General features: G+C 45.8%; 5 protein-coding genes across 8 annotated transcripts in view; 2 read left to right on the forward strand and 3 right to left on the reverse strand.

Moving 5' to 3' along the window:
• Window positions 1-31,183: 31,183 nt before the first annotated feature.
• Window positions 31,184-33,451, forward strand: LOC125507952. Of its 4 annotated transcripts, none has more exons than XM_048672494.1 (4): window positions 31,185-31,473; window positions 31,576-31,682; window positions 32,548-32,599; window positions 33,066-33,451. In XM_048672494.1, exons 1-3 carry the CDS (start codon window positions 31,304-31,306, stop codon window positions 32,565-32,567), a joined length of 297 nt encoding a protein of 98 aa, XP_048528451.1. In that variant the 5' UTR covers window positions 31,185-31,303; the 3' UTR covers window positions 32,568-32,599; window positions 33,066-33,451. The 4 variants fall into 4 exon arrangements, with proteins under 4 accessions (XP_048528449.1, XP_048528451.1, XP_048528450.1 ...); XM_048672493.1 differs by lacking the exon at window positions 32,548-32,599 and adding an exon at window positions 32,130-32,196 and having other exon boundaries at window positions 31,186-31,473; XM_048672492.1 differs by lacking the exon at window positions 32,548-32,599 and having other exon boundaries at window positions 31,184-31,473; window positions 31,576-31,730.
• A 141-nt stretch (window positions 33,452-33,592) lies between these two features.
• Window positions 33,593-36,717, reverse strand: LOC125507951 (B3 domain-containing protein Os12g0592300-like). The gene is made up of 4 exons (XM_048672491.1): window positions 36,296-36,717; window positions 35,693-36,113; window positions 35,279-35,520; window positions 33,593-34,884 (listed from the first exon to the last, which is right to left on the reverse strand). Exons 1-4 carry the CDS (start codon window positions 36,527-36,529, stop codon window positions 34,609-34,611), a joined length of 1,173 nt encoding a protein of 390 aa, XP_048528448.1. The 5' UTR covers window positions 36,530-36,717; the 3' UTR covers window positions 33,593-34,608.
• Window positions 36,718-38,166: 1,449 nt separating this feature from the next.
• On the reverse strand, window positions 38,167-40,266 carry LOC125506793 (B3 domain-containing protein Os12g0592300-like). The gene is made up of 5 exons (XM_048671502.1): window positions 40,135-40,266; window positions 39,506-39,931; window positions 39,358-39,388; window positions 39,004-39,242; window positions 38,167-38,643 (listed from the first exon to the last, which is right to left on the reverse strand). The coding sequence occupies exons 1-5, from the start codon at window positions 40,264-40,266 to the stop codon at window positions 38,368-38,370; spliced, it is 1,104 nt and encodes a 367-aa protein (XP_048527459.1). The 3' UTR covers window positions 38,167-38,367.
• Window positions 40,267-56,442: 16,176 nt separating this feature from the next.
• LOC125507953 (probable carboxylesterase 13) lies at window positions 56,443-57,860 on the reverse strand. The gene has a single exon (XM_048672496.1). The coding sequence runs from the start codon at window positions 57,690-57,692 to the stop codon at window positions 56,637-56,639; it is 1,056 nt and encodes a 351-aa protein (XP_048528453.1). The 5' UTR covers window positions 57,693-57,860; the 3' UTR covers window positions 56,443-56,636.
• A 13,342-nt stretch (window positions 57,861-71,202) lies between these two features.
• The window catches only part of LOC125507954 (histone deacetylase 15), a 10,355-nt gene continuing 9,742 nt past the window's right edge, over window positions 71,203-71,815 (forward strand). Inside the window, exon 1 of the mRNA XM_048672497.1 lies at window positions 71,203-71,364. The gene's annotated coding sequence lies outside the window, so the exon portion shown is untranslated. The remainder of the gene's footprint in view (window positions 71,365-71,815) is intronic.

Genomic DNA, 71,815 nt, shown 5'->3' on the forward strand with positions numbered 1-71,815 from the left:
CAAATCTCCTCGGATATCAGCGACATAGTTTAAGTTCCTGAAACTGATCTAATAACCAGGGGCATAGCTGTCGATCTGCTCGAGGTGGCCAATGGAATTGGCACGCATCACGAGGCCGCCGAATACAAAAATCTGGCCGGGGAGAAAGATCTCCTTCATGGCGGCATTGTTGTAGATGATTGACGGAGCCATCGAACCTCCTGCTGACAGCACAGAGGAACTCTCAATGAAAGCACCAATGTCGGTGTCAAAACCGGCAGATCTCGGGTAGGGGTCCCGAACTGTGCGTCTAAGGATCGAAGGTAACAGGAGAGCAGGGGACACATTTACCCAGGTTCGGGCCCTCTTGATGGAGGTAATACCCTACGTCCTGCTTGATTGACTTTGATGAGTATAGGGGTTACAAGAGTTGATCTACCTCAGATCGTAATGGCTAAACCCTAGAGTCTAGCCTATATGATTATGACTATCCTGCCTCTACGGACTAAACCCTCCAGTTTATATAGACGGAGGGGGCTAGGGTTTGTACAGAGCTCGGTTTACAAGAGAAAGGAATCTTCATATCCGAACGCCAAGCTTGCCTTCCACACCAAGGAGAGTCCCATCCGGACACAGGAGGAAGCCTTCTATCTTGTCTCTTTAGGGCCCACCAGTCCGGCCCATGTCACATAGCCCGGACGCCCGGGGACCCCCTAATCCAGGACTCCCTCACCCTCAACTGCCACGATGGCGACCTCTCGCCCAGTGCATCTTGACACGGGAAAAGGCCATTCGTGCACCTTCTATGCATGTCGAGCGATTCACTGTCTCTACTCGGGGTAAGGCGTCGCCAAGCCGCTTGACCAGGCCGAAGTAGCTGCTCGGAATGGGTCCGGTCGGCCATAGCCGGACTATGATGTCCTTCATGGCCAAACCGGACATCCTATGCAGCTCCGCCAGCTGCATCATCTAGTTGTTTAGCAGCGCTGGCCGCTCCGGCCAAGTACTGGACCAGAAGAGCTTCTCCGCGTGTTCCCTTCTTGGGCCCGGAAATACTGTGGCGTCGAGCACTCCTCGGGAGATCCGCAAAGCGTCTAGAGCACTCCATATCGATTTAGCAAAGCATATCTTCACCGCCGAATATACTCTGTAAAAGAAAAGGCTTACCAGCCGCTATCTATTCAGCTTGCTTGATCTCCTCGTGAGCGCGCGGACTCGGACCGCGCCTCCTCGCTCTTGAAGAGCTTGGTGAGTTCGGCCGCTTGGGCCTTGTTACTCTCCTCCAAGGACTCACACTTGTTGGCGGCTTCCTGGAGCGCTTGCTCCACTTCGGTCACCCTCACCTCATACTGCGGCGGGCGATTTTCGGCCTCTACATCCGCAGCCGCTTTGTCTGTGGCCGCTTTGCTTGCCCTCGCCTCCTCCTTGGCTTCGGCAAGGGCACTCTGAGGGCCTCGACCTCGGTCGTTGCCTACAATCATATACATAGCAGTGCATGAGCTTAAAATCTAAGTTTGCATTATAATTAGGCTTGTAAGGGGTCTTTTAAAAGCACACCTTGGGCCTCATCAACCGCTGTTAATACGGTCGATCTCATCGTCAGCCAACTTCAGTTTTCGCTGGAGTTCGGAAACTTCAGCGTCCCTGGCTGAAGCCGACAACAGTGAAGCCTGTTTATCAAAATAGATAAACGCGTTACCTCCAGCGAATATTTGATCCTCTGTCTGGCTCTATTTTCCAAAGAGCCGAAAGTCTTTATGGGGCTACTATCTATATACAGGCATATTCTTCCAATGCAAAAATCGGCTAAGCATATTATATCACATACCTCAAAGCATGTTAACAGGCTAGTGAAAGCTTTCAGTCCGCTTTTGGCAGACTGAACCTTCTCAACTACCGTACCCATCAAGGTACGGTGCTCCCCCACAACGGAAGCATGTTGAAGTGCTTCCCTCAACATATTCGGCGCCTCCGGATTGGTAGAGGTCACCGCTGGAGTCAGCACTCCCCCTCCCTTAAAGGGGGTTGCTCGCTCACTCCGGAGCCATGTGGGTCTCGAAGTTGTATTCGGCTGGGGGCTGGACTGATCCATGCCCCCGTTGTCAGTTTCCATGGGGGTCGTGCCCCCTACATTTTCGACAGCCGAGGCATTACCTATGGCGTTCGTTTCAGTGCTTCGCACCTCTCCCTGGCCTGGGTCCTTTGGGACAGCAACCTCGGTGTCATCCGCGACATGCGGTGGAGAGGCTCCGGAGGCGTTTCTCTCTCATCTCCGGCGCCAACGAGTTCCCCGAAGACGACGATTGTTGGGGGAGATCACGGGACTGACTGAAAATACCAAATGATATGTTATCCTACAATTTGTAAAAGGCCAGATATATGTATAGTATCTTTGAATACTTATGATCAGCCGGGGCTTCGGCCTGAGGCGCCACTCGGGGATGACTTCGTGTCCAATCTGAATCGTCCGAAAGGGAATCTTCCCCTTCTTGGACGCCTCCGCCTCTAGGTCCACGGCGCCGCCCTTTTCTTCTCCCCTCCCCTTAAGGGGAGAATTGCTCTCTCCTCTCCTCTTCGTCTTCATCTCCCTCGTGGGAGGAGATAGCTTCGGTATCTTCAGGATGCAATGTCCGAAGTACATTTACAGCGAAGGCCACTTCTGGCCTCCTTGCCTTTCTTCTTGGCCTTCTTCTCCGGCGCCCGATATGGCTCCGAACCAGCATCTTCGTTAGTAGAGGAATAGTTGGGTCTTCGGGCAGCGGAACTGACCTTGATCTGCTCCGCCTTTTTCCACACCTGAAGGATGAGGGGAAGGCTTAGCATACTCCTTGGATCTACAAGTTGAGGTTATGTTTGGAAATCTGAAAACTTACTGGAGTAGCCGGATGAGCGCGGTCGAGGCGAGGTCTTCGGATCGTTCCCGGCCATGACTTCTGGGCCTTGAAAAGCGAGCTTCCAGATCTCTTCGTGCGTCGTGCCGAAGAAGCTACAGGGTCCAAGGGCCGCCGGATTATTCCCACATATGGCGAGTCCGGCGCTCAGGGGAGAATCGCGAAAGCATCACCTAGATCACATCAGCAAGACTGTATTCTTCTCTATCATACTCTTAACCCACTTCTGCAGCGTCATCATCTCGTCGGACGACGCCCAGTCCACGCCCTTCTTGATCCATGATGTGAGCCGCATTGGAGGCCCAGATTGAACTCAGGGGTGGTGGCCCATGTGGCGTCGGTTCCGTGATATAGAACCACTCCTATTGCCATCCCTTCATCTCCACAAAGTCCCTTGGGCCAGGTGACGTGAGGAGCTTGCTCACCATGGCGCCCCACACTCGTGTTGACCATCGAACCACCTTTCGGCTTCACATTGAAGACCTTGAGCCAGGCCAAAGTGGGGGATGCGGAGGAACGCTCACACACGACGATGAATGCCGAAATGTTGAGGAAGAATTCGGGGCTAGATCGTGAAAATCTAGCCACGTAATAGAACATGAGCCCGCGGATGAAAGGGTGGAGGGGAAACCCTAGCGCGAGAAAGTGGGGGATAAACACTACCCTCTCATTAGGCTCCAGAGTGGATGATCTACTTTTTTGCAGGGAGCCGATGGACGATTCCTGCGGCCAGGTACCTCGCATCCCGGAGTTCCTTGACTTTCCCCTTCGTGAATGGAGGAAGCACACTTGCCCTGCAGTGTTTGGTGGGAATGGAAATGTAATTTTTGGGCGCTGAGAGCTCGAGGGTGGATGGGCTGAGGAAGAAGAAGGCGTGGGGTAGAAAGATGGATCCTTATCCTCTATATGAAGGCAGTGAATATCAAGCGCCCCCCACAGGCCTTAAAAACTCGTCTATTCCCAAGGGATCGTGCAAACGACACGGTTGGATTACCCAAACCCGTATTGATGAGAATCCTGCAATGAGGACACGATCTCTGTTTTGACAAGACGTGTCAATAGAGGCCACGCCTCGAGGTGCGGAGGGAGGCCACAAAATGGTTCGAAATAATGATAAGGCCAGAACATAACGTCTCGCCGAAAAAGCCTGTCACGACTGTTTTGTTTAAGTATTTCGCCCTTCTGGCTCAGGGTTGTAACTGGTTATACAGAGCTGGTTATAGTTCTTTTGTTCAGCTACTTTGGAGTATTCGGAGGAGGAACCCGCCTTGCAATGCCGAAGACAATCTGCACGCCGGACATCATCATTGAAGCCTGGTTCAGGGGCTACTGAGGAGTCCTGGATTAGGGGGTCTGGGCGTCCGGGCTATGTGACATGGGCCGGACTAGTGGGCCGTGAAGATACAAGATAGAAGGCCTTCCCCCATGTCCGGATGGACTCTCCTTTGCGTGGATGGCAAGCTTGGCGTTCGGATATGAAGATTCCTTTCTCTGTAAACCGACTCTGTACGACCCTAGGCCCCTCGGGTGTCTATATAAACCGAAGGGTTTAGTCCGTAGAGGCAATCATAATCATATAGGCTAGAAATCTAGGGTTTAGCCATTACGATCTCGAGGTAGATCAACTCTTGTAACCCCTATACTCGTCATAGTCAATCAAGCAGGAAGTAGGGTATTACCTCCATTAAGAGGTCCCGAACCTGGGTAAACATCAAGTCCCTTGTCTCCTGTTACCTTGGATCCTCAGACGCACAGTTCGGGATCCCCTACCCGAGATCGGCCAGTTTTGACACCAACAAACGTTACAAGAACACGGTTGATGGAGTCGTACTCGCGGTGATTCAAATCACGGAAGATCCAAGCATCGAACGGACGGCGCCTCCGTGTTCACCACATGTATAGCGCGGGGACGTATCCTCCTTCTTGATCCAGCAAGGGGGGAGGAGAAGTTGAGGGAGAGCTCCGGCAGCACGACGGCGTGGTGGTGGAGCTTGCGGTTCTCCGGCAGGGCTTTTCCAAGCACTACGGAGGAGGAGGTGTTGGAGGATGGAGGGCTGTGCTAGGGGAAGGGGTGCGGCTGTCCTCCCACCCCCACCTATTTATAGGGTGAAGGGGAGAGGGGGCCGGCCCCTAGATGCATCTAGAGGGGGGGCGACCAGGAGGGGGAGACTTGCCCCCCAAGCAGGTGGGAGGCGCCACCACCCCCTAGGGTTTCCAACCCTAGGTGCCTTGTGCCCTTGGGGGTGGGCGCACCAGCCCACTAGAGGGCTAGTTCCCTCCCATATTCAGCCCATTAAGTCCTCCGGGGCAGGTGGCCCCACCCGGTGGACCCCCGGACACCTTTCGGTGGTCCCGGTACAATACCGATAACCCCCGAAACCTTTCCGGCGACTGAAACTGGACTTCCCATATATAAATCGTCACCTCCGGACCATTCCAGAACTCCTCGTGACGTCCAGGATCTCATCCAGGACTCCGAACAACCTTCGGTAACCACATACAATTTCCCATAACAACTCTAGCGTCACCGAACCTTAAGTGTGTAGACCCTACGGGTTCGGGAACCATGCAGACATGACCGAGACATCTCTCCGGCCAATAACCAACAGTGGGATCTGGATACCCATGTTGGCTCCCACATGTTCCAGAATGATCTCAACGGATGAACCACGATGTCGGGGATTCAATCAATCTCGTATGCAATTCCCTTTGTCCATCGGTATGTTTCTTGCCCGAGATTCGATCGTGGTATCCCCATACCTCGTTCAATCTCGTTACCGGCAAGTCTCTTTACTCATTCCATAACGCATGATCCCATGGCTAACTCCTTAGTCACAGTGAGCTCATTATGATGATGCATTACCGAGTGGGCCCAGAGACACCTCTCTGTCATATGGAGTGACAAATCCCAGTCTTGATTCGTGCCAACCCAATAGATACTTTCGGAGATACCTATAGTGCACCTTTATAGCCACCCAGTTGCGTTGTGACGTTTGATACACCCAAAGCATTCCTACGATATTCGGGTGTTGTACAATCTCATGGTCTAAGGAAATGATACTTGACATTAGAAAATCTCTAGCAAACGAACTACACGATCTTGTGCTATGCTTAGGATTGGGTCTTGTCCATCACATCATTCTCCTAATGATGTGATCCCGTTATCAACGACATCCAATGTCCATGGTCAGGAAACCACAACCATCTATTGATTAACGAGCTAGTCAACTAGAGGCTTACTAGGGACATGTTGTGGTCTATGTATTCACACATGTATTACGGTTTCCAATTAATACAATTATAGCATGAACAATAGACAATTATCATGAACAAGGAAATATAATAATAACCACTTTATTATTGCCTCTAGGGCATATTTCCAACAGTCTCCCACTTGCACTAGAGTCAATAATCTAGTTACATATAGAGTTCTAGTGCTGATCTTGTTTTGCTCGTGGAAGAGATTTAGTCAATGGATCTGCGACATTCAGATCCGTATGCACTTTACAAATATCTATGTGTCCATCTTGAATATATTCACGAATGGATTTGAAGCAATGCTTGATGTGCCTGGTCTTCTTGTGAATCCTGGGCTCCCTGGCAAGGGCAATAGCTCTAGTCTTGTCACAAAAGAGAGTCATCGGCCCAACGCATTGGGAATCACTCCTAGGTCGGTGATAACCTCCTTCATCCAGACTGCTTCCTGTATTGCCTCCGAGGCAGCTATGTACTCCGCTTCACATGCAGATCCCGCCATGACACTTTTCTTGCAACTGCACCAACTGACTGCCCCACCATTCAAAATATACACATATCCAGTTTGTGACTTGGAGTCATCCAGATCTGTGTCAAAGCTAGCATCGACGTAATCCTTTACGACAAGCTTTTCGGCACCTCCATAAACGAGAAACATATCCTTAGTCTTTTCCAGGTACTTTAGGATATTTTTGACTATTGTTGTAACGCCCTCGATGCAGCTATATCTCCCACGTGTCGAAGCACGACTTAGAGGCATAACCGCATTGAAAGCAATGTCACAAGTGAGGTAATCTTCACACAACCCATGTAATACATAAGGGAAAGAGATACATAGTTGGCTTACAATCGCCACTTCACACAATACATGAATAAAGCATTACATCATCCAGATACACACAAGGTCCGACTACGGAACCAAAATAAAAGAAGACTACCCCAAATGCTACACAGATTCCCGATCGTCCCAACTGGGCTCCACTACTGATCGACTGAAACAAAACAACACAAAGGACAAGATCTTCATCGAGCTCCTCCTTGAGCTCGGTTGCGTCACCTGTAGGGTATCGTCGGCACCTGCAAACTGGTTTTGGAAGTATATGTGAGTCATGGGGACTTAGCAATCTCACACCCTCGTGATCAAGACTATTTAAGCTTATATGAAGGGTACAAGGTATGAGGTGGAGCTACAGCAAGCGACTAGCATATTTGGTGGCTAACATACGCAAATGAGAGCGAGAAGAGAAGGCAAAGGCACGGTCAAACAACTATGATCAAGAAGTGATCCTAGAACAACCTACGTCAAGCATAACTCCAACACCATGTTCACTTCTCGGACCCCGCCGAGAAGAGACCATCACGGCTACACACGCGGTTGATGCATTTTAAATTAAGTTAAGTTTCAGGTTTTCTACAACCGGACATTAACAAATTCCCATCTGCCCATAACCACGGGCACGACTTTTGGAAGTTCAAAACCCTGCAGGGGTGTCCCAACTTAGCCCATCACAAGCTCTCACGGTCAACGAAGGATATTCCTTCTCCCAAGACAATCCGATCAGACTCGGCATCCCGGTTACAAGACATCCTCGACAATGGTAAAACAAGTCCAGCAAGACCGCCTGATGCGCTAACATCCTGATAGGAGCTGCACATATCTCGTTCTCAGGGCACACCGGATAAGCAATCCGTACAACTAAAACCAGCCCTCGAGTTTCCCCGAGGTGGCACTGCAAGGGGCTCTAGTTTGGACCAACACTTAGACAAGCACTGGCCCGGGGGGTTAAAATAAAGATGACCCTTGGGATGCACGACTCCCAAGGGAAAAAAGGCTAGGTGGCGAATGGTAAAACCAAGGTTGGGCCTTGCTGAAGGAGTTTTATTCAAAGCGAACTGTCAACGGGTTCCCATTATAACCCAACCGTGTAAGGAACGCAAAATCCGAGAACATAACACCGATATGACGGAAACTAGGGTGGCAAGAGTGGAAAAAAACATCAGGCATAAGGCCGAGCCTTCCACCCTTTACCAAGTATATAGATGCATTAATTTAAATAAGAGATATTGTGATATCCCAACAAATATCCATGTTCCAACAAGGAACAAACTCCAAACCTCACCTGCAACTAACAACGCTATAAGAGGGGCTGAGCAAAGCGGTAACATAGCCAAACAACGGTTTGCTAGGACAAGGTGGGTTAGAGGCTTGGCTTAACAATATGGGAGGCATGATAAGCAAGTGGTAGGTATCGCAGCATAGGCATAGCAAAAAAGCGAGCATCTAGCAAGCAAAGATAGAAGTGATTTCGAGGGTATGGTCATCTTTCCTGAAATCCCGCAAGGAAGAAGAATGAGTCCATGAAGAAGACAAACGGACGAAGTCGAACGGATCCTCACAAACACGATGTTATCGGAACCAACCCGAAGAAGCAACACCGAAAAGAAGCAAACAACATAGTAAACAACCACCACATAATCATGGCATGATGCACAATCAAGTATGATGCATGTCTGGTTTAATGAAGCATGGCATGGCAAAATGCACAAACAACCCTACAAATTAAGTGGAGCTCAATATGCAACTCTGTTGCATATTGACGAAACACCACATGACTTATTTAGGTCGATATTGTTTATGTACTCAACAATATTCAATGTTGATTAGCATGGCAAGGGGTGAAGCAAAACAAAACTACCTATCTAGGCAAGTTTAAATGAGGCCGGAAACAACGAACAACAAATTCCGGTAAATCCCCATATGCATATTTTAGATTTGGTGCTGTTCTGCCCTAAACACAATTTTAGAGTTGTTAAACATGCAAAGTGAAGCCACCATGTTAAACTAGGCATAATTCTACCCCATTTACATATAAAGTTTATTAAAATCCGAGTTACGGTTATTTAGTTATGAATTAAAGCATTTTAGCATGGCATAGGAGCAAACTAATGCAAACATCATTTTAAACATTTTAAACATAGATGAAAGTGGCAAGTTATTAATCTACACAAAATTCTAAGCAAGTTTCATATTAAGTTTGTTTTAATCCGATGCACGGTTTGTGAGTTATTATATGCATGTTGTCTAGGGACTTTTCTGTAAAACAACAGTTTTCTGGATAATAGCTAAATTGCAGCAGCAGAAAAAAACACAATGGGCTGAAACTGGTTGGCCCAATCGGCGGAAAAAATATCAGAGGGCGCTGGGGGGGCTGCTCACCCTGGGCCGAGGCCCACACGGTGGCTAGGCTCGTCCCGCTCCTCGATCCCGCCTGGATCGAGTGAGTCAGGGGCGGCGCTGCGAGCGTACAGGCGCAGGGGAGGAGCAGGGGGTGGCCTGGCCAGAGAGGGACCGGCGGCGCGATGCGAGGGGACGCGAGCTCCATGGCAGAGGCTCGTCCCTCGTCCACGAGCGCTCGCAGAAACAGGGGAGGCGGCGGCGAACTTGACGCTCCGGGAAGATGGAGGCGACCGGAATGGATGGAGGCGGCGCAGGTCGACCGGACTCGGTCCAGGGAGGTGCGTGGTGCCGCAGGGCTTCAGGAGGCCGTCGGCCATGGAGTCAGGCGAAGCTCCTGTGGAGAAGAGAGAGATCATGAGAGAACGAGAGAAAAAAAGGAGACATGGAAGGAGAGGAGGAGGGCGATGGCAGCTTGGCAGGGGTGGATCGGGAGGAGGTAGTGGCTGGTTGCCTGCGGGTTGAACTTGGCGGCGACGAGGGGGGTTGGTCCGGTTGGAAAAATCGAGGAGGGATTTTGGATTCGGGGAGGATCCCGAGGTGGGAGATTGTGCGGCGGCGGGTGGCAGGGACAAATCCCCTAGATGTTAGGGTTTGGTCTAGATTTAGACTAGAGAGTATATATATATATAAAGAAAGAGGGAGACATTTAGGGGCTAATCCGTTCCTCCAAATAAATCGAGCGGTCGAGAAAAATAGACTAGGAAATCCAATTAACAAAACAGAGATGTTTTGTAGATGTTTGGGAATGATCCGGACACAACGGTGACGACTGCCCGGATCGGGTCCGGGACAGCTTTCGGACGCGCGCGCAAGGAGGTCCGCGGACTGACGAGAGAGCCTAGGTTAGGCCTGGCGGTAGGTAGTGGGCTGTGCAGAAGGTCTCAGGCTGAGAGAAGAGAAGAGAGGCCCGGCGACTGTTTCCGGAGACCGAAAATGTCCGACGTTTGACCGACTATATTGTCGCTATAGTTAATCGTTGGGGCGTCAAACGAACTCCGAATGCGATGAAACTTGACAGGCGGTCTAGCTACACTATAATAAGACCACACGCCAACTTTCATCCCATTCCGAGAACATTTTCCGACCACTTATAAAATACTATTTCGGACATACTGCGGGCGCGTGCAAGTGTGTCTGGGCTCAGAACGGACAACGGACGGAACTGGGAGACCCGGACTAATGCAAGTTTTGAAAACATGATGATGCAATGCACATGATGACATGATAAGATGCAACACGCAAGCAAATGACATGACAACGACAGCGAATAACTGGAAGACACCTGGCACAACGGTCTCGGGGCGTCACAACACTCCACCACTACGAGAGGATCTCGTCCCGAGATCTAGGATGGCACCGGAGAGAAACGGAAGAGGAAGAGGTACAACAGAGTTGCTTCTTTGACAAACGAGTGTAACCAAAGAACCTTGCGAGGTTGAACAAATTCGAGAAAAGAATACAATGAAGGTGAACAAAGTCGAAAACACTCCGTTAGAAAAGAGGGACAAAGAACATTGCGAAAAACCTTGAGGTTGAAGGGCAAGATATATATTGAAACCACTCCGGTTAAGTGGATAAGCATGAAAAGATCATGATCTTCACAATTCGAGATGATGATTGAAAAGAGAAACATCACAAAGCCTCCAGAAGAAATGAAAGACCGGAATGGAATGGACGGAGGGGAACAAGATCTTGAGAGAGCATGCTTACAACAAATGCTGGAATGGAATTGTTGGATTATCAACAACGAAAAGCATAAACTTGATATGGTATTATGGAATACATCTCCAAATTATGAGGTGACGGCCTGCCACTTCCGGAAAAAGATTGGATTGATAAGAACAAGGAGATGAGAAACTTATCTCACCGGTAGGATAAATGAAGAACTTGGATCATTTATAAGCACCATAAATAGCAACAATCATTAGGGAAGGCTTTAGGTGAAATATAACCCAAGATAACTCCAATGACGAGATTGATGGATTTAAAATATCTCATTCTTGATAACTTGTGAATCATGAAACACGAAGGAAAATTATCAAGAATGACATAACACCACCTCAAAAGATAAGGTAAAAAGAATTGCACTCGGGATTGCAAGATGAAGAATACTTGAGCTCCACTGAAAAGAATCTTGATGAGCACTTCGAGAAGGAATTAAATCCTTGATGAACCATCATGTAGAACCTTCATGAAGAACTCCGTTAAACAAAAGAAAGATCAAACGGAAGGAAAGAGAGGTTGAAAACACAAGGTGAAACCTTGTACCGATTTAGATGAATCTCCATGGTGAAATAGTTGAAAAAGGTTGGAACTCCGGGAAAAAGAGAAGATGAAACAATTGAAATTAGGAATTTGATGAGCCTCCGGAATAAGAAATTAATCACTTGGATGAACAAGAATAAGAATTACGTTATGCGTATCCTTCACCAATTTAAATTGATGACAAACAACGGATTTGGCATACTACTTATTCTCGTTGAAAGGATTAAGATAGATATAGTGCAAACTTGAGGAGGTCTTCAACGATCCATCGGTAGAATTGAAACAATGAATAAATTGATATGATAAACAAAGGGAGAAGAATCTTGGAAGAACCACCGTAAGAATTGAAAATGAACAAAGAAAAGATAAGGAAAACACCGGGAAGAATTATGAAAGAACGAAGAAACTTGAGAGATTATAAATACATGAGAACGGAGAGATCATGAACTGATAAGGGGATACTTGGATGACGCACCGGTAAGATTTAGAGGATGAGATGTGAAAGCTGAGAATGAAATGAACCCGAAATGATTGCCTTCAGACAAACGAACTGAAAAGACCCATGAATTGCTCTGTTAAGGTGAAAAGAATTCTCACAATCGAAAACAATTATGAGAGGATGGCAAAAGGCTAGAACCACGAATCTCTGAGAGAACGGATAAGATATGGAGGTAAAACTCTTCTTCGGTCTTCAAATGTTGAGAATGACGAGGAGAAACACCATCAAAAATTGTTGGGACACTCCGGAATGCAAATTAGAAAGGTTGAACCGCCGATGAAAAGACTTTGAAAGATCTTGTAGAAAGACATATGACTAATGACAATTCATTCTTACGTCAAACTTTGAAATGAATTTGAGAATAACTCCGGAAAGAATTAGAAGAGTCAGGTAAGATCTTGGGAAAAGACCTGTGGGTTAGGGCCCACTCAAAAGAAACACCGTTGAAAAGGTCGCTTGGAAGATAGATTGCACCGGTTGAATTAAAAGACTTGAATGAGATAACAACCTCGAGATATCTTCAGCACTCCGGAACAATTGAATAGCGAGAAGTGAAATGATAATAAGGTGCACCGGCATGGAAAACATTTGAAACGAGTTAAAGGATATGATCAACACCAAAAGCTTGAATTGAATCCACTGGAGAAGAAAAAGAATGAAGAATGATGAACTAGTAGCTCCGTTAGCATCTTCCTGAGAATCAACGGATAAGAACATTGACGGAAAAGAATGGAGAGACTTCACATCAATAAGATGGATACTCGATAAAGAAATCCGAGTCCTTGAAGAAAAAAAGGGTGGGTGGGCAGGAAAAACAAAGGCAGCTTGGGACGAATGAAACAAACAACGTTGAGAAGACTATGAGTTGATCTTGCAGATGAGACAAATGATAGGATCATCTTGAAGAGAATCGCACCGGCTGACAAGGATTAACATGACGAACTCGATGATGGAGAAGGGTTGGTATTCACATAGAAATTTGAGAACACCGCTTAGACAAGGGATGGAATCCACATTTGACTTCGAAGCAACTCGAATACCACAATCAAAACAAAACAAAAGATTGGCTTGCAGAATAAGCCGGAACAAACATATGATAGAGATTTCGTCCGAAGTTTTCGTGGTGGGGCCTACACGGGCTCGATCGTACAGCACCATCATGTACAAGGCAGTGCACATGACATACGAAGCGTCCCTGAGTTAGCATAGCCAAGGACTCTTTAAGACACAACGAGACCACTGTAAAACCAACCGTGGATAGGCGGACCACTAGATGTCGAACCCCAATTTCATATCATACATCTGTCAGAAAGATATCCTAAGAGCTACTTGAATTCCCACTTATGAAACTCCCGAACCTTTCCGGTTATGCAATCAGGTGTTGGGGATACAGGGGACGCATAATATCTCACCCAAAGCTAGCAAATCCTACATCCAGTTGTATCCATCCTTCAACACATAACCAAGAAAACTTCGGAAATCGTTTACCTCAACCTTCGAAAAGCATCCGTTATACGAGTCATGGTAATACTCCCAAACTCCCGCCCCAGTACTGGGTGGCGTTGAGGTTATCTCACCAACAACTGCATAAAAGAGATTTTCGATGTCGGCGAAACTCAGGTATTCTAGAACTGCAACGATAAAATTGTGACGACAACACCTCAGAGCTCAACTCCTCGGGACACTGCCACCACCCCTAAATGTCAGGAGGCACAAAGAACAATGTTCTCGTCACAAAACCATCGGAACGATTCCAAGATACCCGCGTGATCCTAAATTTTTTTTGTGAAATTTGAGAAGAGAAGAGTCAAAACTCTATGTCAGGATGCCTCACCAGAGCGACGAAGGGACTGAGGAGTAAAAAGAAGTCCTACTCTCCGATATATATAATCCTAAATGACTCAAAACATTTTTCTAGACTCAACAACGCCAACGATTCGATCAAGCAGGGGGCTCCTAAGTCGGGGAAGGCTCACATACCAACTTGTAACGTCCTCGATGCGGCTATATCTCCCACGTGTCGAAGCACGACTTAGAGGCATAACCGCATTGAAAGCAATGTCGCAAGTGAGGTAATCTTCACACAACCCATGTAATACATAAGGGAAAGAGATACATAGTTGGCTTACAATCGCCACTTCACACAATACATGAATAAAGCATTACATCATCCAGATACACACAAGGTCCGACTACGGAACCAAAATAAAAGAAGACTACCCCAAATGCTACACAGATCCCCGATCGTCCCAACTGGGATCCACTACTGATCGACTGAAACGAAACAACACAAAGGACAAGATCTTCATCGAGCTCCTCCTTGAGCTCGGTTGTGTCACCTGTAGGGTATCGTCGACACCTGCAAACTGGTTTTGGAAGTATCTGTGAGTCACGGGGACTCAGCAATCTCACACCCTCGTGATCAAGACTATTTAAGCTTATAGGAAGGGTACAAGGTATGAGGTGGAGCTGCAGCAAGCGACTAGCATATTTGGTGGCTAACATACGCAAATGAGAGCGAGAAGAGAAGGCAAAGGCACGGTCGAACAACTATGATCAAGAAGTGATCCTAGACCAACCTACGTCAAGCATAACTCCAACACCGTGTTCACTTCTCGGACCCCGCCGAGAAGAGACCATCATGGTTACACACGCGGTTGATGCATTTTAAATTAAGTTAAGTTTTAGGTTTTCTACAACCGGACATTAACAAATTCCCATCTGCCCATAACCGCGGGCACGGCTTTCGAAAGTTCAAAACCCTGCAGGGGTGTCCCAACTTAGCCCATCACAAGCTCTCACGGTCAATGAAGGATATTCCTTCTCTCAAGACAATCCGATCAGACTCGGCATCCCGGTTACAAGACATCCTCAACAATGGTAAAACAAGTCCAGCAAGACCGCCCGATGCGCCGACATCCCGATAGGAGCTGCACATATCTCGTTCTCAGGGCACACCGGATAAGCAATCCGTACAACTAAAACCAGCCCTCGAGTTTCCCCGAGGTGGCACTGCAAGGGGCTCTAGTTTGGACCAACACTTAGACAATCACTGGCCCGGGGGGGTTAAAATAAAGATGACCCTCGGGATGCGCGACTCCCAAGGGAAAAAAGGCTAGGTGGCGAATGGTAAAACCAAGGTTGGGCCTTGCTGAAGGAGTTTTATTCAAAGCGAACTGTCAAGGGGTTCCCATTATAACCCAACCGTGTAAGGAACGCAAAATCCGGGAACATAACACCGATATGACGGAAACTAGGGCGGCAAGAGTGGAACAAAACACCAGGCATAAGGTCGAGCCTTCCACCCTTTACCAAGTATATAGATGCATTAATTTAAATAAGAGATATTGTGATATCCCAACAAATATCCATGTTCCAACAAGGAACAAACTCCAAACTTCACCTGCAACTAACAACGCTATAAGAGGGGCTGAGCAAAGCGGTGACATAGCCAAACAACGGTTTGCTAGGACAAGGTGGGTTAGAGGCTTGGATTAACAATATGGGAGGCATGATAAGCAAGTGGTAGGTATCGCAGCATAGGCATAGCAAAACAGCGAGCATCTAGCAAGCAAAGATAGAAGTGATTTCGAGGGTATGGTCATCTTGCCTGAAATCCCGCAAGGAAGAAGAATGAGTCCATGAAGAAGACAAACGGACGAAGTCGAACGGATCCTCACAAACACGACGTTATCGGAACCAACCCGAAGAAGCAACACCGGAAAGAAGCAAACAACATAGTAAACAACCACCACATAATCATGGCATGATGCACAATCAAGTATGATGCATGTCTGGTTTAATGAAGCGTGGCATGGCAAAATGCACAAACAACCCTACAAATTAAGTGGAGCTCAATATGCAACTCCGTTGCATATTGACAAAACACCACATGACTTATTTATGTCGATATTGTTTATGTACTCAACAATATTCAATGTTGATTAGCATGGCAAGGGGTGAAGCAAAACAAAACTACCTATCTAGGCAAGTTTAAATGAGGCCGGAAACAACGAACAACAAATTCCGATAAATCCCCATATGCATATTTTAGATTTGGTGCTGTTCTGCCCTAAACACAATTTTAGAGTTGTTAAACATGCAAAGTGAAGCCACCATGTTAAACTAGGCATAATTCTACCCCACTTACATATAAAGTTTATTAAAATCCGAGCTACGGTTATTTAGTTATGAATTAAAGTATTTTAGCATGGCATAGGAGCAAATTAATGCAAACATCATTTTAAACATTTTAAACATAGATGAAAGTGGCAAATTATTAATCTACACAAAATTCTAAGCAAGTTTCATATTAAGTTTGTTTTAATCCGATGCACGGTTTGTGAGTTATTATATGCATGTTGTCTAAGGACTTTTCTGTAAAACAGCAGTTTCCTGGATAATAGCTAAATTGCAGCAGCAGGAAAAAAACACAATGGGCTGAAACTGGTTGGCCCAATCGGCAGAAAAAATATCAGAGGGCGCTGGGGGGGCTGCTCACCCTGGGCCGAGGTCCACGCGGTGGCTGGGCTCGTCCCGCTCCTCGATCCCGCCTGGATCGAGCGAGTCAGGGGCGGCGCTGCGAGCGTACAGGCGCAGGGGAGGAGCAAGGGGCGGCCTGGCCGAAGAGGGACCAGCGGCGTGATGCGAGGGGACGCGAGCTCCATGGCAGAGGCTCGTCCCTCGTCCACGAGCGCTCGCAGAAACAGGGGAGGCGGAGGCGAGATGCAGAGGAGTGGTGGCGGCGAACTTGACGCTCCGGGAAGATGGAGACGAGCGGAATGGATGGAGGCGGCGCAGGTCGACCGAAATCGGTCCAGGGAGGTGCGTGGTGGCGCAGGGCTTGAGGAGACCGTCGGCCATGGAGTCAGGCGAAGCTCCTGTGAAGAAGAGAGAGAGAGAGATCATGAGAGAACGAGAGAAAAAAAAGGAGACATGGAAGGAGAGGAGGAGGGCGATGGCAGCTTGGCAGGGGTGGATCGGGAGGAGGTAGTGGCTGGCTGCCTGCGGGTCGAACTTGGCGGCAACGAGGGGGGTTGGTCCGGTTGGAAAAATCGAGGAGGGATTTTGGATTCGGGGAGGATCCCGAGGTGGGAGATAGTGCGGCGGCGGTGGCAGGGACAAATCCCCTAGATGTTAGGGTTTGGTCTAGATTTAGACTAGAGAGTATATATATATATAAAGAAAGAGGGAGACATTTAGGGGCTAATCCATTCCTCCAAATAAATCGGGCGGTCGAGAAAAATAGACTAGGAAGTCCAATTAACAAAATGGTGACGTTTTGTAGATGTTTGGGGATGATCCGGACACAACGATGACGACTGCCCGAATCGGGTCCGGGACAGCTTTTGGACGCGCGCGAGGAGGTCCGCGGACTGACAAGAGAGCCTAGGTTAGGCCTGGCGGTAGGTAGTGGGCTGTGCAGAAGGTCTCGGGCTGAGAGAAGAGAAGAGAGGCCCGGCGACTGTTTCCGGAGACCGAAAACGTCCGACTTTTGACCGACTATATTGTCGCTATAGTTAATCGTTGAGGCGTCAAACGAACTCCGAGTGCGATGAAACTTGACAGGCGGTCTATCTACACTATAATAAGACCACAGGCCAACTTTCATCCCATTCCGAGAACATTTTCCGGCCACTTATAAAATACTATTTCGGACATGCCGCGGGCGCGTGCAAGTGTGTCTGGGCTTAGAACGGACAACGGACGGAACTGGGAGACCCGGACTAATGCAAGTTTTGAAAACATGATGATGCAATGCACATGATGACATGATAAGATGCAACACGCAAGCAAATGACATGACAACGACAGCGAATAACTGGAAGACACCTGGCACAACGGTCTCGGGGCGTCACAACTGTCCAGTGTTCCATTCCGGGATCACTTTGGTACCTCCCTAACAAACTTATGGCAAGGTTCACATCAGGTCTGGTACACAGCATGGCATACATAATAGAGCATATGGCTGAGGCATAAGGGATGACACTCATCTTTTCTCTATCTTCTGCCGAGGTCGGGCATTGAGCTGTGCTCAATCTCACACCTTGCAATACATGCAAGAACCCCTTCTTGGACTGGTCCATATTGAACTTCTTCAATATCTTGTCAAGGTATGTGCTTTGTGAAAGACCAATGAGGCATCTCGATCTATCTCTATAGATCTTGATGTCTAATATGTAAGCAGCTTCTCCAAGGTCCTTCATTGAAAAACACTTATTTAAGTAGGCCTTTATGCTTTCCAAAAGTTCTATATCATTTCCCATCAATAGTATGTCATCCACATGTAATATGAGAAATGCTATAGAGCTCCCACTCACTTTCTTATAAATACAGACTTCTTCATAAGTCTATGTAAACCCAAACACTTTGATCACTTCATCAAACCGAATGTTCCAACTCCGAGATGCTTGCACCAGCCCATAGATGGAGCGCTGGAACTTGCATACTTTGTTAGCATTTTTAGGATCGACAAAACATTCCGGCTGCAGGGGCGGGCTCACCTCAATTCAAAGGTATTCAACTGAATACCCATTATTTTTTGCTAAAGTACTAGGTATATAGATAGGGTATATCATATTTGTGTACAAGAAAAAACGAAATCTATGCAATAGACGTGCTAGCGAACTAATTCAGGCGGAAAACGGAGGCCAACCCAGCTTTGCTATTCTCCCACACCATCCACGACATTGGCCCATAGGCCCAAAACGCTTTAGGCTGCAATCCTGTGCACGCATCCATCGCTGATTTAGTTTTACCATCGCCAAAAATCGATCCGGCAGGAGACAAACCAGCTCCGCCCTTCCCTGTTCCCCAAATTCTGCTCCCAAGCAAGCCGCCAGGCAGCCGGCTGATTGTCGCATGCGTGCATGGCGGCAAGCACTGGCAGGCGGCGCGACGTAGTGCACACCATCCAGATTCCGGCGGCATAATATCCGACCCTCACCCCTATGATACTGATCTTTACATGCATCGGTCTTCAATTTTTAAGCCCTAGGTTCAACTAGTAGTAAGTATTTTCTGTTCATCGAAAATAGATGTGTTCATGTGGTCTAATACATTACAACTATTAAAATTGGGATCTGGGGTTGCTCCTTATGCTGATTCTTAGTTGAACTAAATTCATCTTGCTAATGAGACATTGGTTATTGATTTCTCTCTGTATCTCACGCTGCTTAATTTTTTTTTCAAAATATTGTTAAGAAGCTAATAAGAAATATGGGGCAAAATTAGTTGAATGAGTGCCTGGTTACATTTATGGAAAAATATTTTTTCTTGCAAGTTATGTAAAATGACATCATCACCCATTTTCAAAGCATCAAGGATCAGAAAGTTATCCTCTAACTGGTACTGTAAGTTCTTTTACCATTTTTTATTTTCTATCTCTATATTCTTAGATGTTGCCACTTCCTCACTTTGATATGTTGAACAAATAGTATTTCTATATGGTGTAGAATTTGAAGTTATGATCAATTATGTAAATCTATTGTATTAGGATATATCTTTATGTATTATCCAATTTTTAAAACTGGTACTAGAATCAATTGTATACACTAAACAAGTCTTTACTCTTTCAAAAAACTACCTTTGAAATTTTGAATACACACTCTTGAAATCCTGGGCCCGCCCCTGTCCGGCTGCATCATATACAATTCTTCCTTAAGAAAACCGTTAAGGAATGCCGTTTTGACGTTCATTTGCCATATCTCATAATCATAGAATGCAGCAATTGCTAACATGATTCGGACGGACTTCAACTTCGCTACGGGTGAGAAGGTCTCATTGTAGTCAAATCCTTGAACTTGTCGATAACCCTTAGCGACAAGCCAAGCCTTATAGACGGTCGCATTACCATCTGTGTCAGTCTTCTTCTTAAAGATCCACTTATTCTCTATGGCATGCCGATCATCACGTAAGTCCACCAAAGTCCATACTTTGTTCTCATACATGGATCCTATTTCGGATTTCATGGCTTCAAGCCATTTGTTGGAATCTAGGCCCGCCATTGCTTCTTCATAGTTCGAAGGTTCACCGTTGTCTAACAACATGATTTCCAGGACAGGGTTGCCATACCACTCTGGTGCGGAACGTGTCCTTGTGGACCTATGAAGTTCAGCAATAACTTGACCCGAAGTTTGATGATCATCATCATTAACTTCCTCTCTAGTCGGGGCAGGCACCACAAAAACATCTTCCTGAGTTGCGCTACTCTCCGGTTCAAGAGGGGGTACCTCATCAAGTTCTACTTTCCTCCCACTTACTTCTTTCGAGAGAAACTCTTTCTCCAAAAAGGATCCATTCTTGGCAACAAAGATCTTGCCTTCGGATCTGAGGTAGAAGGTATACCCAATAGTTTCCTTAGGGTATCCTATGAAGACGCACTTTTCCGATTTGGGTTCGAGCTTTTCAGGTTGAAGTTTCTTGACATAAGCATCGCATCACCAAACTTTCAGAAACGACAACTTAGGTTTCTTCCCAAACCATAATTCATATGGTGTCGTCTCAACGGATTTAGATGATGCCCTATTTAAAGTGAATGCGGCAGTCTCTAAAGTATAACCCCAAAATGGTAGCGGTAAATTGGTAAGAGACATCATAGATCGCACCATATCCAATAGAGTGTGATTACGACGTTCGAACACATCATTACACTGAGGTGTTCCAGGCGGCATGAGTTGTGAAATAATTCCACATTTCCTTAAGTGGGTGTCAAACTCGTGACTCAAATATTCTCCTCCACGATCTGATCGTAAGAACTTTATTTTCCTGTCACGTTGATTCTCTACCTCGCTCTGAAATTCCTTGAACTTTTCAAAGGTCTCAGGCTTGTGTTTCATTAGGTAGACATACCCATATCTACTTAAGTCATTAGTGAGGGTGAGAACATAATGATAGCCACCGCGAGCCTCAACGCTCATTTGACCGCATACATCAGTATGTATTATTTCTAGCAAGTTGCTTGCTCGCTCCATTGTTCCAGAGAACGGAGTCTTGGTCATGTTTCCCATGAGGCATGGTTCGCACGTGTCAAATGATTCATAATCAAGAGACTCCAAAAGTCTATCTACATGGAGTTTCTTCATGCATTTGACACCAATGTGACCAAGGCGGCAGTGCCACAGGTATGTGGGACTATCATTATCAACCTTACATCTTTTGGCATTCACACTATGAATATGTGTAACATTACGTTTGAGATTCAATAAAAATAAACCATTGACCAGCGGGGCATGACCATAAAACATATCTCTCATATAAATAGAACAACCATTATTCTCGGATTTAAATGAGTATCCATCTCGCATTAAACGAGATCCAGATACAATGTTCATGCTCAAAGCTAGCACTAAATAACAATTATTGATGTTTAAAACTAATCCTGAAGGTAGATGTAGAGGTAGTGTGCCGACGGCGATCACATCGAACTTGGAACCATTCCCGACGCGCATCGTCACCTCATCCTTCGCCAGTCCCCGCTTATTCTGCAGCTCCTATTTTGAGTTACAAATGTGAGCAACTTCATCGGTATCAAATACCCAGGAGCTACTACGAGCGCTGGTAAGGTACACATCAATAACATGTATATCATATATACCTTTGGCGTTGTCGGCCTTCTTATCCGCTAAGTACTTGGGGAAGTTCCGATTCCAGTGACCATTTCCCTTGCAATAAAAGCACTTAGTCTCAGGCTTGGGTCCATTTTTTGGCTTCTTCCCGGCAACAGACTTACAGGGCACGGCAACTCCCTTGCCGTCCTTCTTGAAGTTATTCTTACCCTTGCCTTTCTTGAAACTAGTGGTCTTATTCACCATCAACACTTGATGTTCCTTTTTTGATCTCCACCTCCGCTGATTTCATCATTGAATATAACTCAGGAATGGACTTCTCCATCCCTTGCATATTGTAGTTCATCACAAAGCTCTTGTAGCTAGGTGGAAGCGACTGGAGGATCCTGCCAATGACCGAGTCATCTGGAAGATTAACCCCCAGCTGAGACAAGCAGTTGTGCAACCTAGACATTTTGAGTATATGCTCGCTGACAAAACTGTTTTCCTCCATCTTACAACTGTAGAACTTGTCGGAGACTTCATATCTCTCAACCCGGGCATGAGCTTGGAAAACCATTTTCAGCTCTTGGAACATCTCATATGCTCTGTGTTGCTCAAAACACTTTTGGAGCCCCGATTCTAAGCTGTAAAGCATGCCGCACTGAACCAGGGAGTAATCATCACTATGCGACTGTCAGGCGTTCATAACATCTTGAGTTGTTGGGAAAAAGGGTGTGTCACCTAGTGGTGCTTCAAGGACATATGCTTTCTTGGCAGCTATGAGGATGATCCTCAAGTTACGGACCTAGTGCATATAGTTGCTTCCATCGTCTTTTAGCTTGGTTTTCTCTGGGAACACGTTGAAGTTGAGGGCTGCTGGGGAACATAGTAATTTCAAAAAAATTCCTATGCACACACAGGATCATGGTGATGTATAGCAATGAGAGGAGAGAGTGTGTCCACGTACCCTCGTAGACCGAAAGCTGAAGTGTTAGCACAACGCGGTTGATGTAGTCGTACGTCTTCACGATCCGACCGATCCAAGTACCGAATGTACGGCACCTCCGAGTTCAGCACACGTTGATGATGGTGATGACGGTGATGATGTTGCTACCGACGCAGGGCTTCACCTAAGCACCACTACGATATAATCGAGGTGGATTATGGTGGAGGGGGCACCGCACACAGCTAAGGGATCAATCATCAACTTGTGTGTCTAGAGGTGCCCCCCTACCCCCGTATATAAAGGAGCAAGGGGGGAGGCCGGCCGACCCTCTATGGCGCGCCAGGAGGAGGCGTCCTCCTCCTAGTAGGAGTAGGACTCCCCTCTTTCCTACTCCTACTAGGAGGGGAAAGGAAGGGGGAGAGCGAGAAGGAAAGGGGGGCGCCGCCCCCCCTCTCCTAGTCCAATTCGGACCAGAGGGGCAGGGGCGCGTGGCCTGCCCTAGGCCAGCCCTCTCTCTCTCCACTAAGGCTCAACAAGGCCCATTATTTCTCCCGGCGGGTTCCGGTAACCCTCCGGCACTCCGGTTTTCTCCAAAATCACTCGGAACACTTCTGGTGTCCGAATATAGTCGTCCAATATATCGATCTTTATGTCTCGACCATTTCAAGACTCCTCATCATGCCCGTGATCATATCCGGGACTCCGAACTACCTTCGGTACATCAAAACACAAAAACTCATAATACTGATCGTCACCGAACTTTAAGCGTGCGGAACCTATGGGTTCAAGAACTATGTAGACATGACCGGGACACGTCTTCGGTCAATAACCAACAGCGGAACCTGTATGTTCATATTGGCTCCCACATATTCTACAAAGATCTTTATTGGTCAAACCGCATAACAGCATATATTGTTCCCTTTGTCATCGGCATGTTACTTGCCCGAGATTCGATCGTCGGTATCTCAATACCTAGTTCAATCTTGTTACCGGCAAGTCTCTTTACTCATTATGTAATGCATCATCCCACAACTAACTCATTAGTTACAATGCTTGCAAGGCTTATAGTGATGTGCATTACCGAGAGGGCCCAAAGATACCTCTCTGACAATCGGAGTGACAAATCCTAATCTCGAAATACGCCAACTCAACAAGTACCTTCGGAGACACCTGTAGAGCACCTTTATAATCACCCAGTTACGTTGTGACATTTGGTAGCACACAAAGTGTTCCTCCGGTAAACGGGAGTTGCATAATCTCATAGTCATAGGAACATGTATAAGTCATGAAGAAAGCAATAGCAACATACTAAACGATCAAGTGCTAAGCTAACGGAATGGGTCAAGTCAATCACATCATTCTCCTAATGATGTGATCCCGTTAATCAAATGACAATTCATGTCTATGGCTAGGAAACATAACCATCTTTGGTCAACGAGCTAGTCACGTAGAGGCATACTAGTGACACTCTGTTTGTCTATGTATTCACACATGTATTATGTTTCCGGTTAATACAATTCTAGCATGAATAATAAACATTTATCATGATATAAGGAAATAAATAATAACTTTATTATTGCCTCTAGGGCATATTTCCTTCAAGGGCAACATTAGCATGGGCCATTGGATCTACATGATAGATTGTAAAGATAATTTTAGACTAAGTTCATGATAATTAAGTTCATCTAATCAAATTATTTAATGAAATCCCACTCAGATAGACATCCCTCTAGTCATCTAAGTGATACATGATCCGAATCGACTAGGCCGTGTCCGATCATCACGTGAGATGGACTAGTCATCAACGGTGAACATCTCCATGTTGATCGCATCTACCATACGACTCATGTTCGACCTTCCGGTCTCTCGTGGTCCGAGGCCATGTCTGTACATGCTAGGGTCATCAAGTCAACCTAAGTGTTTCACATGTGTAAATCTGGCTTACACCCGTTGTATGCGAACGTTAGAATCTATCACACCCGATCATCACGTGGTGCTTCAAAACAACAAACCTTCGCAACGGTGCACAGTTAGAGGGAACACATTTCTTGAAATTTTAGTGAGGGATCATCTTATTTATGCTACCGTCGATCTAAGGAAATAAGATGTAAACATGACAAACATCACATGCAAATCATAAAGTGACATAATATGGCCAATATTATCTTGCGCTTTTGATCTCCATTTTGGAGGCGCGGCATGATCACCATCCTCACCAGCATGACACCATGATCTCCATCATCATGTCTTCATGAAGTTGTCTCGCCAACTATTACTTCTACTACTATGGCTAACGGTTAATTAGCAATAAAGTAAAGTAATTACATGGCATTTATATTGACTCGCAGGTCATACAATAAATTAAGACAACTCCTATGGCTCATGCCGGTTGTCATACTCATCGACATGCAAGTCGTGGTTCCTATTAAAAGAACATGATCAATCTCATACATCACATATATAATTCATCGCATCCTTCTGGCCATATCACATCACATAGCATACCCTGCAAAAACAAGTTAGACGTCCTCTAATTGTTGTTGCATGTTTTACGTGGCTACTATGGGTTTCTAGCAAGAACGTTTCTTACATACGCAAAAAGCCACAACGGTGATATGCCAATTGCTATTTACCCTTCATAAGGAACCTCTTCATCGAATCCGATCCGACTAAAGTGGGAGAGACAGACACCCGCTAGCCACCTTATGCAACAAGTGCATGTCAATCGGTGGAACCTGTGTCACGTAAGTGTACGTGTAAGGTCGGTCCGGGCCGCTTCATCCCACAATGCCGCCGAATCAAGATAAGACTAGTAACGGTAAGCAATTTGAACAAATCATCGCCCACAACTACTTGTGTTCTACTCGTGCATAGAATCTACGCATAGACCTAGCTCATGATGCCACTATTGGGTAACATAGTAATAATTCAAAAAAATTCCAACGTGTCACCAAGACCAATCTAGGAGATACTAGCAACGAGAGATAGGGAGTGCATCTTCATACCCTTGAAGATTGCTAAGCGGAAGCGTTACAAGAACGCGGTTGATGGAGTCGTACTCGCGGTGATTTTAAATCGCGGAAGATCCGATCCAAGCGCCGAACGGACGGCACCTCCGCGTTCAACAGTCGTACAGCCCGGGGACATCTCCTCCTTCTTGATCCAGTAGGAGGAGGAGAAGTTGAGAGAGAGCTCCGGCAGCACGACGGCGTGGTGGTGGAGCTTGCGGTTCTCCGGCAGGGCTTCGCCAAGCACTACAGAGGAGGAGGAGGTGTTGGAGGGTGGAGGGTTGCGCCAGGGGAAGGGATGTAGCTGCCCTCCCATCCCCACCTATTTATCAGGTGAAGGGGAGAGGGGGCCTGCCCCCTAGATGCATCTAAATGGGGGGCGGTGGCCAGAAGAGGGAGACTTGCCCCCCAAGCAAGTGGGAGGCGCCACCTCCCCCTAGGGTTTCCAACCCTAGGCGCCTTGGGCCCTTGGGGGGTGCACCAGCCCACTAGGGGGCAGGTTCCCTCCCATATTCAGCCCACTAAGTCCTCCGGGGCAGGTGGCCCCACCCAGTGGACCCCCGGACACCTTTCGGTGGTCCTGGTACAATACTGATAACCCCCGAAACCATTCCGGCGACTGAAACTGGACTTCCCATATATACATCTTCACCTCCGGACCATTCCGGAACTCCTCATGACATCCGGGATCTCATCCAGGACTCCGAACAACCTTCAGTAACCACATACAATTTTCCATAACAACTCTAGCGTCACCGAACCTTAAGTGTGTAGACCCTACGGGTTCGGGAACCATGCAGACATGACGGAGACATCTCTCCTACCAATAACCAACAATGGGATCTGGATACCCATGTTGGCTCCCACATGTTCCACGATGATCTCACCGGATGAACCACGATGTCCGGGATTCAATCAATCTCGTATACAATTCCCTTTGTCCATCAGTATGTTACTTGCCCGAGATTCGATTGTCGGTATCCCCATACCTCGTTCAATCTTGTTACCGGCAAGTCTCTTTACTCGTTCCGTAACGCATGATCCCGTGGCTAACTCCTTAGTCACATTGAGCTCATTATGATGATGCATTACCGAGTGGGCCCAGAGACACCTCTCCGTCATACGGGGTGACAAATCCCAGTCTCGGTTCGTGCCAACCCAACAGATACTTTTGGAGATACCTGTAGTGCACCTTTATAGCCACCCAGTTACGTTGTGACGTTTGATACACCTAAAGCATTCCTACGGTATCCGGGAGTTGCACAATCTCATGGTCTAAGGAAATGATACTTGACATTAGAAAAGCTCTAGCAAAAGAACTACACGATCTTGTGCTATGCTTAGGATTGGATCTTTTCCATCACATCATTCTCCTAATGATGTGATCCCGTTATCAACGACATCCAATGTCCATGGTCAGGAAACCACAATCATCTATTGATCAACGAGCTAGTCAAGTAGAGGCTTACTAGGGACATGTTGTGGTCTACGTATTCACACATGTATTATGGTTTCCTATTAATACAATTATAGCATGAACAATAGACAATTATCATGAACAAGGAAATATAATAATAACCACTTTATTATTGCCTCTAGGGCATATTTCCAACAATATAATAGCATGGAACAATAAAAAATTATAGATACGTTGGAGACGTATCATGCACCAGCCCCTGGTGGCTGGTGTGTTTCCCCTCTTGGCCCATTAGGCCCATATCTTTTGCCGGGGGTGCCCGGAACCCCTTCCGGTGACCCGATATGTATCTAGTACCCTTCGGAACACTTCCGGTGTCCGAATACTATCGTCCTATATATCAATCTTTACCTCTCGACCATTTAGAGACTCCTTGTCATGTCCGTGATCTCATCCGGGACTCCGAAGAACATTCGGTCACCAAATCACATAACTCATATAATGCAATATCGTTATCGAACGTTAGCATGCGGACCCTACGGGTTCGAGATCTATGTAGACATGACCGAGGCACCTCTCCGGTCAATAACCAATAGCGGAACCTGGATGCCCATATTGGCTCCTACATATTCTACGAAGATCTTTATCGGTCGAACCGTTATGACAACATACGTTATTCCCTTTGTCTGTCGGTATGTTACTTGCCCGAGATTCGATCATCGGTATCTTCATACCTAGTTCAATCTCGTTACCGGCAAGTCTCTTTACTCGTTCCGTAGTACATCACCTCATGACTAAATCCTTAGTCGTTTGCTTGCAAGCTTATGATGTGTATTACCGAGAGGGCCCAGAGATACCTCTTCGATAGTCGGAGTGACAAATCCTAATCTCGATCTATGACAACTCAACAAACACCTTCGGAGATAACTGTAGAGCATCTTTATAATCACCCAGTTACGCTGTGACGTTTGATAGCACATAAGGCATTCCTATGGTATCCGGGAGTTGCATAATCTCATAGTCGAAGGAATATGTATTTGACATGAAGAAAGCAATAGCAATAAAATTGGACGATCATAATGCTAAGCTAACGGATGGGTCTTGTCCATCACATCATTCTCCTAATGATGTGATCTTGTTATCAAATGATAACTCATGTCCATGGTTAGGAAACCTTAACCATCTTTGATCAACGAACTAGTCAAGTAGAGGCTCACTAGGGACACGGTATTTGTTGTATTCACACATGTATTTAGGTTTTCGATCAATACAATTATAGCCTGAATATTAAACCTTTATAATGAATAAGAAAATATAAAATAACAACTTTATTATTGCCTCTAGGGCATATTTCCTTCGGTCTCCCACTTGCACTAGAGTCAATAATCTAGTTCACATCAGCATGTGATTTAACACCCACAGTTCACATCGTCATGTGACCAACACCCAAAGAGTTTACTAGAGTCCATAATCTAGTTCACATCGCCATGTGATTAACACCCAAAGAGTACTAAGGTGTGATCATGTTTTGCTTGTGGGAGAGGTTTAGTCAACGGGTCTGCCACATTCAGATCCGTGTGTATTTTACAAATTTCTATGTCTACAATGCTCTGCATGGAGCTACTCTAGCTAATTGCTCCCACGTTCAATATGTATCCAGATTGAGACTTAGAGTCATCTAGATTAGTGTCAGAGCTTGCATCGACGTAACTCTTTACGACGAACTCTTTATCACTTCCATAACTGAGAAATATTTCCTTAGTCCTCTTTAAGGCACCTAAGGATAATTTTGCCGCTGTCCAGTGGTCCACTCCTACATCACTCTTGTACCCTCTTTGCTAGATAAGTGGCAAGACACACATCAGGTGTGGTACACAGCATGACATATCGTATAGAACCTATGGCTGAGGCATAGGGAATGACTTTCATTCTTTCTCTATCTTCTGCCGTGGTCGGGCTTTGAGTCTTACTCAACTTCACACCTTGTAATACAGGCAGGAACCCCTTCTTGGACTGAACCATTTTGGACTTCTTCAAATCTTATCAAGGTATGTGTTTTGTGAAAGTTCTATTAAGCGTCTTGAACTATCCCTATAGAGCTTGATTCTCAATATGCAAGTAGCTTCACCGAGGTCTTTCATTGAAAAATTCTTATCCAAGTATCGTTTTATTCTATCCAGAAATTCTATATCATTTTCAATCCATAATATGTCATCCACATATAATATCAAAAATGCTACAGAGCTATCACTCACTTTCTTGTAAATACAGGCTTCACCGTAAGTCTGTATAAAATCATATGTTGTGATCACCTCATCAAAGCGTATATTCCAACTCCGAGATGCTTGCACCAATCCATAGATGGATCGCTGGAGCTTGCACACTTTGTCAGCACCTTTAGGATCGACAAAAACTTCTGGTTGCATCATATACAACTCTTCTTTAAGTTATCCATTAAGGAATGCAGTTTTAACGTCCAGTTGTCAGATTTCATAATCATAAAATGTGGCAATTGTTAACATGATTCGGACAGACTTAAGCATCGCTACGGGTGAGAAAGTCTCATCGTAGTCAACTCCTTGAACTTGTCGAAAAACTTTTGCGACAAGTCGAGTTTTGTAGATACTGACATTACTATTAGTGTCAGTCTTCTTCTTGAAGATCCATTTATTCTCAGTGGTTTGCCGATCATCGGGCAAGTCCACCAAAGTCCACACTTTGTTCTTATACACGGAATCTGGGCTCATCATAGCTTCTTCATATTTCATAGGTTCGCCATGGTCTAGTAACATGACTTCCATGACAGGATTACCGTACCACGACAGGATCCCCTCTTGATCCGCCCTCCCCACGAAGCCGCCGGAGCAACGCTGAAGCGTCGGGAAAGACGAAGACCGAAGGGCGATCTCGCGCCGTTGGTCCCTCCAGACCATGGGGCTGCAGCTTAGATCCCCGTCGTCCCCATCACCGACGGCGTCGTACGTAATCTTTAAAATGGGAGATATTTTCACTTCCCGGCCTCTTCACCAACCAGGAATGCATACAACCATTTTAGTATGAGTACCAAGATAAACATGGCCCTCAAAAATTTTAAAATGAGTATCAAGATATTTTTTGATGAGAGGTTCCACCGGACACCAAGCTTTATCCTCAATAAACGGGGGAAAACCCCTGTGCATCACTTGTCAATTCTAAGATTTAAACTCGGGTCGCTAGGCTGCACAACCGCATGCCCAACCACTGAGCCAAGGCTCTCTTTGCATCAATCAGAACAGAGATGAAGCTAGAGAATTTTATTTCGTACAATAGTGTCTCCATTGTCAAAGATACACACACCTAACAAAAACAAGGTAGTTCAAGTACTTGCCCAACAATTGACCCATGGAGTCCCCTCCCCCCCCCCCCGCCTCTCAACTAGAGTGGCCATCAGAGGCCAAGAAAAACGACGATGATTGAAATGATGTATACACCCGCGTCGGCTAGGGTTTTCTTGTGGGCCTGCACTTCTCAAGGCAAGCTGTTGAGAAAATTTGAGATCGTTTTAACACAACCGCTCTATTCTTTTTCAGATTTTCTTTTTAACTAACCCTTTTTTAGAGGGTGGGAGAGTTTAGGGGCTCTTTGATTCGTAGGATTGCAAAAACACAGGAATAGGAAAAATGTAGGATTGAATGGCATGTCCATTGAATCCCCATAGGATTTGAGGTTTTTTTATTATGTCATGAAGAAAGCAAATGATTTCTTTCAAGAGGTTGGAGTGGATGCTAGAATTCCTGTGAAATGTAGTAGAAAAAAATCCTTAGAAAAAAAATCCTGCAAGATTCAATCTTACGAATCAAACGGTCAACATAGAAAAAAATTCGAAGAATTCTAATCCTTTAAGAATCCTATGAAGATCCTTTGAATCAAAGAGACCCATAGATTGAGAAATTGATCGACTAATCATCAGCTTCTAGATGAAATCTACCGGAGCCCTTGAGGCCCAAACGTCGAGTAGCCACCACCGTCCCTAAAAAAACAGCCGAAGGATCTAAAAGATCAGCCGAACAGGATAAACATTTCTCTCGAAAAAAAAAGGTGAACAGGATAACAGAAATAAGCGCCGAGTACATCGCGCATGAGCCCGGCCCGCTACGCTTTTTTTTTCACCCTTCCTCTATTAAAACCTAAAACCACCGGCCGCCAACGCCACTTCCAATCACCGCCGCCGCCGCCGCCGCCGCCTCCTCCACCCGCTCCTCCGCCTGAACCCTAGCCATGGCGTGGCGCGGCGCTGCGTCCCGCACCGTCCTCGCCGCGGTCCGCCGCCCGGCACCCTCCGCCGCGCTCGGCGGCCTCCGCGCCCCTCCTCCCTTCGCGGCCCCGCGCCGCCGAATCCCTTCCCCCTTCGCCCCCTCCCACTCCACCTCCCCGCTCGGGGCCGCACGGTAAGTCAACCCGATGCCCAATTAGGCATTCGCACTGCGCTGAGATGGCGATCTGATGTCCTCATGATGTTGTTGTGCGCGCGCGCGCGTGTGTGTGTGCAGGCCCCTGGCGGCCATGATGGGGTCGCCGCTGACGGCGGCGGTGGTGCTAGGGCGGATGACGGCGCACCCGTCTGCCAGCGCCCGGGCCTGCTGCGAGCTCTCCCAGGGTACCCTCTTTTTCTGCCGTACTTGTCAGGATCGCTAATCTAATCGAAGTTAGTGTCGTGATCCCATTTTCAAGATTTTAATCTATCTAGGTAGATGGTGAATTGTGTACTTTGTTACTAGTGTCGACTTCTGCGCTAGTTTTTGTGAGTTGCCTAGCAATATGTTGAAGGTGGTCATTTCTCTCGGGGTCATAGATCCAACTTGTTTTCTGTCTGGAAATGGATGGGTGTGTTTTCAGTGAGGCCAAGTTAATTGGTTCTGTAACTCTAGTAGGATCAATACTTGAAACAGCATGAACAAAAACTGCATTTTCTGTAGAATGGGCTAATATTGCAATGGTGAAAATCGAAGCAATATAAGGGGGTTATATGCAATGCATGCTTATTTTCTACTTCTGTAAGTGACACCAAAATTGATGTAAGGAGATTAAAATTGGGATTTGATAGGAAATGGGGACGATGGTTGATGTTGGAGGCTGGCCAGCATGACGGGGACTTTATCTTCTAGAATGATGTAGGTCCCCTCCTCTTCCCAGTTCTGTATTTCTTTTGCGACTAGTAATTTAACAAACTGCAAGATAGTAATTGCATTGAAAAAGTAAAAAAGCAAGAACATAGGTAACTGTTGAGTGTTGGCTTTGTAGAATCGTATTACACTGTTGTCTCAAATGTTCAAAATGTCTTCTCCTTTTTAGCCCATTTATCTCTTCCCAGTTAGCCCTTTGTTGCTATACCTTCTCTTCCTAATGCTAAGAGCACACATGCTTCACTGTTAGTTAGTTTTTACAAATTTGAATAGCTATATTGTGCACTTCAATATTGAAACTTCAATTGATTGAGGATATGTATGGTTGGGCTTTCTTAGGGAATGGAAAAGATGGGTGATGCGGGAGAGGCAAGGGTAGAGCATAGCTAAGGTGCTGATTTTGAACATGCACTCTTTTGGCGATGTTGTTTTTTAATCATCATCATTTGAATGGAAGCTTGATGAGGTTTCATGGTATGGGTAGTAAAACAATTAATGTGGTCTAGTTAATTCTCATAATCACAGAGTTTAGGAATTAAATTTGGCACATTGAACACATTACAGATCATACAGTACTCCCAGTCTTTGCAAGAAATGAACTATGTAACCAAAGACGCGTTGTATGTGATGTGTGCTGATTATCCAGCTGGACCCTTTTTCTACCGGAAATGTCTAGAATTGAATTATGTAGGCTGAAATAATGTTAAATATGTGAATTCCATAGCAGCAGGGCAGTAGCATACATTTTCCATAACAACTGCTCTTTGTAGGGTTTGGTACCTTTCTTACAAATTTTGCCGTTGAAATTTTCATTGCATTTAGCAAATTATTCAAGCTTAGTGTTATTATTTTTGCAGGTACTTGAATTTGCCGTGTTGATTCACCATCCTTTTTAAAGAGGATACAAATCTTGGATTCGTCTTTTGGAAAGCTATTCTGGGGCCGTCCTTTTAATCCTTGAGTTATTAGAAGAATGTCTCCAACAAAATAGCTTCTCTCCAAATTACTAGCCTAGACTGAAAATAATCTTCCTGTCATGTGACATGGTTTATGTCATGGATTTAGCTTCTACTTTTGTAGCGAAATACCTTTGTGTTGCCTGCTAAGAGGATTTGGTGGCACATTTTATATGATTTCTTAGATTGGAAGGTATCTCTGTTCCACGAGCAACAACTGTGGTCACACTGTCATTTTAGTTTCCAGTTGAGCAATGATGCTTGAGATGTGTGTGTCTGATTTCCAATCCTTCCTGTCTTCTGAAATGCTATGTTTCTATCTCTAAAATGTAGTCTGACTTAGTAATGTCAAAATTGCTCGTTGATGGTATCACGTGTGGAGGTGGGTGACGGCCTTGACGAACTGCACCCAGCCAGCCAACCTGAGGCTCAGGCTTTGCCGCAGCTAGCGGATATAAGATCTCCTATAATCAAGTTATCATGTTATTTTCTTAGCAAGTTAATCACCCAAAGTAGGTAGTCTTACAGCTGTCAAAAAAAGTTGTTTGGGCTAAGTTGTTAGCTACAGATTCGGTTCCCAGTTTGTTAGCGGGTTGTTTCCCAATTGTTAACGTGCTATTATTAGCTATAAAGATTTCTTTTTTGAACTTCGGCGACCTTTATTACATAATGATCATATCAGTTACAAGGGAAGGTATTAAGAAATCAGGGGGGTGCTCACGCCAGACACCAGTACGCTTCCCTCTATAACTAGCACCGGCTAGCCAATGCTTCCCTCTATAACCAGCACTGGCTAGCCAATGCGCTGCCGCATTACTCTCCCTAGCACAGTGAGTGATCGTCGCCCTGCCGAAAGAACTCAACAACTTACGGCAATCATCAGTCAACACCGCAGCCGATGCGCGGTACAAAAATTCAGTTTTTCAGTGGCTTGTTTCCCAAGTGTTAGCCAGCAATAATGGTTCAGTTAGTGCTTTGTTTCCAAGTATTGGCCGGCTATAAAGATTCAACAGTGGTTTGTTTCTCATGTGCTAGCCGGCTATAATTCAGTTTGTTAGCGTGGTGTTTACAAATAAAAGCCTGGTCACCTTGATGAACAAGGCAAGGCAAACAAGAGATCCGTCTGCTTGCTCACCCCCTGTTCACTCCTCGTCGCTGTTACCCCAGCCGAGAGCCATTCTTGGCGCCACGGCCGGCGCCAAGCCCAAGCCACGACCAATCATCCATCCTCCAATATGGTGAGCCGGGCAGTGGAGGTCAGGGAACATTCACAATGCTCATACCTGGCTCCATTGGAAACATACTACCACACTAAGAAGTGCTTTAGGTTACAAAAGTGGTCCACTTGCATCATACACCGCAAGCTACTTCCATACTACTAGTTCAGTTCTCCCTGGCAAATGTACACATACTGAACCGCAGGCACAGAGGAGGATGCTGGAACTTAGCCCAGTAGAACAAACTTGTCGTCCACCTTCCGAAGGACGTGAACGGTCATCGTCGCCTTCCTCGCGCCTTTCATCAGCTCGAAGACGCACACGTAGCCCTCGCGCAGCCTATTGTCACGAACAAACTTGCTCCAGCGCCGGCAGTTGAAGCCTCGGGTGACACTCCCGTGGTAGTACTTCAGATACCATTTCTCTTTTCTGTTTGGCCTGAGAAGCAGCATCTCATGTGATCTCCCCTCGAGATGATCAGCTGCAAATTTGCTTGGGACGATCTGCAGGCAGAGCATTATCAGGTTCAGTATTGATTAGATACCACAAGTTCAGCAGCATCATGGATAGTCTTAACTGCAATCTTGAATATATCAGTAAGAAAATCACTATATTTTAAGGTACCATTTCTTAGATTATATATTCAGGAACCTAGGAAACAAAAAGACATCATCTAGGGAAAGGAAAACAAAAAGATGACTATATGAAAGTTCTGCCCAAAATCCCAATCTAACAGAGAGAACTGCTGTTTCCCCATACAAAGCAAGCATTTTGTTTTGGGTTCCATTATCAGCTAAAATTGGAACAAGTATCCAGCGGTTTTCAGCAAAAACAAAACAAAAGCAGAAGTTCTATGTATGTACTTTTCATCCTAATAGCAAAAAAAATTAAACTAACCAGGAAGTTGTTCGTGCGGCGAACATGAGTCTTCTGCAGGACAGCCACATACACAGGGTTGCCTAATTGAATTGATGCCAGCCCGAATATTTCCTCTCGATCATCTTCACTCAGGCAATTTGCAAACCTTGAGTAGTAGTAGTAGTCGGATTCAGTGTGGTGGTTATCACTTTCCTCTTCTTCCTCTACTGCCTCATTCTTAAGAAAACAGTTGTTGTTCTTTGGAGATTCAGTCTCTTTCCCTGTGGAAAATGCGCATTATGTTCACCAAAGTATTTATGTCAAAATGATCAAGTACAACACAGTCACTCTTGATTATATATGGTTTTAGGCTTATGCATTAGCTGACAGCATCAATGCCACACAAGAGCAAGCTGTGAGGAGATGCTGCAAACTTGTATTGACTTTGCTTACTTGGTTTCTTTGAAGTAGAGGCCTTGTGAGTAGACCGAACCAGCTGAGATAGTGGCATGCTAGTATCATTTGAATCACTCAAAATGCAGTGCTCTTCACCGTGTTGACACACAATGTTATCAAACTGTTTGCGCATGTTGGTACCCTTTTTACTGGCAAAGAAACATGAAACCTTCTCGCAGCCACCTGCGTCAAAGATGAGTACATCAAAGGAGCCATTGCCACTGCATTTGAAGAACAAGAGGTCATTCTCCTGCAGTTCGTGAGCCCTGGCAAATTCCACCCATCCTGGCATGAAGAACAGCTCATCGGCAATCTTTTCGACACCAACGCGCCATTCCTCGCCGCTTGGTGCTTTGAGTGTGAATCCTCCATTGGTGATCTTCCCGATGAAATTGTTGGCAATCTTCTCTGGTATGCTCTGAGATGAACACAGTAATCAGGCATCTCATACAATTAGTTTTCCACAGTGGATGATAATGCAGCAAAAACTCCATTTAGATGACATGAAACGACTGTCATTCAGAAAGGGAAAAAATGTTCTTGAAAATAAAAAGGTAGCACTAGTATATATCCATAGTGGATACTCCACTTAATACTCACAATGCGCTGCTGAAAATCTCCTGTCATGAACTTGAAGAAGCTGATCTTGCTCACATCCTCCATGTGCTCCCAGTAGTAGTGCTCCTGCCACTCCCTGCACCTCCCACACCTTCCCTTCCCATCCACCATCAACTCACCTGCCACCACCATTGCAGATGTGCATGAAGCTTCGTCAGTTGCCAAGGCCCCAAATCCATGGATGCGATGCAAGGAAAGCAGAGTATGTGCGTACATCTGAATGCAGCTGACCCTGACCTGAGGAAGGAGGAGAGGAGGAGATGAGTTCTTGGCTTCTCCGACGAGGCTGTTGTAACTTTTCTCCTTGATGTTAACGATAAGAGGCTGCTTTGATGAGTGAGGGTGGGAGGAGTGGTTCCTAGTGAGTAAAATTTGACAGGTGTTACCACCGGGAGAGGTAAACTGGCAGACCTTGACACTGGCAAGTAGGGTCAGGGTTGGACACGTGTTAGTATGGTGAATAAAATTGATGCTCGGTGGAGAGAACAGTGATGCGTAAAAAAAGGGGAAGGAACTGAACTGAGTGAACACACAAGATGTGTGAACAGCCAGGCGGGTTCGGACCAATATTTTAGCGACTAGAGACAATAAGTTGCAAAGAAGTAAACATGAAACAATTCACACCACCTCTAAAAAACAATCCTCGTACTAATTCACTACACAGCTCACAGCTTCAAGTAGCCACATTTCTTCAGTGAACTGCCCAAAAGCCCGTACCCCATCCTCGGACCGGTTCGGTCGTTTGTTTCTTCGCAAATCGAAAATAAGTAGAAAGGGAGGCTTTGCGGGTGTCTGGATCGCTGCCAGTACGCGTTTGAAACCCTTTCTCGCGCCTTTTTCACACGAAGCAGTTGCCGCATACTTATGCCGGTCAGCGCCGCTTCGGAGCGCCAGTTAGCATTCAAGCAGCGCCCTGCCCATGCCACGTTCCGTGTACACGCTGCATTCAAAGTCACTCATTTGTTCGCCTTTCTTTATTGAACATTTGCAGTTGCCGAGAAACCCACTTCAATTTCAACATGTGAACGCCACCCATCCATCCGCCTATCGGCCGGCATTACTCACCCCGCCGCTTGGCCTAGCCGACGCCCGCTATTTATACGTGGCTAGGCCCGGCAACAGCCGCATCACACCTCCCTCTCCTCTATGGACCACACCAGCATCATGGTCTCGAGCTCCAAACCCCTGTGGGACGGCCTCTCTGGCCGCTCGATGTCCGCCACCACATTTCAATCGCCGTCTGCTCAGGAGCTACCCTTATCTAACAATCAAGTAGCAATGCCATCACGCCGACGGATCAGGAGCTACCCTTATCTAACGCTGGAGCGTCAGCTGCAACTCCTTAAGCAGATACGGGCAAGGCGCGAAGCCTGGATCATCGCGGTGCTACCACTGAACACGGTGGATTTGGAAGAGGAGTTCGAGGAGGAGCAGGACGCAGAGAAGGAAGAGGACGTGGGAGACTCCAGTCGGAGGTGGAGGCGGAGGCCAACCGCCGTATCCTCCAGGCGAAGCAGGAAGCGGACGTCGATGAGATGCTTGCCTATATGGATGAGAAGGAGGAGCCGGAGCCCTCCTACGCGCCCGTCTACCTGGCGCCCGGCATGGAGATCTTGGACATCTCCGACGACGAAGAAGCCTAGTTTAGGCTAGTGTGATTTGCATAGTATGTAGATTTTTTCATGCTTTCTATGGATCTAAGGGATGAAATATGAGGTACTCGAATGCATAGCAGAAAATATGAGGTGTGACGGTTCACTCTCCATGGACACGTCCGGTCGTGACCGTGGTCGTTTGAGGGGCCGGATTTGGTGTCCACGGCTGTAGATGCTCTGATATGGTGAACCGGGCACTGGAGGTCAGTGAACATTCACAATGCTCACACCTGGTTCCATTGAAACCGTATCCACCAAGAAGTTAGCTTTAGGTGACAAACTGGTGCACTTGCATCATATGGCTGCATGGCACTGCAAGCTACTTCTGTGCTACTAGTTCAGTCCTCCGTGACACATTTACACACACTGAACCTCAGGCACATAAGAGGATGCTGGAACTTAGCCCAGTAGAACAAACTTGTCGTCCACCTTCCGAAGGACGTGGACCGTCATCGTCGCCTTCCTCGCGCCTTTCATCAGCTCGAAGATGCAGACGTAGCCCTCGCGCAGCATATTATCACGAACAAACTTGTTCCAGCGCCGGCTGTTGAAGCCTCGGGTGACCCTGCTGTGGTAGTACTTCAGACACCATTTCTCTTTCCTGTTTGGCCTGAGAAGCAGCATCTCATATGATCTCCCCTCAAGATGATCAGCTGCAAATTTGCTGGAGATGATCTGCGAATTACGGGAGGTGGTCATTAACTGGTTCACAAATTGCGGTAGTAGTTCAGAAGCAGCATGGAATTGGACTAGCTGTTGAAAATTGAAATGGTCTTAACTGCTGTCATTCTTGTAGTATATCACTATATGTTTAGGTACCTTTTTTTAGATTATATATTCAGGTACCTAGGAAACAGAAAGATGAAGTACATGAAAGCTTTTGCCTAGAAGCCCAATCTACAACAGAGAGAAGTTCTATATTTTTTTCCCATACATAGTGGAAGCAAGTATCCTGCGGTTTTAAGCAAAAGCAAAACAAAGGTGGAAGTTCTATGTATGTACTTTTCAACCTAATAGCAAAATAATTAAACTAACCAGTAAGTTGTTTGCAGGGCGAACATGAGCCTTCTGCAGGACAACCACATATACAGGGTTGCCTGACTGAATTGATATCTGCCTGAATATTTCCTCTCGTTCATCTTCGCTCAGGCAATTGGCAATCCTTGAGTAGTAGTAGTTGTTGGATTCAGTGTGGTCGTCATCACTTTCCTCTTCTTGCTCCACCTCGTTCTTAAGATAATAGTTGCTGCTGTTTGGAGATCCATTCTCTTTCCCTGTGGAAAATTACACATTATGTCGAAAAAATGATGAAGTACAACACAGTCACTCTTGTTTATATATGGTTTCAGGCTTATGCATTAGCTGACCACATCAATGGTACATAAGTACAAGTTGCGAGGACGCACTGCAAACAGTTTGCCTAAAAGTAATACAAATTCATATATTTGATTGCAGTTCTGGCACCTGGCACCGCCACTGGCTGCAAACTTGTACTCCCTGCGACACTTATTTTGGGACGGAGGGAATATTAGTTTTACTTACTTGGTTTCTTTGAAGTGGAGGCCTTGTGAGTAGACCGAACCAGCTGCGATAGTGGCATGCTAGTATCGTCAGAATCACTCAAAATGCAGTGCTCTTGTCCGTGTTGACTCACAATGTTATCAAACTGTTTGCGCATATTGATACCCTTTTTATTGGCAAAGAAACATGAAACCTTCTCGCAGCCGCTCGCGTCAAAGATGAGTACATCAAAGGAACAATTGCCACTGCATTTGAAGAGCAGGAGCTCGTTCTCCTGCAGTTCGTGAGCCATGGCAAATTCCTCCCATCCTGGCATGAAGAACCGCTTATCGGCAATCTTTTCGACACCAACGCGCCATTCCTCACCGCTTGGTGCTTTGAGGGTGAATCCTCCATTGGCGATCTTCCCGATGAAATTGTTGGCAATCTTCTCCGGTATGCTCTGAGATGAACACATTAAACAGGCATCTCATATAATTAGTTTACCTCAAGTGGGAGTGCATGATAATAATGCAGTAAAAACTCCATTTAGACGACAGGAGAGGAAACTAACTAATGCAACAAACCAATCGATGACAGAAAGGGAAAAAATGTTCTTGAAAAAAAGTTAATACGTGTACATCCATGGTGCCGCTTCATACTCACAATGCGCTGCTGAAAATCTCCTGTCATGAGCTTGAAGAAGCTGATCTTGCTCACATCCTCCATGTGCTCCCAGTAGTAGTGCTCCTGCCACTCCCTGCACCTCCCACACCTTCCCTTCTCATCCACCATCATCTCACCTGCTACCACCATTGCAGACATGCATGAAGCTTCGTCAGTTGCCAAAACCCCAAATCCACATGAAGCTTCGTCAGTTGCCAAGGCCCCAAATCCATGGATGCAGTGCAAGGAAAGCAGAGTATGTGCGTACATGCAGGATGCAGCTGACCTGAGGAAGGAGGAGAAGAGGAGATGAGTTCTTGGCTTCTCCGACGAGGCTGTTGTAACTTTCCTCCTTGATGTTAACAAGAAGAGGCTAAATTTGACAGGTGTTACCACCGGGAGAGGGTAAAGTGGCAGACCTTGACACTGACATGTGGGGTCAGGGTGAGACACGTGTTGGTAAGGCGAGCTGAAGCTGGTGCTCGGTGGAGAGAACAGTGATGTGCAAATAAAAATGGGAAGCAACTGTTCTGAGTGAGCAGACCAAGATGTGTGAACTCTGAACAGACAGAAGGGTTCGGACCAACATTTTAGCGACTAGAGACAATAAGTTGCAAAGAAGTAAGCAAACACGAAACAATTCACACTACCTCTAAAAAGAAAGGCAAATTTTAACATGGTCCCTCTTATCTCTTTTTTTTACATGTGAGGTAAGAAGGTAAGAGTCAATCAAGCCATTCATTGATGAGATCAACGGCTAAGATTTATTTTATACTCTTACCTCTCATGTTCTCATGTGAAAAGAGGAGATAAAAGGGACCATGTTAAAACTGCTCAAAAAGAAAACAATCTATGTACTATTTCAGTACACAGCTCGCAGCTTCTAGTAGCCACGTTGCTTCAGTGAATTGCGTAAGTTCCTTATACGCATTGGAACTCTATCTGGTCTCTAGCTGACAATGGGGTCCCTGTCCTGTCTTAGTGGCACAATAAAGCAGCAAATAAAGATAAAGAAACTAGTGTGACATGGAGCGAAAGTGCCCTTCTACTCTCGACCTCAAATGCTTCTCTATGCACAGTAAAATAAAAATAAAAACTAACCCGCAGAGGGGATCTCTTCTTTTCTTCTATCAATATATAATACGCATGCTTGTGCATATTATAGAAAAATTCAAAATTGTATAACAACTATTTAATTTTCTTCCTGCATTCGTGGAGTCAACACTCCGAAATGCTTTCAAAAAAATAGTCTTTTTGGAGCAGTGATTTTCCTTTTTTTTACCCAGAATATTAGGTTCATGAAAGTTTGCACGTATGTAAACATTTAAGATAATATTTCCGTTGTGCTATTGTATTGATCTGATCCTCGTATTTGATATATATAAAGTACAATTGTAAGGGAGAGATTTGAAGTAGAGGATAAGTTACACGTGTTTTGAATTTATTAGAGTAACTTTAATAGAGCAACCCATTTCGTCTGTCGTCGTTCGTTTGGGTTGGCACTGACATAAAAGGCGGACCAACGCGCCGACCCAAACGGACGGACAGATTTTTGAGCTAGATTTGCATCGGCATGGTCATGAGACGGACGCGCGCGCTCGCCTTCTCCTCCCCCGGGTCCGCTGGTCGGTGGCACATTGGCCTCGCCCATCCAACTGCAACCCTCGCCCGCCTCCTTCGTCGCTGACGCCACGCCCATTTTTTCCGGCGACTCTGCCAGCTGCCGGCGCCTCCACGTCCACCCAGCAACGCCGCCAACTCCCACGTCGCCAGCCACCGCCGTCTTGCCGCCGGGGAGCCGACTGCTTCCCACTCCCACTCCCCCTTCCCCCACCACACAGTCGCGACCGCGAGCAAGAAGCCGCCTTGCCGCCCCGGCCAGATCCTCACCGGCTCGCTCGTCGGACGCCGGCCCACTCGTCGGACGCCGGCAGGGCAGCTAGCTGGTCCGTGTGCGCCGCGACTCCCCTCGCCGTCCGTCTTCTTCGTCGACGCCCGCAAGCTGTTCGACAGTTTGCCAAGGTACAAAATAGACTCCGTCGACGAGTTCTTTTTTCACAATTTCCTTTGCAACTTCGATGATTCGTCGTCCGATGGCGAGGAGGAGATATTGGCTGCCGTATTTGTCCATCACCACCTCAACAGCCAGCGGCCGTTGTTCCGTGGCTCCATTCCGGGCCACCTTCCAGCGTTGAATCGCAACCGAGAGAGCGGGCATTTCCTTTCTTTGGAAGGACTACTTTGATACAACAAACCCATTGTTCAAACATCAAAAATTTCGCCACCGTTTCCGTATGAGTAGGCATTTTTTCAACCGTATTAGAGAGGGGGTGGTCGGCTATGATGACTATTTCGAGTGCAAAGAGGATGTCGTTGGCAAGATTGGTTTCTTCTCTTATCAGAAAAGCACTGCCCCCATCTGAATGCTTGCATACGGAGTGCCCGATGATCTCATTGACGAGTACATCCGTATGAGCGAGTCTACATGCCTAGAGTCCCTGTATAAGTTCTGCAAGGCTGTTATTGATGTGTTTGGCGCTGAGTACTTGAGAGAGCCAACTCCTGAAGATACAACCCGTTTGTTGGCGATGAATGCCAGCAGAGGCTTCCCAGGGATGCTTGGCAGGATAGACTGCATGCACTGAGAGTGGAAGAACTGCCCTTCTGCTTGGCAAGGGCAGTATAAGGGCCATGTCACGACTTGCACTGTCATACTAGAGGTCGTGGCGTCTCCAAGATCTCTGGATCTGGTTCTCTTTCTTTGACATGGCTAGATCACACAATAATATCAACGTGCTTCAGCGCTCGCTGGTGTTTGCTAGGCTTGCCGAAGGCAACAACCCACCGGTGAACTTTACTATCAACAGTCACAACTACGACAAAGGATACTACCTGGGTGACGGTATCTATCATCAGTGGACTACTATTGTCAAGACAATCCCTAACCCTGTCGGAGAGAAGAGAAAAAGATTTGCCCAAGAGCAAGAGAGTGCTAGGAAGGATGTCGAGCGTGCCTTTGGTGTTTTGCAATCTCGATGGGGCATCGTTCGGTATCCTGCTAATACCTGGAGCACGCGGAAGCTGTGGGAGGCGATGACTGCTTGTGCGATCATGCACAATATGATCGTAGAAAACGAGCGCTCGAAACGTCTGTACGATCAAGGGTTTCAGTTTCAGTGTGAGAATGTTATGCCTGAGCATGGAGGAGCGGCAACGTTTGAACCGTTCACCAATTTCATCATGACATGCGTGATTGGGAAACCCACGTACAACTGTAAAATGATTTAGTTATGTTGGAAATATGCCCTAGAGGCAATAATAAATTGGTTATTATTATATTTCCTTGTTCATGATAATCGTTTATTATCCATGCTAGAATTGTATTGATAGGAAACTCAGATACATGTGTGGATACATAGACAACACCGTGTCCCTAGTAAGCCTCTAGTTGACTAGCTCGTTAATCAATAAATGGTTACAGTTTCCTGACCATGGACATTGGATGTCGTTGATAACGGGATCACATCATTAGGAGAATGATGTGATGGACAAGACCCAATCCTAAGCCTAGCACAAAGATCGTGTAGTTCGTATGCTAAAGCTTTTCTAATGTCAAGTATCATTTCCTTAGACCATGAGATTGTGCAACTCCCGGATACCGTAGGAGTGCTTTGGGTGTGCCAAACGTCACAACGTAACTGGGTGGCTATAAAGGTTCGCTACAGGTATCTCCGAAAGTGTCTATTGGGTTGGCACGAATCGAGACTGGGATTTGTCACTCCGTGTAAACGGAGAGGTACCTCTGGGCCCACTCGGTAGGACATCATCATAATGTGCACAATGTGATCAAGGAGTTGATCATGGGATGATGTGTTACGGAACGAGTAAAGAGACTTGCCGGTAACGAGATTGAACAAGGTATCGGGGTACCAACGATCGAATCTCGGGCAAGTATAATACCGCTAGACAAAGGGAATTGAATACGGGATTGATTAAGTCCTTGACATCGTGGTTCATCTGATGAGATCATCGTGGAACATGTGGGAGCCAACATGGGTATCCAGATCCCGCTGTTGGTTATTGACCGGAGAGTTGTCTCGGCCATGTCTGCATGATTCCCGAACCCGTAGGGTCTACACACTTAAGGTTCGATGATGCTAGGGTTATAGGGAAAGTATGTACGCGGTTACCGAATGTTGTTCGGAGTCCCGGATGAGATCCCGGACGTCAGGAGGAGTTCCGGAATGGTCCAAAGGTAAAGATTAATATATAGGAAGTATGGTTTTGGCCACCGGAAGTGTTCCGGGAGGCTTACATGGGCCAATAGTGGGAAAGGACCAGCCCCTAGGTGGGTTGGGGCGCCTCCCACCAAGGCCCAAGGCGTCCTCAAGGAGAGAGGGGGCAAACCCTAGGCGCAGATGGGCCCTAAGGCCCACCCTAGGTGCGCCCCCCTCTCTCTCCCCCTTGGCCGCCTCCTAGATGGGATCTGGGGGCTGCCGCCACCCCTAGGGAGGGAACCCTACGTGGGGGCGCAGCCCCTCCCCTCCCCCTATATATACTTGAGCAAAGGGGCAGCCCAACACACGATTCAATCTCCCTGTTGGCGCAGCCCTACCCCTCTTCCTCCTCGTCTCTCGTAGTGCTTGGTGAAGCCCTCCTGGAGTCCCGCGCTCCTCCACCACCACCACGCCGTCGTGCTGCTGCTGGATGAAGTCTTCCCCAACCTCTCCTTCTCCCCTTGCTGGATCAAGGCGTAGGAGACGTCACCGGGCTGTACGTGTGTTGAACGCGGAGGTGCCGTCCGTTCGGCACTAGGATCATCGGTGATTTGGATCATGACGAGTACGACTCCATCAACCCCGTTTACTTGAACGCTTTCGCTTAGCGATCTACAAGGGTATGTAGATGCACTCTCCTTCCCTCGTTGCTAGATTACTCCATAGATTGATCTTGATGATGCGTAGAAAATTTTGAATTTCTGCTATGTTCCCCAACAGTGGCATCATGAGCTAGGTCTATGCGTAGTTTCTATGCACGAGTAGAACACAAAGCAGTTGTGGGCGTTGATTTTGTCAATTTACTTGTCGTTACTAGTCTTATCTTGATTCGGCGGCATCGTGGGATGAAGCGGCCCGGACCGACCTTACACGTACTCTTACGTGAGACTGGTTCCACCGACTGACATGCACTAGTTGCATAAGGTGGCTAGCGGGTGTCTGTCTCTCCCACTTTAATCGGATCGGATTCGATGAAAAGGGTCCTTATGAAGGGTAAATAGAAATTGGCATATCACGTTGTGGTTTTGGCGTAGGTAAGAAACGTTCTTGCTAGAAACCTATAGCCACGTAAAAACTTGCAACAACAATTAGAGGACGTCTAACTTGTTTTTGCAGCATATGCCTTGTGATGTGATATGGCCAAAAGGATGTGATGAATGATATATGTGATGTATGAGATTGATCATGTTCTTGTAATAGGAATCACGACTTGCATGTCGATGAGTATGACAACCGGCAGGAGTCATAGGAGTTGTCTTTATTTATTTATGACCTGCGTGTCAACATAAACGTCATGTAATTACTTTACTTTTTGCTAATTGTTTGCTACAGTGAGTAATAGTGAGTAATTCAGAATACACGATGTGGAGTTGTTGTGGATCTGGTGTCATGCGAGTGACACGTGATCATGGCCGAAGATGGAGTGAGGGAGCAAATCTTTGGCTTCACCTATTTGATTGGATGGTGCTTATATGTTTCACTTATTTGCTTCACGACCGTTTACTTAAATAGATGACCCCTAATCGGAGTTTCCCCTACGTGACGTTGCGAGTCGTCGTTTCGGCACCCCGTTGATGATCGGTCTGTGTAGATTCTCGTTCGACCAATGTGTAGCGATTGACACCAGTACAACTTAGGTTACTTGATGGCCTAGCATGTCGACATGACGGGGGACGAAGGTCGGATGTGTCGTTAAGATCGTCCTGAGAGTTCGCGATGTTGGACTAGTCGTTCGTGTAATGCTCGGCACGGCTTGACTCGTCATGTTTACTTAGTGATAGTAGGATGTATATTTGAGTGGGAGTTCTTAATATTCAATTCTGGACTGTCTAATTTCTTTGCATATGTTTGTAGATATAGCTCCGTTGTAGCTCCCTGTTTCAATACGTTCCTAGAGAAAGATTAAGTTGAAAGATATTGTAAGCTGATGCGGACTAGGTCTGTAGTCCGAGGAGTGTCCTCACTGCTACAGAAGGCTTGTCTTTGATGCACCGCTCGATGTGCAAACCCCTACAACGTCGTCTGTGGATGTTGTGAACACCTGACAGACACATCCTGATGACTACTTGATAGTTTAGTGCACCATACTTTACGGCTTAGAATCGGGATTCCAATGACGTTTTGAACGCCATAGAACATATGAGATGTTCCAAGAGCTGAAATTGGGATTTCAGGCTCATGCCCGTGTTGAGAGGTGTGAGACCTCTGGCAAGTTCTTTTGCCAATAAGATGGAGGAGAATAGCTCAGCTAGTGAGCATGTGCTCAGAATGTCTGGGTGCTACAATCACTTAAATCAAGTTGGAGTTAAACTTCTAGATAAGATAGTGATTGATAGAGTTCTCAAGCCACTATCACTAAGCTACTAGATCTTCGTGATGAACTATGACATGCAAGGGATGGAGTTGATCCCGGAGCTGTTCGCGGTGCTTAAGACCGCAAAAGGTAGAAATCAATAAGGAGCATCAAGTGTTGATGGTTTAACAAGACCACTGGTTTCAAGAAGGGCAAGGGCTAGAAGGGAAACTTCATGGATAGCAAACCAGTTGCCGCTCCAGTGAAGGAACCCAAGGTTGAACCCAAACCCGAGACTAAGTGCTTCTATTGTAAAGGGAACGGTCACTGGTAGCGGGATTAACCCAAATGCATGGTAGATAATAAGGCTGGCAACTTCAACAAAATTTATACATGTCATTAATATGTACCTCACTAGTACTCCTGGTAGCACTTGGGTATTGGATACCGGTTCAGTTACTATTATTGGTGACTTGAAGCAAAAGCTACGGACTAAACGGAGACTGGCTTAGGGCGAGGTGACGATGTGTGTTGGAAGTGTTTCCAAAGTTGATGAGATCACCATCGCACGCTCCATCTGCCTTCGGGATTAGTATTGAACCTAGATAAATGTTATCAGGTGTCTACGTTGAGCATGAATATTATTAGATCACGTTCATTGCAATACGGTCATTCATTTAAGTTAGAGAATAATGGTTATTCTGTTTACATGAATGATACCTTTCATGGTCATGCACCCTATGTGAATGGTTCATTGAATCTCGGTCATGGTAATATACATGTTCACGCTAAAAGATGTAGAGTTAATAATGATAGTACCACTTTCTCATGGCACTGCCGCTTAGGTCATATTGGCATAAGATGCATGAAGAAACTCCATGTCGATGGATGTTTGGAGTCACCTGATTTTGAATCGCTTGACACATGCGAGTCATGCCTCATGGGCAGGATGACTAAGACCCCGTTTTCAGGTACAATGAAACGGGCAAGTGACTTGTTGGAAATCATACATGCAGATGTGTGTGATCCAATGAGAATTGGAGCATGCGGTGGATATCGCTATTTTCTCATCTTCACTGACGATTTGAGTAGATATAGGTATATTTACTTAATGAAGCACAAGTCTGAAACGTTTGAAAAGTTCAAGCGATTTCAGAGTGAAGTTAAGAATCATCATAACAAGAAGATAAAGTTCCTACGATCTGATCAATGAGAATATATGAGTTATGAGTTTGGCAAACACTTAAGACATTGTGGAATTGTTTCACAGTTGAAGCCACCTGGAACACCACTGGGTTATGGTGTGTCCAGACATCGTAATCGAACCTTATGAGATATGGTGCGATCTATGATGTCTCTTATCAATCTACCGTTTTCATTTTGAGGTTATGCGTTAGAGACAGCTGCATTCACTTTAGATAGGACACCATCTAAGTCCATTGAGACGACGTCATAAGAACATTGGTTTGGCAAGAAACCAAAGTTGTCGTTTCTTAACGTTTGGGGATGCGATGGTTAAGGCTTCAGCCGAAGAAGCTCGAACCCAAAGCGGACAAACACATCTTCATAGGATACCCAAAGGTGACAGTTGGGTATACCTTCTATCTTAGATCCGAGGGCAAATTGTTTGTTGCTAAGAACGGGTCCTTTCTCGAGAAGGAGTTTCTCTCGAAAGAAATGAGTGGGAGGAAGATAGAACTTGATGAGGTTGTCGAACCTTTACTTCAACTAGAGAGTGATGCAACATAGAAAGATGTTTTCTATGGAGCCTACGTCTGTTGAATAGGAAGTTAATGATAGTGATCATGAAGCTTTGGATCAAGTTGCTATCGAACCTCGTAGGTCGACAAGGATATGTACTACTCCTAAGTGGTACGGTAATCCTGTCTTAGATATCATGTTGTTAGACAACAATGAACCTACGAGCTATGGAGAAGCGATGGTGGGCCCGTATTCCGACAAATGGTTAGAAGCCATGAAATCCGAGATAGGATCCATGTATTAGAACAAAGTATGGACTTTGGTGGACTTGCCCGATGATCGGCAAGCCATTGAGATAAATGGATCTTTAAGAAGAAGACGGACGTGGGCGGTAATGTTGCCATCTATGAAGCTCGACTTGTGGGAAAGAGTCTTTTCACAAGTTCAAGGAGTTGACTACGATGAGAATTTCTCACCCGTAGCGATGCTTAAGTCCGTCGGAATCATGTTAGCATTAGCTGTATTTTTCGATTATGAAATCTTACGGATGGATGTCAAAACAAGTTTTCTTACCAGTTTTCGTAAGAAAAGTTGTATGTGATACAATAAAAGGTTTTGTCGATCCTAAGGATGCTAAAAGGTATGCTGGCTCCAGTGATCCTTCTATGGACTAGAGCAAGCATCTCAGAATCGGAATATATGCTTTGATAGAGTGATCAAAGCTTTTAGGTTTATACAATGTTTGCTAGAAACTTGTATTTACAAGAAAGTGAGTGGGAGCACTACAATATTTCTGATAAGTATATGTGGATGACATATTGTTGATCTGAAATAATGTAGAATTTATGGAAAGCATAAACGGTTGTTTGAAGAGTGATTTTCAAAGGAAGACCTGGATAAAGTTGCTTACATATTGGGCATCAAGATCTATAGAAATAGATCAAGACGCCTAATGATACTTTCAAAGAACGCACACCTTGACATGTTTTTGAAAGAGTTCAAAATATATCAGTCAAAGAAGGGGTTCTCACCTGAGTTGTAAGGTGTGAAGTTGAGTAAGACTCAAAGATTGACCACGGCAGAAGAAAGAGGAAGGACGAAGGTCGTCCCCTATGCTCTTGTCATAGGCTCTATACGGTATGCCATGCTGAGTACCGCACCTGATGTGTGCCTTGCCACATGTCTGGCAAGAGGGTACAAAGGTGATCTAGGAGTAGATCACTAGATAGCGGTCAAAATTATCCTTAGAGGAATAAGGAAATGTTTCTCGGTTATGGAGGTGATAAAGAGTTCGACGTAAAGAGTTACATCGATGCAAGATTAACACCTATCCGGATAGCTCTGAGTAGAGATACCAGATACGTATAATGGAGCAGTAATTTGGAATAGCTCCAAGTGGAACGTGGTAGCAGCATATATGATATAAAGTTTTGCGAAATACATAGGGATCTGAATATGGCAAGACCCGTTGGCTACAACCTCTCTCACAAGCATAACATGATCAAACCCAGAACTCTTTGAGTGTTTATCACATAGTGATGTGAACTAGATCATTGAGTCTATTAGACTCTTGGATGTTGGTCACATGGCGATGTGACCTGTGAGTGTTAATCACATGGCGATGTGAACTAGATTATTGACTCTAGTGCAAGTGGGAGATTGTTGGAAATATGCCCTAGAGGCAATAATAATTTGGTTATTATTATATTTCCTTATTCATGATAATCGTTTATTATCCATGCTAGAATTGTATTGATAGGAAACTCAGATACATGTGTGGATACATAGACAACACCGTGTCCCTAGTAAGCCTCTAGTTGACTAGCTCGTTAATCAATAGATGGTTACGGTTTCCTGACCATGGACATTGGATGTCGTTGATAACGGGATCACATCATTAGAAGAATGATGTGATGGACAAGACCCAATCCTAAGCCTAGCACAAAGATCGTGTAGTTCGTATGCTAAAGCTTTTCTAATGTCAAGTATCATTTCCTTAGACCATGAGATTGTGCAACTCCCGGATACCGTAGGAGTGCTTTGGGTGTGCCAAACATCACAACGTAACTGGGTGGCTATAAAGGTTCACTACAGGTATCTCCGAAAGTGTCTGTTGGGTTGGCACGAATCGAGACTGGGATTTGTCACTCCGTGTAAACGGAGAGGTACCTCTGGGCCCACTCGGTAGGACATCATCATAATGTGCACAATGTGATCAAGGAGTTGATCACGGGATGATGTGTTACAGAATGAGTAAAGAGACTTGCCGGTAACGAGATTGAACAAGGTATCGGGATACCGACGATCGAATCTCGGGCAAGTATAATACCGCTAAACAAAGGGAATTGAATACGGGATTGATTAAGTCCTTGACATCGTGGTTCATCCGATGAGATCATCGTGGAACATGTGGGAGCCAACATGGGTATCCAGATCCCGCTGTTGGTTATTGACCGGAGAGTTGTCTCGGCCATGTCTGCATGATCTCACGAACCCGTAGGGCTACACACTTAAGGTTCGGTGACGCTAGGGTCATAGGGAAAGTATATATGCGGTTACCGAATGTTGTTAGGAGTCCCGGATGAGATCCCGGACGTCACGAGGAGTTCTGAAATGGTCCGGAGGTAAAGATTGATATATAGGAAGTATGGTTTTGGCCACCGGAAGTGTTCCGGGCATTACCGGTAGTGTACCGGGACCACCGGAGGGGTCCGGGGGTCCACCAGGTGGGGCCACCAGCCCCGGAGTCTTACATGGGCCAAAATGGGAAGGACCAGCCGCTAGGTGGGCTGGGGCGCCTCCCACCAAGGCCCAAGGCGTCCTCAAGGGGAGAGGGGGCAAACCCTAGGCGCAGATGGGCCCTAAGGCCCATCCTAGGCGCGCCCCCCTCTCTCTCCCCGTTGGCCGCCTCCCAGATGGGATCTGGGGGCTGCCGCCACCCCTAGAAGGGAACCCTAGGTGGGGGCGCAGCCCCTCCCCTCCCCCTATATATACTTGAGCAAAGGGGCAGCCCAACACACGATTCAATCTCCCTGTTGGCGCAGCCCTACCCCTCTTCCTCCTCGTCTCTCGTAGTGCTTGGCGAAGCCCTGCTGGAGTCCCGCTCTCCTCCACCACCACCACGCTGTCGTGCTGCTGCTGAATGGAGTCTTCCCCAACCTCTCCTTCTCCCCTTACTGGATCAAGGCGTAGGAGACGTCACGGGCTGTACGTGTGTTGAACACGGAGGTGCCGTCCGTTTGGCACTAGGATCATCGGTGATTTGGATCACGACGAGTACGACTCCATCAACCCCGTTTACTTGAACGCTTTCGCTTAGCGATCTACAAGGGTATGTAGATGCACTCTCCTCCCTCGTTGCTAGATTACTCCATAGATTGATCTTGGTGATGCGTAGAAAATTTTGAATTTCTGCTACGTTCCCAACAGGTTAAGCATATGTGGGCTCATGTTGGCAACCAATAGATGTATCTTCTTTTATTCGGCTTGCAAAACTATGTGAGACATTTTTATTTTTATTCGGCTTATAAAGCTGTGCTATTTCATTCGGTTCAAACTATGTTATTTGACTATATGTTTGACTATACGCTATTTGACTATATGTTTAAATGTAGATTCATCAATGCAAAAATGAGCAATTTGTTGAAATAATGCGGCCAGCCGGTTACGCCGGCACATATGGGTCGGCGCGTTGGGCGCACTACTGACTCATATCTAAAACAGGGCGAACGCCGGGCGGCCGGCCGACCCAAATGGACAAAAAACGGATGAAATCGCCGTCCGTTTGGGTCGCCCCATTGAAGTTGCTCTTATATCTCTAGCTCATCATAATATACTTCTAACGTTTCTCCTAGCGGGAGTGAAGCGGCCGATTGTAGCTGTATTTGAAGGCTTGCGCTTGTCCTCTTCTCTCCGGTATGCCATCCTCACTGCATTTCTAATGGCTAATAGGTTAGCACCTTGGGCGGTGACCGCGTCATCTATGATGAGACGACTGCATTGACATGTCGTCACTACAATTACGACCCTACACGGACACATGGTCCTAACAAAACAAATGTGTGCTTGATGGGTTTCCTCCAGTCCTGGCAAAATCAGTGGACTCATCGCCGACGGCAACCTCTGACATTTGCAAAAGTGCATCGTCCACGACTGCAACTCCGTCATCTACAACATAACACATTTTTCTTACGCATCTGGTTTTGTGTGGCGTCATCATCCACGACGACTACATCACCGACCACTGCTACTACATGATTGGCTACCTCGACATAGATATGCATGGCCACACCTACAACTGTCAGAAGGGGCCGCGGTCACCGCCCTGGGTGCTGACCTACCAGCCATTAGAGGCGCAGTGATGATTGCATAGGGAAGAAGACAACAAAAGCACAAGACTTCAAATTCAGTCGCAATCGTCCACTTCACTCCCGCTACGACTGGGGAAAATGTTAGAAGTATAAACATGATGAAGAAAGAAATAAGGAGATAGAGATAGAATTAATTTAAACACATAATATCTTGCCTTGTACCTTAAGCATTTTCTAGTTTGTACTCTAAATATACACATGGGACCACATCAATACAACAACAAATATTGTAGAGTTCCATATTTTTCACATTCACGAGGGTGCATTTGAGCTTGGAGTAAAAACTCGGAAACTCTATGTCCGGCATGGAGTTTTTGCTCCCGGAGCACATGCTCTCGTCTTAACAGTAAAATCCAAAATAATAGTTAAAACCCAAAAGAAAATACTAAACTCTTTTTTTACAGGACACGTGTTTGAATGTTTCACTTCCGTGCAGGATTTTATGAAGAAAAAGTATTCGATGTGGTCAGGGAAAAAATATAACCAATACTCCGAAAAAGCTCATCTTTCAATAATTTTGGGGTGCTTATTCTTTACCCAAAGCATCACAAATGCAATCTTTTCACGAAAATTTATACATAGAGAGAACACGCAAGAATGTTTGTCTAAAAGTATCATAATTCATTATACTATTTTTTTTATTTACCGTCTATCTGGGTGGATTTTCACCTGGGTTGAGAGCAGAATGACACTTGGAAATAGTGGTGTCAAAGGGATTGCTGTCATACCTAACCTTTTTTGGGCGCTCCTCTCTATTGACACCGCTACAATACCACAAACTGGCTATTTAGGTGATGGCACGTGTCATCGGCTTCTCTGCATGCATGTGTTATTATGTTAACATATGTTTTTTTTTCTTTTGGATGACGTTGACATATTTTAATCATGTGTCAATCTATATTTATCTGAACACGACTCCTTACCCTATCTACACGTTCTACGAATACAAGTCCAATTATAACATAGCTTGTATAGTGCATTCGACACAATTCTAACATCAAAATACGACACAATTCTAACATAAAGTATGCACGGGGCCATGTCGTTATCATCGAGAAGAAAGATTATAAAATATGTAGCATCCAAGTTTAGAAAGACTTGCACTTAGCAATCTCCACCAGTCAACAGCTGAGCTCGGAAGCAAATCAAGCGTAGTTCAGATGGTCAGATTTTCTTTGTGGTGAAACCAACTCATTAGGGTCAAGTCCTAGCCTTAACATTAGTGATCGTATTTTCTTGGATTTATCTCTGGCAATGCGCGTTCAGTGGGAAGAGACGTTGTCGTCGACTTACAAAGACGTTTGTGACGACTTCGTCAATCTCAAAATGATATACCGACTTAGTCTCTAGGATATATTCATAGAGATAAGGTGTATATGTGTTAAAAAATATAGCTGAGCATGGAATAAAAAGAAAAAAAGTAGTCATTGAAGCCAACAACAGAAGCACTTGCTCCTAGCTCAAGCACAAGAGCAGAAAGGAACAATAATTTGGAAAACCCGGGAACAATCTGAGCAAAAGGTCCAACAAATCATGCGTTAATTCCATTGTCTAAAACTAGGGAAACGTTATTAATCAGCCGGCTGATTATAGCTTGCGCATCCGCCGGGCGCTGCACCATTCGATCGCTTCATCGTGATTTCACGCCACGCTAGAAGTGTTCACACGGAGCGTGCAGGTGCGTGGGCCCCTATGGGTCCATTGTTTGAATTTTTTTTCATATACCGTGCGGTGTAACTCTGACTTAGAGCCTTTCACATTTGCGATCTTGCTGGGATGTCATGCTTCTCACGGGATGGACCTGACTTCTCACAATCTCTTCTTTCTACAACAAGATCTCTGTTGCAAAAAAAAGCATCGAGACCTCTGTTACGAAAATAATTAACTGCAGCAAGGCCTCTGTTGTACAAAAGACTGTAACATGACCTCCATTGCAAAAACAAAAATTGCAACATGAACTCCGTTGCAATTTTTTTAACAATGCCTCTGTTACAAAAAAAATCTACAACTTTACCTATATTTTGCAAAAAAAATCGCAACATGACCCATGTTGCAGAAAATTACCGCAACACGACATTTGTTGCAATGGTAGAGGATAATGCTCGGCCACTCAATTCGTCAGATCCACGTCTCGCATGCGCAACCGTCAGATACGAGCTTCCGTCGCATGCGCAACCGTCAGATACGAGCTTGAGCAGCCGACACACAACCGGCCAGGACCTTCACCATTACACGCAAAAGTCCTTCCGCAACAACACCCATGTTGCAGAAGTCCTTCCGAAACAACACTCATGTTGCAAAAAGGTTAAGACGAAAAAAATTCTGCAACATCATTTGTGTTGCAGAAGTCTTTCCACAACAATACCCATGTTGGCAAAAATTTAAGAAAAAGAAAGTTCTACAACATCATCTGTGTTGTAAATTTCTTCCGCAACGGCACTTATATTTCAAAAGAGTTCAGACAAAAAAAACTCTGCAACAACACCTCTATTTCAAATGTTTCTGCAACAAGAGGTCTGTTGCAACGCTGAGGAAGGAACCGCGCCACTGGATTGCCCTGACCAAATGGATGCGAAGGCGGCGGATCTTTTTAAAAGATCCGCCGGCCGACGCCTAGTGTCCCCCCTAAAACTATCATAATTCATTACTGCAAGAATGTTTGTCTAAAACTATCATAATTCATTATACTATTTTTTGAAGTTTATCGTCTACCTGGATGGATTTTCACCTGGGTAGAGAGCAAAATGACACTCGGAAATAGTGGTGTCAAAGGAATTGCCATGGTGTTGACACATATCATCGGATTCCTTGTGCGCATGTGTCATTATGTTAACATATGTTTGTTCTTCCAGACGACATTGACATATTTTAATCATGTGTCAATCACTATTTATCCGAGCACGACTTTGTATCCTGTCTACACGCTCTACGAATGCAACTCCAATTATAACATACTCCCTCCATTTCATAATGTAGCACGTTCATGCTTTTCGAGATTTAACTTTAATCATAATTTTAATCAACATGGGTGACTGCGGCGGGAGCGCGACAGATACCTTGAATTCGTATTCGAAAGAAGTTTTCAAAGGTATAAATTTTCAATAAAATAATTTATATATTATTGGTCTAATTTATGATCAATGTTGAATCTCAAAAAGTGTGAACCCACTATATTATGAAATGGAGGAAGTATTTTATACAGTGCATTCGACACAATTCTAACATAAAATCGCATGGGGCCATGTCGTTATCATCAAGAAAGAAAGATTAAAGAAATATGCAGCAGCCAAGTTTACAAAGATTTGCCCTTAGCCATCTCCACCCATCAACAACTAAGCTCGGAAGCAAATTGAGCATAGTTTAGATGGTCAGATTTTTTATGGTAGAACCGGAGTCGTGGAACCAATCCATTAGGATTCAAGTTCTAACCTTGACATTGGGGGTCGTATTTTTTTAGATGTATTTCAGACCTTCAAGTAATGTGTGTTGATGTGTGTTGAGTGTGAGGAGATGTTTTCGTCGACGTACAAAAACGCCTGTGACGACTTCATCAATCTTAAAATGATATACCGACCTGGTCTGTCGGATATGCTTTTATAGATAAGGTATGCGTGCGTGTGTATTTATAGATACGAGTGTATATGTGTTAAAAAGAAATTGCTGAGCCTGAAATAAAAAGGAAAGTAATCATTGAAGCCAACAACAGAAGCAGTGGCTCCTAGCTCAAGCACAAGAGCAGAAAGGAACAATGATTTGGAAAACCCGGGAACAATCTGAGCAAAAGGTCCAACAAATCATGCGTTAATTCCACCATCGGCGGTGACAGATCACAGATGAACCCAACATCGATCGTTTCGTTTCCTAGCTCCGCTTGATGAACGAGACGACGGCGTCCATCTCCCTCTCCGCCTTGTCGCCCCAGCCGGACTTCTCCAGGAAGTAGACGTGCCCCTCGCCGCCGGTCTGGTACAGCACCGCCTCCTCCCCTGTCCACGCGCTCCCCCTCAGCGCCTCCACGTACCTCCGGCCCCTGTCCCGCATCGTGTCCAGCTCCGCCACGGTGACAAGTGCTCGCCGGCAGCCGAGCGCCGCCCACTCCTCCGCCGGCATCGCCAGCGGGTTGATGAACGGGTGGTCGGCCCCGTACCTCCCCGCGCACACGAAGCCCCACGACCTCTCCACCCTCTGCAGGAACCTGGGGTCCGCGCCCTCCGACGGCACCAGATCCTTGCCGCGGAAGTACGGGTGCAGGAGCACCAGCCCTTCGATCCGCGCGCCCGCCGGCATCCCGTTCTCTCCGCCGCCGGCCCTTGTCGCCATGTGGTGCGCGATGTTGGCGCCGGCGCTGTCGCCCGCGACGAAGACGCGCGCAGCGTCGCCGTGCTCGGCCAGCCACGGCTCCCGCCCGGCGGCCGGCGCGCAGCTCGCCAGGGCCCAGCGGAGCGCCGCCCACGCGTCGTCGTAGGCGGCCGGGAGCGGGTGCTCGGGCGCGAGGCGGTAGTCGACTGACACGGCCACGACGCCGGCCGCGGCCACGAGGGCGTTGAGGAAGCGGTGGTGCGTGCCGGAGAAGGCCGAGTGGACGGCGAAGGCGCCCCCGTGGAAGTAGACGAGGACGGGGAGCTTCTCGGACCGCGGGACGTCCTTGGGCAGGTAGAGCCGCGCGGCCAGGCCGGCGTCGGCGTCGATGACGACGTCCTTGCAGGTGACGCCCGTGGCGGCGTCCGTGCCGGCGTCGACTCTGGACGCGCCCATGAGACGGTGGACGCGGCCGCTCTTGTAGCGGATGAGGAACGGCGAGAAGTCGAAGTCGACCTCGGTGTCCGGATCCATGGCCGCGGTCGCGCGCGGTCGAGTTTCCGACGAGCGGAAGCGAAGTGTGTGCACGATTGCAGTGTTGCAGCACGCCTCGGGCATGGCTCCCGGAGCAAAATCGTATCACTGGTGGGCATCGGCGACCATTTCGTGGATTGAATTAACAATTCTATCCACTTTGGAATCGAGGTGGAAACAGGAGCCATGGTCGGGCAGTCCGCGTAATCGTATATGCTCAAATTGGCCGCACGCTGAACAATTGGAATCGATGCCAAAAAAAGTACTCCAGCCCGGCCATTTCCACACGAATTAACATAAACAATTCAGATTAACGTAGACAATCATTTCCCTTTGCACCCTCAACCTGTCTTAAACAGGCGAGTCAGTTTGTGCTTGGATGGTTACACCGAATGTGGTATCTCTAGCACATCAGGGTTCAAGTCCTGATGCAGAGGCCGGGGATCATTCTTTTTTTCTTAAAAAAAATCAGGGTTCAAGTCCCGATGTTCGTATTTATCTGGATTTGTTTCAGGATTTCTGACGATGCATATTCAGTGGAAGGAGACGTTTCCGTCGACGACGCGGTGCCTACAGTGACTTCGTAAATTTCAAGATGATATGTCGGTTCAGTCTTTCGAAGGTGCTCATAGAGATAGGGTGTGCGTTTATAGTGATGAGTGTATACGTGTGTGTATATGAGTGCTTGCGTCTAGATTGTGTTCGAAAAAAAACCTGCCTTAAACAGTGACCTGTGCGATGACATCAACATTTTACAACGTGTTACTCCCTCTATCCATCTATATAGGCCTAATGCATTTTTTGAGGTTAACTTTGACCATATATTAGAATTAATATATGACATGCATCATGCACAAAGCACATCATTAAATTTGTACGTGAAAGAAGTTTCTAATGATATAATTTTCACGTTATGCATCACATATATATTAATTTTGTCAATAGCCAAAAGCAATCTCGGAAAATGCATTAAGCCGTATATATATGGATGGAGGGAGTATCCTTTTTGTTTAAAAAAACTTCGTCGATCTATCCATCATCACTAAAATTAATGCGAAATAAAACTAGATATAAAAATTATATCCTAGTCCGTAGACTAACGATGATTACAAACACTGAAGCGGACCCAAAATGTGATGTCGTCATTGCGCCCATCATCAGAGTTGGGCAACAAATGTTATAGTAAACAATTCTTAAGTTACCGTGCTAAGCCCCCAAGGACCAATGCATCACAACAGCAACTGTCGTCTATGTAGAGGAGCGTAGATTGAAAAGATCCAACTGTAGACACACGAACATTGACGAACGAAAAACAGATCCAAACGGATCCATCAAGCCTCTTGCCTCCTCCTAGAAAAGATTAGGTTTCTTCTGCCTCCCATAGGCATTGCCGCCGGTCCGCCTCGTCTCCTCTATCCTTAGGACCATGGAGACGCGATGGATCCCGGTCTTTGCCGGTGGGATAACTCCGACTTTATATGTTTCTTTGAGTTCTGTTAGGGTTTATGTCTTTCTTAGCAAAGCGAGGCGGCAACGGCTCCCTGAAGATGAAATAAGGTTCCTCCATCTAGCCCCCGTCCCGGTAGCGCATCTAGCATCATTGGTGGGCAAGTGGAGGTGTGTCTCCGAAGGATCTGCCTTTGGTGGATCTGGTCGTCGTTCCTCTACGTTCGTGTGCTATTCTAGTGTGCTAGTTCTATGGGGTCTTAGTAGAATGACTTCCTAATTGTTTATTACAACAAGTTTTGTTCGGCTCCGGTGAGGTACGGATGATGATGGCGGTGCGCCTTTGGCTCGCCTCAGTGCTTGTGTGGTCGCATATGTGGTCTATGAATCTCGATGTAATTTTTATTTTTTTTCGGTGTTCGGCTTATTATCATAATTGAAAATGAATAGATCAGATGGTTTCCCACGGAGAAAAAAGACAAAAGCCGACCAAATCTTGCGAGATCGTCAGAGACAAACCTTCACATGCCCTTCAACGACATTAGAAGCACTACCGAGACAAAGGCTAGACAGGAAGAATATTATCCCATCCCCAGTAAGTCGTCGCCGCCTCGCCTTTCTAAGTAGGACATAAATTCTATCAAAACTATATTTTTACCTAAAAACGGAACCCTTCCACTGGCTAGAATTGGGATCCACCGGGCCTCCAGGAACATTATATGTTAAGTTTTGTTCAACGGATATGTAATTGTGAAGAATAAATTTGTGTTGCTCTATTTTACATTATCCGTTGGAGTTGGATGTTTTGATGATGTAAATTTTACTCCAATCACTTTTTGATGATATAGCTCTTAGGGTATCTTCAACGCTGACCCTCAAACCATCTGCAACCATTCAGACCGCTTGGTCTAGACATGTTTTACCATCCAACGCGGTTTCGCGTCTGTCCGTTCGGCGGCCCAGACGACACTTTTCCTCGTAAATCATACATAAATTTATTTTCGAGGGGGGAGGGCTTTGCGTGTGTATGAACCACTGCCACACCTGCGTCTGAGTGACCTGGCCTGTTGGGTTTCATAGTAATTTCAAAAAAATTCCTACGCACACGCAAGATCATGGTGATGCATAGCAACGAGAGGGGAGAGTGCCGTCTACGTACCCACGCAGACCGACTGCGGAAGCGTTGACACAACGTAGAGGAAGTAGTCGTACGTCTTCACGATCCAACCGATCAAGCACCGAAACTACGGCACCTCCGAGTTTGAGCACACGTTCAGCTCGATGACGATCCCCGGACTCTGATCTAGCAAAGTGTCGGGGAAGAGTTCCGTCAGCACGACGGTGTGATGACGATCTTGATGTACTACAGCAGCAGGGCTTCGCCTAAACTCCGCTACAGTATTATCGAGGAATATGGTGGCTGGGGGTACCGCACACGGCTAAGGAATAGATCACGTGGATCAACTTGTGTGTTTCTAGGTGCCTCTGCCTCAGTATATAAAGGAGCCAAGGGGGAGGGGGCCGCCGGCCAGGAGGAGGGCGCAGGAGGAGTCCTACTCCTCCCGGGAGTAGGACCCCCCCAATCCTAGTTGGACTAGGATTCCCCGAGGGGGAAAGAGAGAGAGGGGGGCCGGCCACCTCTCCTAGTCCTAATAGGACTAGGGGAGGGGGGAGGCGCACGGCCACCTTGGGCTGCCCCTTTCCCCTTTCCACTAAAGCCCATAAAGGCCCATATGGCTCCCGGGGGGTTCCGGTAACCTCCCGGTACTCCGGTAAAATCCCGATTTCACCCGGAACACTTCGATGTCCAAATATAGGCTTTCAATATATCAATTTTTATGTCTCGACCATTTCGAGACTCCTCGTCATGTCCATGATCACATCCGGGACTCCGAACAACCTTCGGTACATCAAAATGCATAAACTCATAATATAACTGTCATCGTAACCTTAAGCGTGCGGACCCTACGGGTTCGAGAACAATGTAGACATGACCGAGACACGTCTCTGGTCAATAACCAATAGCGGGACCTGGATGCCCATATTGGCTCCTACATATTCTACGAAGATCTTTATCGGTCAGACCGCATAACAACATACGTTGTTCCCTTTGTCATTGGTATGTTACTTGCCCGAGATTCGATCGTCGGTATCCAATACCTAGTTCAATCTCGTTACCGGCAAGTCTCTTTACTCGTTCTGTAATACATCATCTCGCAACTAACTCATTAGTTGCAATGCTTGCAAGGCTTATGTGATGTGCATTACCGAGAGGGCCCAGAGATACCTCTCCGACAATCGGAGTGACAAAACCTAATCTCAAAATACGCCAACCCAACATGTACCTTTGGAGACACCTGTAGTACTCCTTTATAATCACCCAGTTACGTTGTGACGTTTGGTAGTACCCAAAGTGTTCCTCCGGTAAACGGGAGTTGCATAATCTCATAGTTATAGGAACATGTATAAGTCATGAAGAAAGCAATAGCAACATACTAAACGATCGGGTGCTAAGCTAATGGAATGGGTCATGTCAATCAGATCATTCACCTAATGATGTGATCCCGTTAATCAAATGACAACTCTTTGTCCTATGGTTAGGAAACATAACCATCTTTGATTAACGAGCTAGTCAAGTAGAGGCATACTAGTGACACTCTGTTTGTCTATGTATTCACACATGTATTATGTTTCCGGTTAATACAATTCTAGCATGAATAATAAGCATTTATCATGAAATAAGGAAATAAATAATAACTTTATTATTGCCTCTAGGGCATATTTCCTTCAGTCCCCCACTTGCACTAGAGTCAATAATCTAGACCACATCACCATGTGATTAACATCGATAGTTCACATCATCATGTGATTAACACCCATAGTTCACATCGCCATGTGACCAACACCCAAAGGGTTTACTAGATTTAGTAATCTAGTTCACATCGCTATGTGATTAACACCCAAGGAGTACTAAGGTGTGATCATGTTTTGCTTGTGAGAGAATCTTAGTCAACGGGTCTGCCACATTCAGATCCGCATGTATTTTGCAAATTTCTATGTCAACAATGCTCTGCATGGAGCTACTCTAGCTAATTGCTCCCACTTTCAATATGTATCTAGACCGAGACTTAGAGTCATCTAGATTAGTATCAAAACTTGCATCGGCGTAACCCTTTACGACGAACCTTTTTTTTCACTTTCATAATCAAGAAACATATCCTTATTCCACTAAGGATAATTTTGACCGCTGTCCAGTGATCTACTCCTAGATCACTATCGTACTCCCTTACCAAACTCAGTGGTAGGGTATACAATAGATCTGGTATACAGCATGGCATACTTTATAGAACCTATGACTGAGGCATAGGGAATGCCTTTCATTCTCTTTCTATCTTCTACCGTGGTCGGGCTTTGAGTCTTACTCAACTTCACACCTTGTAACACAGGCAAGAAACCTTTTCTTTGACTGTTCCATTTTGAACTACTTCAAAATCTTGTCAAGGTATGTACTCATTGAAAAAACTTATCAAGTGTCTTGATCTATCTCTATAGATCTTGAAGCTCAATATGTAAGCAGCTTTACCGAAGTCTTTCTTTGAAAAACTCCTTTCAAACACTCCTTTATGCTTTACAGAATAATTCTACATTATTTCCGATCAACAATATGTCATTCACATATACTTATCAGAAATGCTGTAGTGCTCCCACTCACTTTCTTGTAAATACAGGCTTCACCGCAAGTCTGTATAAAACTATATGCTTTGATCAACTTATCAAAGCATATATTCCAACTCCGAGATTCTTGCACCAGTCCATAGATGGATCGCTGGAGCTTGCATATTTAGTTAACACCTTTAGGATCGACAAAACCTTCTAGTTGCATCGTATACAACTCTTCTTTAGTAAATCCATTAAGGAATGCAGTTTTGTTTATCCATTTGCCAGATTTCATAAAATGCGGCAATTGCTAACGTGATTCGGACAGACTTAAGCATAGATACGAGTGAGAAAATCTCATCGTAGTCAACACCTTGAACTTGTCGAAAACCTTTTGCGACAATTCTAGCTTTGTAGATAGTAACACTACTATCAGCGTCCGTCTTCCTCTTGAAGATCCATTTATTTTCTATGGCTTGCCGATCATCGGGCAAGTCAACCAAAGTCCATACTTTGTTCTCATACATGGATCATATCTCAGATTTCATGGCTTCAAGCCACTTTGCGGAATCTGGGCTCACCATCGCTTCTTCGTAGTTTGTAGGTTCATCATGATCTAGTAGCATGACTTCCAGAACAGGATTACCGTAGCACTCTGGCGCGGATCTTACTCTGGTTGATCTACGAGGTTCAGTAGTATCTTGTTCTGAAGTTTCATGATCATCATCATTAGCTTCCTCACTAACTGGTGTAGGTGTCACAGAAACAGTTTTCTGTGATTTACTACTTTCCAATAAGGGAGCAGGTACAGTTACCTCGTCAAGTTCTACTTTCCTCCCACTCACTTCTTTCGAGAGAAACTCCTTCTCCAGAAAGTTTCCGAATTTAGCAACAAAAGTCTTGCCTTCGGATCTGTGATAGAAGGCGTATCCAATAGTTTCCTTTGGATATCCTATGAAGACACACTTCTCCGATTTGAGTTTGAGCTTATCAGGATGAAACTTTTTCATATAAGCATCGCAACCCCAAACTTTAGGAAACGACAGCTTAGGTTTCTTGCCAAACCATAGTTCACACGGTGTCGTCTCAACGGATTTAGATGGTGCCCTATTTAACGTGAATGCAGACTGTCTCTAATGCATAACCCCAAAACGATAGTGGTAGATCGGTAAGAGACATCATAGATTGCACTATATCCAATAAAGTACGGTTATGATGTTCGGACACACCATTATGCTGTGGTGTTCCATGTGGCATGAGTTTGTGAAACTATTCCACATTGTTTTAATGAAGACCAAACTCGTAACTTCAAATATTTGTCTCGCGATAAGATCGTAGAAACTTTATTTTCTTGTCACGATGATTTTCCACTTTACTCTGAAATTCTTTGAACTTTTCAAATGTTTCAGACTTATGTTTCATCAAGTAGATATACCCATATCTGTTCAAATCTCTGTGAAGTTCAGAAAATAACGATACTTGCCGTGAGCCTTAACACTCATCGGACCGCATACATCAGTATGTATTATTTCCAATAAGTCAGTTGCTCGCTCCGGAGAACGGAGTCTTAGTCATCTTGCCCATGAGGCGTGGTTCGCAAGCATCAAGTGATTCATAATCAAGTGATTCCAAAATCCCATCAGCATGGAGTTTCTTCATGCGCTTTACACCAATATGACCTAAACGGCAGTGCACAAATAAGTGCACTATCATTATTAATTTCATCTTTTTGTTTCAATATTATGAAAATGTGTATCACCATGCTCGAGATCCAACAAACCATTTTCATTGGGTGTATGACCATCGAAGGTTTTATTCATGTAAAAAGAACAACAATTATTCTCTAACTTACATGAATAATCATATTGCAATAAACATGATCCAATCATATTTATGCTCAACGCAAACACCAAATAACACTTATTTAGGTTCAACACTAATCCCGAAGGTATAGGGAGTGTGTGATGATGATCATATCAATCTTGGAACCACTTCCAACACACATCGTCACTTCACCCTTAACTAGTCTCTATTTATTTTGCAACTCCCATTTTGAGTTACTACTCTTAGCAACTGAACCAGTATCAAATACCGAGGGGTTGCTATAAACACTAGTAAAGTACACATCAATAACATGTATATCAAATATACCTTTGTTCACTTTGCCATCCTTCTTATCCGCCTAATACTTGGGGTTTCCGCTTCAGTGACCAGTCCCTTTGCAGTAGAAGCACTTAGTTCTCAGGCTTAGGTCCAGACTTGGTTCTTCACTTGAGCAGCAACTTGCTTGCCGTTCTTCTTGAAGTTCCTTCTTCCCTTTGCCCTTTTATTGAAACTAGTGGTCTTGTCTACCATCAACACTTGATGCTCTTTCTTGATTTCTACCTTCGTCGATTTCAACATCACGAAGAGCTTGGGAATCACTTTAGTCTCCCTTGCATATTATAGTTCATCACGAAGTTCTACTAACTTGGTGATGGTGACTAGAGAATTCTGTCAATCACTATTTTATCTGGAAGATTAACTCCCACTTGATTCAAGCGATTGTAGTACCCAGACAATCTGAGCACATGCTCACTAGTTGAGCGATTCTCCTCCATCTTTTAGCTATAGAACTTGTTGGAGACTTCATATCTCTCAACTCGGGTATTTGCTTGAAATATTAACTTCAATTCCTGGAACATCTCATATGGTCCATGACGTTCAAAACGTCTTTGAAGTCCCGATTCTAAGCCGTTAAGCATGGTGCACTAAACTATCAAGTAGTCATCATATTGAGCTAGCCAAACGTTCATAACGTCTGCATCTGCTCCTGCAATAGGTCTGTCACCTAGCGGTGCATCAAGGACATAATTCTTCTGTGCAGCAATGAGGATAAACCTCAGATCACGGATCCAATCCGCATCATTGCTACTAACATCTTTCAAAAATTTTCTCTAGGAACATATCAAAATAAAACATAGAAGCAACAAACGCGAGCTATTGATCTACAACATAGATAATGCTAATACTACCAGGACTAAGTTCATGATAAATTTAAGTTCAATTAATCATATTACTTAAGAACTCCCACTTAGATAGACATCCCTCTAATCTTCTAAGTGATTACGTGATCCATATCAACTAAACCATAACCGATCATCACGTGAGCTGGAGTAGTTTTCAATGGTGAACATCTCTATGTTGATCATATCTACTATATGATTCACGCTCGACTTTTCGGTCTCAGTGTTCCGAGGCCATATCTGCATATGCTAGGCTCGTCAAGTTTAACCTGAGTATTCTGCGTGTGCAAAACTGGCTTGCACCCGTTGTAGATGGACGTAGAGCTTATCACACCCGATCATCACGTGGTGTCTGGGCACGACGAACATTGGCAACGGTGTATACTCAAAGAGAACACTTCTTGATAATTAGTAAGAGATCATCTTAAATGCTACCGTCAAACAAAGCAAAAATAAGATGTATAAAAGATAAACATCATATGCAATCAAAATATGTGACATGATATGGCCATCATCATCTTGCGCCTTTGATCTCCATCTCCAAAGTACTGTCATGATCTCTATCGTCACCGGCATGACACCATGATCTCCATCATCTTGATCTATATCAATGTGTCGTCTTACATGGTCGTCTCGCCAACAATTGCTCTTGCAACTATTGCTATCGCATAGCGATAAAGTAAAGCAATTATTTGGCGCTTGCATCTTATGCAATAGAGAGACAACCATAAGGATTTTGCCAGTTGCCGATAACTTCAACAAAACATGATCATCTCATACAACAACTTATATCTCATCACATCTTGACCATATCACATCACAACATGCCCTGCAAAAACAAGTTAGACGTCCTCTACTTTGTTGTTGCAAGTTTTACGTGGCTGCTACGGGCTTAAGCAAGAACCAATCTTACCTACGCATCAAAACCACAACGATAGTTTGTCAAGTTGGTGCTGTTTTAACCTTCGCAAGGACCGGGCGTAGCCACACTCGGTTCAACTAAAGTTGGAGAAACTGTCACCCGCTAGCCACCTTTGTGCAAAGCACGTCGGGAGAACCGGTCTCGCGTAAGCGTACGCGTAATGTCGGTCCGGCCGCTTCATCCAACAATACCGCCGAACCAAAGTATGACATGCTGGTAAGCAGTATGACTTATATCGCCCACAACTCACTTGTGTTCTACTCGTGCATATAACATCAACACATAAAACCTAGGCTCTGATACCACTGTTGGGTTTCGTAGTAATTTCAAAAAAATTCCTACGCACACGCAAGATCATGGTGATGCATAGCAACGAGAGGGGAGAGTGCTGTCTACGTACCCACGCAGACCGACTGCGGAAGCGTTGACACAACGTAGAGGAAGTAGTCGTACGTCTTCACGATCCAACCGATCAAGCACCGAAACTACGGCACCTCCGAGTTCGAGCACACGTTCAGCTCGATGACGATCCCCGGACTCCGATCCAGCAAAGTGTCGGGGAAGAGTTCCGTCAGCACGACGGCGTGGTGACGATCTTGATGTACTACAGCAGCAGGGCTTCGCCTAAACTTCGCTACAGTATTATCGAGAACTATGGTGGCTGGGGGCACCGCACACGGCTAAGGAATAGATCACGTGGATCAAACTTGTGTGTTTCTGGGGTGCCTCTGCCTTCAGTATATAAAGGAGCCAAGGGGGAGGGGCCGCCGGCCAGGGAGGGCGCAGAGGAGTCCTACTCCTCCCGGGAGTAGGACCCCCCTCCAATCCTAGTTGGACTAGGATTCCCCGAGGGGGAAAGAGAGAGAGGGGGGCCGGCCACCTCTCTAGTCCTAATAGGACTAGGGGAGGGGGGAGGCGCGCGCCACCTTGGGCTGCCCTTTCTCCTTTCCACTAAGGCCCATAAGGCCCATATGGCTCCGGGGGGTTCCGGTAACCTCCCGGTACTCCGGTAAAATCCCGATTTCACCCGGAACACTTCCGATGTCCAAATATAGGCTTCCAATATATCATTTTTATGTCTCGACCATTTCGAGACTCCTCGTCATGTCCGTGATCACATCCAGGACTCTGAACAACCTTCGGTACATCAAAATGCATAAACTCATAATATAACTGTCATCGTAACCTTAAGCGTGCGGACCCTACGGGTTCGAGAACAATGTAGACATGACCGAGACACGTCTCTGGTCAATAACCAATAGCGGGACCTGGATGCCCATATTGGCTCCTACATATTCTACGAAGATCTTTATCGGTCAGACCGCATAACAACATACGTTGTTCCCTTTGTCATTGGTATGTTACTTGCCCGAGATTCGATCGTCGGTATCCAATACCTAGTTCAATCTCGTTACCGGCAAGTCTCTTTACTCGTTCTGTAATACATCATCTCGCAACTAACTCATTAGTTGCAATGCTTGCAAGGCTTATGTGATGTGCATTACCGAGAGGGCCCAGAGATACCTCTCCGACAATCGGAGTGACAAAACCTAATCTCGAAAATACGCCAACCCAACATGTACCTTTGGAGACACCTGTAGTACTCCTTTATAATCACCCAGTTACGTTGTGACGTTTGGTAGTACCCAAAGTGTTCCTCCGGTAAACGGGAGTTGCATAATCTCATAGTTATAGGAACATGTATAAGTCATGAAGAAAGCAATAGCAACATACTAAACGATCGGGTGCTAAGCTAATGGAATGGGTCATGTCAATCAGATCATTCACTTAATGATGTGATCCCGTTAATCAAATAACAACTCTTTGTCCATGGTTAGGAAACATAACCATCTTTGATTAACGAGCTAGTCAAGTAGAGGCATACTAGTGACACTCTGTTTGTCTATGTATTCACACATGTATTATGTTTCCGGTTAATACAATTCTAGCATGAATAATAAACATTTATCATGAAATAAGGAAATAAATAATAACTTTATTATTGCCTCTAGGGCATATTTCCTTCATGGCCCACCAAAAACCTCTTTCCCGCACCTGCGCGCATTCCTGCCCAAAGCCAGCAGCCCGCATTCATGTCGACCTAGAGTGGACGCGACCGCTCACTGGAGCCGACATTGAAGTGGCTCGCCGACCGAGAGCGCCACCTGCTGCGCACGCCTTCTCTTCGCATTGAAACGACATATGTCTGCCTGCCTACCTCCATTAAACTGGCGCATGTACTGAGGACCTATTTGACTCCACGAGCGCCACACACATGAACCTGTTCATGCGTCAGGGAGCATTAAACACCTCTCCGGCTAGCTCCTCGCATCCGCCGGCCATATAAACGTGTCCAGATGCCAGGCAAGAACCACAACTCGCTTCCGTTCTCTCCATCTCCTCCTTGCACAACCCCTGCCATGGCCTCCGGCAAAATATGAGTTATCTAGCATTGCAGTTGCCTGAGTTGCCGGGCGAGCCAGCCCGGTAAAGGTTGGCTTGCTGGCAAACCCTCCGGATCCGACGCCGTCACCATTGCCATCGCCACACCTTCCTCGCCTGTCCAGATTGGATAACGCCGTCTTTGGCAAACCCATCGCGAGCAATGGCGGCAACGCGTCAGGCAGGCGGGGGAAGACGCCATGTCGGCAAAGGCCGGCACGTCCGCGGCCACCGCTGACAGCGAGGAAAAGTAGATCATGGAAGACTGCTGCCGCTTGGATCCCACGAAGGCCACCGCCACCGCATCGTCAGGTTACATAGCTGGTGTTCATCTCCCCTCGCCAAAAAACCACCCCTGACCCGTGCTTCACAGAAGCAGAGGGAGGCTATTCCTCCGCCCAAAACTCATTCGGTTTATGTGTTTTTTTGATAGAAAGACTGTAGGGGAACCCCCTACAGCATAATTGGTGCAACAAAACCCAAATTGCAAGTACCAAGCCTTGAACCTGGGTGGGTGGGAAGGCATCAGCCCCTTCCCACCACTAGGCTATGCCTTAGTCTGCATTCAGTTTATATGTAATTCGCCCAGTTTGTTTAAAACTGAATTAAAATGTATGCGAATAATGTTTTTTTATTCCTAAAATTTTCAAAGTGCACGCGCACTATTTCGTAGGAACGGGCGGCCGACTCACATGTGTGTCTTTTTTGTCAGCTAGTGGATATTATTATTAGCATTAAATGTGTACAGACTGGTCTGGGAAACAGATTCACGCACATTTATTTTGGCCTCTTAAATTTTTAAAAAGTCATATCTTTTAAACCACACGTCGGAATTCAGATCCGTTTTCACCGTTGGATTCATCGCGACGAGATCTTCGAAACTAGATCCCGTATGGGTATGTTTTGATGAATTTTTTTTATGCCAACTTTGATGCTATATGGTGCAAATAAAATACTGCATTGTGCAACTTTAGTACTATATGGTGCAACTTTTTTTAAACCAACTTTGGAGCTAAATGATCTAACTTCATATGAGGTTGCAACCTACCAACCATAATAACTTGATGTGCAACTAGTCTACTACCCCGACCAACTATATAGTTGTGGATTACAAGCCTTGTCCCTACTTTTAATGTAGTGTAGTTGCACACACATTGATACTTAGTTGGTAGAAGGACTAGTTGCACACACATATACTCAGTTGGTAGAAGGACTAGTTGCACACACATATACTCAGTTGGCTTGTAATTTAGTCTAGTTGCACACATACTGATGTTTAGTTGGCAGGACACTAGTTGCACAGACATATGCGCAATTGACGTGGCAATGTAGTCTAGTCGCACACACATTGATGTTTAGTTGACAGGATTATTGACACACATATGCTCAGTTGGCGCGGTAATGTAGTCTAATTGCACACACATTGTTGTTTAGTTGGTATAAGAACTATTGGCATACACATATGCTCAGTTGGCGCGGCATGTAGTCTAGTTGCACATATATTGATGTTTAGTTGGCAGGAAGATTAATTCGTCGAAACATTTCCACGTGGGATCTACTTTTCAAGAGCACGTCGTGAAGGCTTCAACGGTAAAAACAGATTTGAATTTCGACACACAAATTGAAAGTTATGCCTTTTTAAAATTTTAAAATCATAAAATAAATGCAAACAAACACATGCACATGCATATGCATGCACAGGAGAAGATACATATGCTAGCATTTAATACATAGCAGAAAAAATGACTACTAGACGACTATTCTAATTACAAAGAGAGACAAAAAATTACCTAAAATGACGGGCCGCTGGCTAAGCACCCGGGCGGCCGTGCGCCCGCTAGATGCGTCCTTTTTTATTTTTAGATGTATGTGAGTAATGTTGGATGAGCGTGCTCCCGTATTCATGTTTATGGATTATTCCCTTTTCGTGAACGGATTTGCAGGCCGGTACTTAAATTGATCCGAATTCCGTTCAGGGAGCCGACAGAAGACGACTGGTGCGCGTAGCTCTAGCTCCTGCATTTTCCCTGTCAGCCACGCGAGTTTGCGACTGTCCCTGTCCCGTTTTTGGTCACAAAGCACCTAACCAGAAGCATGACCGGTGGACCCAGAAGGCTGGGGTTGAACGCAGACAGCAGCAAGTCAGCAGCAGTTGGTTCGACCCGACTGGCAGCACGAGCACAAGGAGAGCAGAGGAGGGGAGCCATCCATCCCCAAAACCCCAAGTCCCGCGTGAGCAGCACCCACCCCGGAGCGGGAGCGACGGCCGGCGGCTCGTCCCCAGGTTCGCCCGCCCGCTAATCCCTCCCTTCTCCCTCTCCAGCATGTTCCTCCGCCGGTTTCGTGCGGACTTCTTCCACCCCCGATGCGGTTTCGCGGATTTCGCCCGAGAACTAGCACCCCGTGGTAGTTTCGATTTTTGCTGTGCGCGGGGGATTAGGGTTTTTCTTTGGTTTCGGGTATGGCCGATTCGCGTGCCTGGTAGTCTCGCCGGTCTTTACTTCCTAGATGCGAGGCCGCCTTTTCCTCTGGGGCCGGAGGTTGGGGGATGGGATGGGGGGAAGGATGGGGGTGGGTGCTGGGTGCTTGGGTGGGTGTTCGGTGTTGGGCTCTGGATTTGGTTGTTGAGGAGGCTGCGTAGACGGAGATTATTTTTAAGATAATGTCGAACACTTGTGAGAACCGGACCGAGATGCGAGGTTTCGGAAGGGGTTTGTGTGGATTGGGGATTGTCA

The sequence above is a fragment of the Triticum urartu genome, chromosome 5, assembly GCF_003073215.2.
Source record: "Triticum urartu cultivar G1812 chromosome 5, Tu2.1, whole genome shotgun sequence".
NCBI lineage: Eukaryota > Viridiplantae > Streptophyta > Magnoliopsida > Poales > Poaceae > Triticum > Triticum urartu.

Bases quoted from the DNA above. Each gene is read 5' to 3' on its own strand.
- LOC125507952 (XM_048672492.1), top strand. From the start codon at position 31,304: ATGGCGTGGCGCGGCGCTGCGTCCCGCACCGTCCTCGCCGCGGTCCGC. The intron at 31,474-31,575 runs GTAAGTCAACCC...GTGTGTGTGCAG, and splicing joins TCCCCGCTCGGGGCCGCACG to GCCCCTGGCGGCCATGATGG.
- LOC125507951 (XM_048672491.1), bottom strand. From the start codon at position 36,529: ATGTACGCACATACTCTGCTTTCCTTGCATCGCATCCATGGATTTGGG. The intron at 36,114-36,295 runs GTGAGTATTAAG...TGTTCATCTCAG, and splicing joins GAGATTTTCAGCAGCGCATT to AGCATACCAGAGAAGATTGC. The intron at 34,885-35,278 runs GTTAGTTTAATT...CTCTGCCTGCAG, and splicing joins GCCGCACGAACAACTTCCTG to ATCGTCCCAAGCAAATTTGC.
- LOC125506793 (XM_048671502.1), bottom strand. From the start codon at position 40,266: ATGATGGTGGATGAGAAGGGAAGGTGTGGGAGGTGCAGGGAGTGGCAG. The intron at 39,932-40,134 runs GTGAGTATGAAG...TGTTCATCTCAG, and splicing joins GAGATTTTCAGCAGCGCATT to AGCATACCGGAGAAGATTGC. The intron at 38,644-39,003 runs GTTAGTTTAATT...CGTAATTCGCAG, and splicing joins GCCCTGCAAACAACTTACTG to ATCATCTCCAGCAAATTTGC.
- LOC125507953 (XM_048672496.1), bottom strand. From the start codon at position 57,692: ATGCCCGAGGCGTGCTGCAACACTGCAATCGTGCACACACTTCGCTTC.